Below are 59526 nucleotides of genomic sequence, written 5' to 3'. Positions count from 1 at the left end.
ACACTCAATTGGGTATGGAAATCTCTTTCCCTACAGGAAAATAGGAAGGGATGGGGACAAGAGAGTAGGGGGATAATAGAGAGGAGGGCAGATTGAGAAGGGGGGTAATCAGAATCAAATACTTCTGAGAAGGGACAGGGTCAAAAGAAAGAATAGAATAAATGGGGGGGGGTGGGATAGGATTAAGGGAACTAGAGTTAGTTTTTCACAGCATGTCTACTATGGAAATGTTTTGCATAACTGCACAAGTATAGCCTATATTGAGTTGCTTGCCTTTTCAATGAGGGTGGGTGAGGAGGGAGGAAGGGAGAAAATTTGGAACCCAAAGGTTAAAAAAACATTTAAAAAAAATGTTTTCACATGCAGCTGAGAAATAATACAGGAAATGGGGTACAGAAATCTATCCTGCCCTATAGGAAAATAGAAGGGGAAGGGGGGGAGAGATAGCAGGGAAAGCAGACCAGGGGAAGGGGTATTCAGAATGCATGCCATCTTGGGGTGGGGGGAGGGGCTAGATGGGGTGAAAATTTGGAACTCAAAATCTTGTGGAAGTGAATGTTGAAAACTAAAAATAAAAAAAGAAATTTTTAAAAAAAGGGGTTGCCTTGCAGCAGTAAAGGCCCAATTGAGGTCATAAAACATGAGTTTATAGTAAACCTAGTCAACATGGTTTCATGATTTTCCTTGGCTTCATTCAACAGCATGTATATAGGTGCAAAGATAGTGGATGGAGTAAGTTATCCAAGGCTGAGACTTAGAAGGGTAAAATCAGTGATAAGATAGGGGGCAAGGTACTCAAGAGCACAGTGTGGAGTTGAACTAGTTCACCAAGGGGTCAGAATGGAGAATGTGGCTAGTTCAAGGATGATGGCCTGGAATTGAACTGAGAGGTTTAGGGATTGGGGGTCAGAGTAAGGAAAAAGAACAGGATTTAAGTGGCAATGCAGAGGAAAAGGTGGAATGACAATAGATTTTTATAAGATAAGAGAATTTCAGAATTCATGAACATAAAAGTGATACATTTGTGGGTGACAGCAAGATCAATAGCATGACACTCTTAGTGTATAGCTGAGGTAGGGTACAGAAGTAACTTAGATGAAATGAGTAAGTTGAAGAACTGTGAGTTAAGGATGTTTAAGATAGTACAGATATGTACGTTTAAGTCCCTTCGTATAAGGGAAGGAGGAGAAAAGGAAGACTGTGAGCTAGGCACTGAATTCTTTGAACAATTTTTAATTGCTTTGTGGTGGTTGTTCTTTTTATATGTATTATTGTAATCATTGTGAATGTGGTTTTCTTGGCTTTATTTACCTCATTTTACATCAAATCTTCCCATGGTTCTCTTTATTCAAAATCTTACAGCACAATAATATTCCATTACGTTCATGTACCACAATTTATTTAGCCACTCCCCCACCAGTTATATAGTATTTATCCCCCCCCCAAAAAAAGAGTATAAATATTCTGGTGTATATGGAACCTTTATTTTCATCAATAACTTCTTTAGGTTATATATTCAGCAATGGAGTCTCTAAGGGCAACTAGGTGGTGCAGTGGATAGAGCAGTGGGACTGGAATCAGGAAGATTCTTCTTCCTAGGTTCAAAGCTGGCCTCAGACACTTACTAGTTCTGTGACCCTGGGCAAGTCACTTAATCCTATTTGCCTTAGTTTCCTCATCTGTAAAATAAGCTGGAAAAGCTAATGGCAAACAAGTCCAGTATCTTTGCTAAAAAAAAAAAAATCCCAAATGGGGTCACAAAGAGTTGAACACAGCTGAAAAACAAATGAACAACAACAAAGGGGTCTTTGAATTAAAGGGTAGAGGCATTGCAAATTGCTTTCCAGAATGGTTGTACTAATTCATAGTTCTGCCAACAATGCATTAGTTTGCCTATCTTTCCATAACCCCTCCAACCTTAGCTTTCCCCTTTTATCTGCATCAATTTGCTGAATGTTGGGTGATACTCCATAGTTGTTTTTATTTGTATTTCTCTTATGATTAGTGATTTGGAATATTCTTACATATGGTTGTTAATAGCTTGTGATTCTTCTTTTGGGAACTGTCTATTCAGATCCTTTGACCACTTATCCATAAGGAATGGTTTTTATTCATATATATCTTCGTTGAATGCATATATACATACATACGTACATATACATACATATATATACACATACACACATATGTGTGTGTATCTCCACACACAGCTAGTAAGTGTCTAAATGTCTGAGGCCGGATTTGAACTCAGGAAGATATCATACACACACACACATTCCCATTTGTTTCCCTTCTTGTCCCAGATGCATTTAATTCAGTTTCTGTGAAAACTTTTCAATTTCATATAATTAAAGTTATTTATTTAAAAAAAAAAAAGAAAAAAGAAAGAAATGTTGCTTTCTGATCTGGCCTCAGACTAAGCACTTGACACTTATTAGCTGTGTGACCCTGGGCAAGTCACTTAACCCCAACTGCCTTAAAAAAAAAAAAAAAAGAAAAAGAAAAAGAAAAAGGCAAGTTTTAGGGGCAGATAGGTGGCACAGTGTAAAACACTGGCCCGGAGTCAGGAGGACCTGAATTCAAATCTGGCCTCAGACACTTGACACTTACTAGCTGTGTGACCCTGGGCAAGTCAGTTAACCCTAACTGCCTCACCAAAAAGCAAAAAAAAAAAAAGAAATGTTGCTTTCTGGTGCTCCTCTTTATGATTATTATTACTATTATTGTTACTACATTTTATTAATATGTCCTTAGCACCATGTACAAGGTCAGTACTTTAAAGATTCTATGTTCATCAGTGTGAACATTTCCTTCACCAGTACAGGATTATGATCCCTCTAAATTTAATTCAGTCTTCTAGACTTTCTGTGGATGAAAAACTCAAGTCCCATGAAACCAACCTGGTAAAATCAGACTGGTTCTCAAGAAACTAGGGTTGTTATCCTTGGGTCTGATGGTGAAGCCTTTTCAGTTTCACTGGACCTGCCAGAGTTTACATTTGACTGACATAGCCTCTGGGAATTCTGGGTCATTCTCATGTCTCAATAAGGCATGAGGATTTTTGGAGTTTCCCCTTTTCAGGGCCATGATCTATTTCAGAGACCTAGGAGTTTAAGTGAGTGAAGATGAGGAAGTAACACCAAATAGTAGCAAGCATAAGAGATAGAGGCAGGTACTCATCTATGAGGCTGACTGCCGGGCCTTCCAAGCCCATTACATACACATTCTACAGGCTTCATGTTACTTTTTTTGTATTTTTTTCCCCTTTTCCTCCATCAAGTCTGCTCCTATTCATCTTCGCCACATTTCATTAATATAAAAATGGTCACTGAAGGTGTCCTTCACAATGATGTTTGGACTTATCACTCTCCCTTGGAGATAGCTCAATTAAAAAAACCATGAGGGCAACTAGGTGGCACAGTGGAGTAGAGCACTGGCCCTGGAGTCAGGACGACCTGAGTTCAAATCTGACCTCAGACACATAACACGCACTAGCTGTATAGACTCTGGGCAAGTCACTTAATTCCAATTGCCTCATCAAAAAAAAAAAAAAAAACCATGGTAAAGCTCTTAGTAGTCATCTATTCACAGACTAGCCAATGTAACTACTTTAAAGTATCTGACAGTAAGCCAGTGTTTTCTACACTAGCAAACTGAATTATGACATTCAAGGGCTACTTGAATACACTGGTAAATGATATGATTTTGTAAGCTGATTGACAAAATAGATCTGGAAGTTCTACAAGAGGTGGAACGACCAGAGCTCCGTAGCTCTAGTTTTCTGGAGCTCTAGCTCTAGGTATCTGAGATTCTTCCTCTACTTTCTTTCATACCTAAGAACAAAAGCTCCACTAAACATCCATGAGGTATTTATTTCATGTTTTATTTCATTTACTGTAAAAAAAAAAAAGACATCCACTTTAATTAATGGAAATAAAGGTTAAAACAGTATTATCAAACCACTTACCTGTATGTTATGAAAGTGATGAACTACAGTTAAGAAAAAGTCAAAATACAGGAATACTGAAATTTTTTATTCACCAGTGAAATTATTAAAACTTAATCGAAGAGTTCAGTTCCTGTTCTAAACTGGCCTCCCACTTGTGTCAGATAATAGACACTCACTGTTCTGCATTACTATGATCTGTTGTTTGTGTGCCCCTCTGTAAGGAGGACACCCTATATATTCCTTCCACCCATCTTTCACATTTGTCCCTCCCCCTACAAATAAATAATGTCTCCCTCACCCCTCTCCCATCTAGTATAAATCCGAAAGGGTGGAAAAGAACCATTTTCTATTCCTTCCAAAATCTACACTTAAGTGTTTGCTGCTTTAAAACAACACAGCAAAAACAGCAATAAAAACTACTTTTTAAATTCTGTCATTGCACACAACAGTTCAGAGATACAGACCTGCAGACGAAACAGATTTAGTGGATGCTCATACCTCAGTAGTTCACACTCTGGAACCAGCATGCTTGCAAACAATCAGTTCTGGGATTGTTTAAAAGGGCACTCGGAAAATTAAGGATATCATCTTCCCTAGTATAAAATGAAATCCAAAACCTTCAGTTTCGAATACTCCCTGAGCAAACTGCTCTATCCAGTCAAGAGTCTCCAGAGAGGTAATAAATGAAAGGCACATTTTCTCCAGTTTAAGCATTTAGGCATTGTACTTGAGATGGCATCACTTAAGTAGACCATTCAGATCAGTCAAAAGAATTAAATTTGATGATGTGTCCAGAGTTTTAAATCTTGCATGCTGGAAAATAATCTACTGCTGGTAAGTAAACATAGCGCTTTTGGTTATAGAGGCAGCAAGTGGAGCACAGGTCCCTCTATAGCAGCCCTTTACAATAGCTGTCACAGAAGATTCGTGTTCAAAGGAAATCTTTAAGCCTCTTTGTCCTCTTTCTCCAAGAAATCAGTTAAGGTCCCAGTGTCAATAGGAATTAACAAATACTCTACTCCATCCGTTCCCTAAAGTATACAAAAACAAAATCAGGATTAGGCTAGAGCAAATGAGAGTGACAGTTCATCTGAACAAATTACATTTTTAAAATTCCATTTTTTAAAAAATTTTGGGGAGGGGGGCAAGGCAATTGGGGTTAAGTGACTTGTCCAGGGTCACACAGCTAGTAAGTGTCTAGTGTCTGGTCTGAGACTGGATTTAAACTCAGGTCCAACTGACTCCAGAGCCAGTGCTCTATCCACTGCACCACCTAGCTGCCCCAAAATTCCACTTTAATATAAAAAAAAGGGGCAATAGGTGGTGAAGCAAATAGAGCGCCACAGAACTGGAGTCAGGAAGATCTGAGTTCAAATCTAACCTCAGATACTTACTAGCTATGACCCTGGGCAATTCACTTAATGCTGTTTGTCTCAGTTTCCTCATCTGTCAAATGAGCTAGAGAAGGAAATGGCAAACCACTCCAGTATCTTTGCCAAGAAAATTCCAAATGGGGTCATGAAGAGTTGGACACGACTGAAAATGACTGAACAACAAAAACCAAATGGAAAGAATCTCTTGCTCTGTCAGAGAACACATGTGGCCACCTCCCAGCATACAATAAATTAACATCTTCCTTCTAAAATAAAATAACTATATTATAGCAAGTTTTTAATTTCCTTACACTTCAAGCTCTAAAGTTAAAATATACAAGTTACCCAAAAATTACCAGGAACACACCAAATGAAACACATCCTTTGCAGGCCTATTGAGGGGAAAGCAGTGTTGCAAGAAAGGGAGAGGATGGTTTGATTGTAGTTTTTATGTTCATTTAACACTAAGCTGATTACACATTTGTTCTACTGTATGCTGTCAAGGCCACCGCACTGCACTGCCAGTTTTTCAGCTGCATCTGCATGGTGCTCAGTACATCTTTGATAACAACAGTTTAGGGAATCTTTGTGGTCTAGCCTGGCTATATGATGCCTAATTAGGCTTAATCCACAGGCAATCCTCATCTGAATAACTGGAAGCCCTTCTCGCCCAGCACCCTAAGCTACAATACCAAGACTCACCTTCTTTGTTCTTAGAAGCTTATGATCCCTGAATTCAATTAGTTGTGCCCGAAGTGTCAGATCGCTGTTAACAAGAAACGCTTCCCGACACTGCTGGTAGAAATCTTGAAAAGAAAGCCCTAGGAAGTTAGACAGTTGAGATCCAAGGTAAGTAATCAGGAAGAAAAGATTCCACTGACATCCAAGCTAAAAACCAAAGTGAAGATGTGCATCCTCATAAGGTCCTTGCTAGAATCAAGTTAAGTTTTCAACAAAAGCTCATTAAACACCTATTAGTTGAACAACTCTTTGTTCTAGGTACAGCACTAGGTGCTCTTAGGGTTACAAGATAATTACAATAATTTCTGCCTTCAAAGAACTTATAATCTAAGTATCAAGTTTATTCAGTCAAATAAATATACAAAGTACAGTGTGATAAGTACATCAGAGATATGGACAAAGTGATATGAGAGTTCAGAAGATGGAGAAAATACTATTGTTAATAGTAAACATGCAACTCTTAAGATAGGGAAAAGTTGGAGAATATTTTAACATGTCACATATCTTTTAAAAAAGGCAAATACAGCTGAATATTCTCAGCTGAATGAAACTAAACAGGAGTACTTAAATTAAGAGAACTGTTGTGAGATAGCTAAGAGCTGAAAAACTGTCTCCTAGAAATTTTGGCCTAAATGATATATTTTCTTTTCTATCAATGTGGAGGCAAATCTCTTAAAGCCTACTAAATATACCATAAAGGACTCACTAAATTTTCCCTTAATAATGAAAATTCTTTATGAAAAATAAAAGATTGGTTGACATACCCCATATCAATGTGTGTAACTTGGAATTTAGAGCACATCTTCCTTGTCATCTACTTAAGGTTGGCAAAAAGCCTAAAAGTATACCTGAAATTATGAAATGTGCACTATACTAACTTATCAGTCTTGAAAATGTCCAGTGCTTTTAAATGAGAAAGTGCTAGAATTAGTTAAAAGAAAATTGAATTAATGGGGTGACATTAGAAAGAAGCCATAAAACATAAACACTATATGCCTACCTATATAAGAAGGGTTATCTTCATTCTCTAGTTGATACTTTATTAAGAGCCTAAAAATCCCCCTAAGGAAAAAGAAATGCAATTAAACAATGTTAAATTCCTCAGGAATGTTAATATTAAGATATTCATTCAGCAAATATTTTTAATCATTTAATATGAGGAAAGCATTTTGCTAAGGGCTAGAAGAGATGCAAAGATAAATAAGGCATGACCCTCATTCATTATTCATTTGTTATGTGATTATTATTCTTAAGAAGCTACAATCTAATAGGGAAAATAAGACAAGTACATAAAATTTTATGAGTAGATAATAAAAAGTGCATATATAAGAGCAGTAGAAACAAACCACTATGAAAATTCTAAAAGAAAAATAACTTCCAAATGGGGTAATCAGGGAAGCAAGGGCATTTCAGCTGAGACTAACAGGTGGCAGTGAGGACCTGGGAAGATAAAGGAGCATACTCTAACCATGGAAAACGAAATAAGCAATGGAAGAGATGAGAAAGTACGTGCATTCATGAAATACTGAAGTGTCAAGCATATCACAGAGTGTAGTAATATATGGTCTCAAATGTCAGCTAGAGCCAGGCTAAGGAGTTTGGATTTTACTCTGTTAAGGAAAAGAGAAAGATCGCCGAAGGGACAGAACCACTATCCAAAAACAAAACAAACAAAAAACGTGGGAGGATAGGCCCATAGGAGTCATGAGCTGCTAGGGGAGTTAGGGGGTTGAGAAGGGGAAGTATGGAAACCCAGGCTCCCCACTCCCTATATCCCACCCACATCATCTCCTATCTCCCCAGCCTAGAAAGTCCTACCTACAGTCGCTTTTGAATCCTTAACCACACTCCTGCCCCCCCAGCCTAGTTCCCAATCTCTTTCCATCTCTGAGTCTTGCCCCCTCAGCCCCAGTGTGTGTCCCCCAAGTTTCTCCAGAGTTACCTGCTCTCTGTCACTAGAAAAAAAACGGATCCCATCCCCTTGGAGTGAATGGGATTATGATAATGAGCAAAAGGAACAAGCCCTAAAATATCTAATTGATTCCTATTTTGATTCTATTTTCTCTTCCAACAAGAATGATCTTTAGACTAGGAAGTTTAGATAGAAAATAATAAAGACAGTTGAAACCCAAGATAAATGAGATGATATTAAGAGAGCACCTCCTTTGATTTCAAGTCACTAGAACTAGATGAACCATATCAAAAAATTAAAAAAGAACTGGCAGAGAAGTTAGTTTTAGTCACTGTCAGTAATTTCTGAAAAATCTGGATGGCAGGAGAGGTGCCCCATGATTGGAGGTAGATACAGATACCTACTGTTCCAGTTTTCAGATCAAAGGGGAAAAGTGAGTCTTTAAACTATAGGCCTGTAAAGGGGACTTCAATTCCTGAGAAATGTGGGTTTTGAACATCTGGAAGGAAAAGCAGTGATCATTAAGATGTTGTGTGGCTACCTCAGGAAAAGGTCAAGTCAGACGTTCATTTCCTTTTTAGACACTGTTACCAAATTGGCAGATTATAGAAATGAAAAGATAACACACAGCTGGATTTCAGCAAATCAACTGACAAAGTTTCTTATGTATGAGAAGAGGTATGGGCCAGACAAGTGACAGAGATGAAATTAGTTGAATGATCAAGTCCAAACAGTAGTCGCTGAAAAGCTGATCGGTCAACTTAGGGAGTATTATTTCTCTAGTGGAGTGTCCATGGGATCAGTCCTTGGCTTATTCATTAGCTTGATAACTTAGATAAAGGGATGGATGGAATACTTATCAGTTTGGCAGATGATATAAACCTGGAATAGCTATGATGCTAGATGAAACAGTCAGTATCTAAAAACACCTTGACAAACCATAACAATGGTCTGAATCTAAGAAGCCAGACAAAACTTAATAAGGATATATATAAAGTCCAACTGATCAGTCCACAAGTCAAAGATGAGAAGTCATGACTAGACAACAATCCCTATGAAAAGCACCTAGGAACTTTGACAGAATGCAAACTCAACACTGAGTTAATAGCATGACATGGCAGACAAAAGAGCTAATGCAATCATTAAGATAGAAACGATATCCAGAACAAGAGGTCTACTCTGGTTAGACAACATCTAGAATACTAGGTTCCATTCTGGGCACTACATTTTAGGAACCTCAGTGACAAGATGAAGCACGTCCACAGGACTAAGCCTAGAATAGTGGTGAATTAAAGCCTCTAGCACACGAGCGTTAACATTTGAAGACACCTAAGATTTTCTACATGGAAAAAAAAATGAGTTGGGTATAAAAGAAAGACGTGATAGTTATTCTCAAATAATTCAAGGAATTAGATTTGTTCTGCTTTTCCTCAGAGGGGCAGATCTATAAACATTTGGTGAACATTCCAAAGGTACAGATTTAGGCTTGATGAAGGGAAAACTGGAGCTATTCAAAAAATGGAAGGGATTACAATGGGAGGTAATGGGTCTCATTTTCAAGGAAAGGCTTGGTGACTATTTACTGGGGATATTTTAGAAGGAATGCCTGACTCAGATAAAGGTGAGACTTGATGATTTTTTGAGGTCTCTTTCATATCTGATTCTGTGATACTCAGGAAGTGGCAGGATGAATTAGGAAGAAAAGAGACTGAAGGCAGAAAGAACTTAATTAGAAGGGTTACCTAATAATTCAGCTGTGAAATAAATGTAGGAAAAAAAAGGAGGGGACAAATACATAAGTTATTGGGGAGTTAGAATAAAAAGGACATGGGAACTGATTAGGTCTTAGGGCTGGATGGAAGAGTCAACGATGTCAGCTGATAACAAAAAGAATCCCCACAAAATTACTTCATAAGACAACAATGCTATTTATTCTTCCCTATTCCCTCAACCCCAGAAGAAAAAAAAAAAAAGAACACGGTCACTACTATAAATTGCTGAAGGAGTAATGTTACCTAGTATTATTTTTAATGCAAAATTATTTTAAAACTTCTTTGGAGTCTCTGTATAAATTCACAAAGTGCAAGAAAATTCTAGTTTGAGCTTTCATTTCTTACCTTGCATTTGGAGTAAGACTTCGGAAAACGTGTGTAAGGGAGCTAAGAGCTAATGTTCCACACTGCTGAACAAGAAGGGAGTTCTCATAAGAGGTTTCTTCAGTATAAGGTCTATATGTAGTAGTTTCATACCAGAGCCAGTTATAAAGGCTCTGTTTTGAATGATCCCACACTATAGAATATTAAAAAATAAAATTAAAAATTAAAAAATTATCTTCATATAGCAGTCTCTGGTTACAAAAAGAAAACACTCCTAACTGGCTATTCAAGCCCTTGCCCCAGAGGATCCCAAAACCCAGCAAACAGAGGAAGTCTTTAAGCAGATGATGAGTACCCACTTGTTGGGTATGGGCTGGCTGCCAAGATCGCTCCTAACTCAAAATATTCTGTGATTTGGGAGGAAAAAAACAACTCTGAAATCTACACATTTTTCTTCCTATTAAAAGTCCAAATCAGTAGCTCTTCTTGTAGTAGTAGAATAATTAAATATTTGTATTTAAAATATAAGATTAAGCCTTAGTGTGCTACAAATGTTCTCGCTTAAATAATATGAATAAAAGACATAACTCCAAAGTTCTGACATGTCACAAACCTCTGAATTCATACCACAAAACAAAGTGTTTAAGAATAAAATATGGAAAAAGAAATCATGACTAGGTTTATTTTTTTCCCCACTATCCAACGATAATAGCATTCCTTATGTTCCAAATCAGATATTAAGGAAACCAAGACATCCTTCTGGAAAGCAGTGTCCTTTGATTTATAGTGTAGAGCTGCACAAGTTTTATGACTAATGCTGTATTTTTTACAAGCTGATATCTTTAGAAAGAACAGCAATAATGTTAAACTTACTGAGGGGGGCATTGATGTGATCAATAGAAGCTATGAGGTAAATCTTAGGCAAAGATGATAACTGTCCGAGAATTTGCTGGCTTTTGTCTCCTCTCAACATCTGGCTGTCCAGATTATGGATAAGGAGGAAGAGTTCCAAAGAAGAATCTAAAAAAAAAAAGAAATTCAACAAATATTTTAAGAGGTAGAGGAAAGCCCAGGTTCATTGAGGAAGATGCTTTAGCAGAACAGCTGTTATGGTCCAAACACAAGGGGAAATACATATATGTACATAATACTGATATTTACTACAGGTATCATTTGCTCCTGATGTCAAGGTTCCTAAGTATTGGAGGGAGGAAGATGAACCCAGATTTCCTGACTCCAAGAGTAGCACTGGGTCTACTTCACACAGTCTCTAACAACAACATGATGAGGTTCTATATCAGGATGGTAACAATGGAAACAAAAGGGTAGATTTCATCAGTGTTGGGAGCTCCTAGGAAGGATTTGGATCTACAGTAAAGATCAGCACCTTCTCAGCACCTTATAGTCTGGGGTAGAAGTTAATGACTTGCCCAAGATCATAAAGTCAGTGTATGCCATAGGCAGGAATTGAACTTAAATCTCCCTGAATCCAAGGCTAGGTTTCTGTCTCTCTCTCTTCCTACTAAGCAATACAGCCTCTTCTGATTCACAGAGGCAAAAGACAGTGACCAAATATATATATATATACATATGGCAGAATTTGCTAAGTGTTTGGATGTAAAGAATAAAGGATAATATGGTAAAAAACATTATACCAAGGTTTTAAGTATCAATGACTAGGCCGATGGTGGTGCCACTGGTAGAAATAGAAAAGTCTGACCTGATTTGGGAAGGGAATGTGTGGCTTTGGACACTGATATTTGAAGGTAACAGTAGAACATCTAAATGGAGATATTTTGCTGAAAGGACTGTTGCTTGGATAAGAGGCAGGGATGGAAATACAGTCCCAAGAGTTCAGAGGTGGATAGTAGATGTCAGAGAAGAGCACTACAACAAAGGAAAAAGAGTATGCAGAAAGAAGAACAGATGAGTTATGTTTCCCAAGTACTGCAACTTAGGAAATTTCCAGTTAGGGGATGAGAGGAAAGAGAAGTACTAACAAACACACAGGAGAAATATGAGAGGCGACAGAAAAACCAAGTAGTAACATAAACAACAAAAAGAGGGAAGTTTAAGAGAAGAAAAGCAAACAGTATCAAATGCAGAAAGGTCAAAGTAAATAAGGACTTTGGTTTACAATCAAGACACTTAATGAGACCAAAGAAGAGTGCTTTTGAACAGTAACAAGAAATCCTCTTGTTTTATCATTTAATATAACATTCTTCAGTATTTACTAAGGATCTTCTATCACCAATCCAAGTAAGAATTAAACAATTTTTTTAAAAATCTAAGAGGTGTACTTAACTCCAATTCCCTTAAAAAAAAGAAAAAAAAATCTAAGAGGTGAATGATAGCTGATAAAACATGAATTTCTTTTTTGAGTTTCACATTTGGGCTTATATATATGGACAATATCAAAGGAGTAGCAAGAAAATATGTTCCCCTTTTTCTTTCTGCATGGAGATTGCTAAATGATACAAAACATTCTAAGTGCTGATAAAATGATCCCTTTTCATCAGTAATTGCAGAATTTTTATCAATACGAAAGTCTATTATAGATACCCAAAATGAATGAGAGTATTCCGTACAAGTTAACATTATAGTACAAATTCCATTTTTATTAACCAAAATATACAAACATACCATACATGCACCCAAGTTTGTGCCCTGAGTTATCTTTTCTCTCTATAGCCTCTTTGTAACTTCATCAGTTCTCATAGGTTTAATTATCAATGCAGATAATTCCTAGATCTATAGCATTATTCAACTGTTTACTAGGAATTTTAAACTGGATATTCCATAGACATCTCAAACAATGTGACCAATAATGAACTCATTATCTTTTCCTTTCTCAAAGGTATACCTCCTATCTTAGCTGTTTCTGTAAAGTGCACCTTCAAAGGATGGGAACAGACAGCTTTCAAAGGAAGAAATCCAAGTTACAAACAACCATATGGAAAAATTGCTCCAAATCACCATTAATTAGAGAAATGCAAATTAAAACAATCTCACAGCCATAAGATTGGAAAAGTTGATAAAAATAAAATGAGAAATGATGGACATAGAAGTCAAGACATAGAATGAGGTGTACATTTTTGTTAATGGCCAATGTGAGAATTTTTTAATAGCTTGATTACACATTTGTTGTCAGGGTTTATTTTTCTTTTTTCAACCTGGGGAGAAGGGAGATGGAAAATGGGAGAAAAGAGAGACAGATAGGGATTCCACTCACCAACTCCCAAAGAAAATATTACAAAAGTTATCTTGGGCAAGTAAGAACTTTGAAAATTATATAATAAATGTTATATGCTATAAAAGAAAAGCAAGCTCTACACAAGAGAGAGGTGCAATTTTGTATGAAATCCTCTCTCGTTCTCCAATGGATATGAAAGGTTCATTTTGTTTGAATTTCTAAAAAAAGAAAATGAAAAAAAAAGGAGAATGATGCAGATAACTTTTGAAAGGTAGACAATCAGAGTGAAAGCATCTATTGTAAATGTTGGAAGTGGAGACAAGGTTTAGTTTACAAAATGCTGATAATCACACGTTTGCAGGATAGAGTAGGCATTCTGGACCAGGCCTAACTCTTGCCAAAACAGTGATTCAAGGTTAGAATACAACAAAATAGCCTTTGTCTTAAGGCTGGAACTCTGAGGATGGGGAGGGACACTGGAGGAAATGTAGGTGGTATAAAAACAAAGGATATTATCCTTCCAGTCACCAAAGTTCGCAATCATATCATCTTCAATCACTCATTCTCCCTCAACCACAAGCCCAATCAATTTTGTCTCATCAATTCCATGCCCACATTTTTTTTAACACCTGGCTCTGAATCTCTCCCTTCACATGGCCGCTGCTTTTCGCCTGGACTGCAATGTTAAGACTCCCAACTGGTCTCCCTGTCCAAAGTCTCTCCTCCCCTCTCAATCAATCATTCACTCAGTACTTATTAAGCACATACTGTGCCCTAGGGACACAAATAAAAAGAATGAAAACAATTTCTACCTGCAATGAGCTTATATTCTAACGGAGAAGAAAAGCACATATAAAAATACATGTAACATTAAAATAAATTATATATACACATATACATACACACAACATACACACATATAAAACATACACACAATAAACTTTAGTGGTTCCACATTTCCTCAAGGATTAAATACAAAGTCTTCTATTGGACATTTAAAGCCCTTTACAACCTATCCCCAAATTACATTGCAAGCCTTATTAAACATTTTCCTTATCTATGGTTCAACCACACTGGCCTTCTTACTGTTCCTCATACATGACAATCCATCTTCTATGTTCTACGTCTTTACACAGGTTATCACTCATGGTTTGAATGCATTCCTCCTCTCACCTCGACCTCTGAAAAGCCCTAGTTTCCTTCAAAGTTCAAGTCAGGCAGCACCTACATACAATCTTACTTGCCCTCTCTCCCTGCCCCAACTATTAATGTTTCTACTCCAAAAATTATCTTGTACTTATTTTGTATATATGTATGTGTGTATATGCTGTCTTCTCTAACAGCATGTGAGCTCCCTGAGGGCAAAGGGCCTAGTACAGTGCTTGCTACATAACAGATGCAACACAGTCATTTCAGGTTACAGCAAGAAATATAAATACCTTTAAATTTCTTGAAAAGGTAAAAGACCTGAGCATACAGCTTGCTCAAAGACCAGAGGATAATCTTAAATAATATGCCTAAAGAATGAGGAGTAGTGAGAGGAGAAGCTTCCATTTTTAAAACAAAGTAAGCAATTATTATGTGGCACATAAAAATTATATCTATTTCCATGAGAATAAGTGAAAATGCCTATTCAATTCCACCTGAAGTTACAGAGATTCTATGTTACCATCTTTAAATTTGTTGATTATCCAGTCCAGCTGATCCAGCACACTTTGGAAAGTTCCCATATGATCAAGGACTTCTTCTGTTATAGAATTCAGAATCTGTAATAGAAAGCAGAATATTGCTATTTGTATTAGATCCTACTGAGTAACAATAATAGGTAATAAAATAACAGGCTTAGCTTTTTCCCTCCCAAATGTTTGCAACACTCACAACTTTACATTTGAAAACTATGTTGGGCTTTAAGGCTACCTTACTATAAAACTTTCTGAATAAAATACTGCTAAAAAAGAAGACAGGACAAAATGATGATGATGATGATGATGATGATGATGTTTTAAGTTTTCAATGTGTTTGATACACATTATCTCATCCAACCCTCACAACAACCCTGTGAGGTAGGTGGTATTATTACTATCTCCATTTTGCAGATGAGTAAACTGAGGCTGAGAGAGGTTAAATGACTTGCCCAGCCTCACACAGCTATTAAGCATCTAAAGCCAGATTTAAACTCAAATAGCGACTCTTAAGTCCAGCACTCTACACAGTTCACTACCTTGCTGTATAATGAAGAAATGAAGACAACCTAAGAAAGCAGGAAGAAATGAACACTCGGGAACACTAGGGACAGGAATACTGAGATAGTAACTAAAACTTTTGCTGCAGAGAAAAAAGGAAGAAAATGTATTCTTCACGCACTAGAAAAACTTGCAAATATGGAAATTAGAATTTATTTTTATTCTATGACATCTAGCAAACATTACAATATGAGGGCAAAGATATGAGGCCTTGGACTCACAGCAGGACCGGCCTAAGCTTTTGTCACAGACCCCTCAAGTATTTCTAGTGCTTTCTTGCAGTTTCTCTACCTCTCAGGGTAGTATGCATGGCTTGCAGTTGTTAGGAAAGGAGGAATAACAGGAATCAAAAAGTCAAATGAAACCAGGTGCAAGTATATGATCCTGAACCTCAAAAAGACTAAACAACAGATGCTGTGTCAGAAGAATGCTGCCAGAAGCCTAATAAAAAGAATGTAAATGAGTGAGGAGCATGCCTGGTAGGCTGAGTCAGCAAAGTCGGACCTCAAGGGTGCTTTTGTGTATGGCTGAATGGGGCTATGGGTCTGATAACAAATGAGCTAGGAAAGTGTTACCTAGTGCAGAGTCATATTGGCCCTGACTCTCTCTGTAAGAAGAAGGGAAAGTGAAGTGATGGAGGCTTCCACGAAGCAGCAATAGCAGCAGTGAAGTACCAAAGAATTCTGGAGCCAAATTGGCAGCTGAAGCAACATAAACCATCAGCAATAAGTAGCACAAGTCAGGTTGCTGGACCAAGCCAAGAGCTAAAGGAACTGAAAGGGATAGGGAACTAGAAGGGATAAGCAATTAGGCACACGGAACCACAATGTAGATAGAGAAACAATTGGGACCCTGTCCTTCATCTTGTACTGTGAATCATGTGAACTATGCAGGTCCAAGGTAGAAGGGTCAACTCCCTAGTGAACCAGAGCTCTTTCTTCCCACTAGAGGGAGAGGCCCTCAACTCTAAGGTAAGATTACATGTCTGGAGCATCTAACTCTCCAAGAAGCTGAAATTTCTTTGTCTATATGTAGCCATGAGAACAGTCCTTTCCACATTCCTCACGGTGAGGAATTAATTTGTTCCATGTTTTAACTGCTTATAAGGGAACTGAAGACATGTAAACAACTACTAAAAACAAGTCGCTTCCAGATAACCCCAGGGAAAACCCAGGCAAACCTGGAAGATGTGAGAGTATTAATCACTGAGAAGGCTCCAAATACAGATCTTTAGGTCAGGTCTTCAGGTATAAATTCAGGGCTGGCTGCATTCCTACAGTACTAGGGCCACAGATGATTAATAGATAAGAAAAAAATTTTTTAAAAATACTAATGTCTTCACATTCCTGGTTTTTAATAAAGGTAAAAAATATTTATCCTTCAGAATATAATCCTTAGGGGAAAGGATCAAAACTTAGCACCTTGGAATAAATAAGTGATTAGAGTACTGAACTGAGAACACAGAAAGACAGTCAGTACCAACTGGCTACCGGGTATGGGGAGTAGGGGAAGAGACACAAGACAGCACAGGCTGATTATTAAAGAGACTATTAGTCTGGGAGTAGAAACTACTCTGTTGTAGTAGCCATGCTATGCATATCCCAGGAATCAAAGTTGAGAGGGGTTTGGTGTGGGATCTACCTACAACTCATGAGGTTAGAACTGGTTCAGGGATAACATAATTCAAACAGCAATAAATACCTAGCTAGACAATGCCTCAAGCAGACTAAGGGTGAAAAATAAAACAACGTATGAAGAAATCCTCCCCTCCCCCATTCCAAGGAAGGATTATTGACAGCAGGACAAAATTTAAGTGAGGAAAGCCTTTCTGGGATTTAGAATGAGGGTGGGCAGTGATTTTACCAAGGCTATTGTTGTTAGGTCTTGGGTGAGGTATTCCAAGAACGACTGGAACTGGAACCTAAACCTCCATACCTATAATCTAGTGCTTAGATAGAGATTTTTGAGGGACTGAGATACAGCTGCCTGACCTGCCAAATTTATTAAAAAGGAACTAGACATAAATTAATATTAAGGTCAAGGCCAGTTGACAGATTAGGAAAGGAGAAAATAAGAAAAGTATATCCTGGTTGCTCAGAACCAGGATGAAATTAATCCCTCTAAAATTTGTGAGAGTCTTTGTTGCCCTTTTATATTGCCTTCAAGGTCATGTTTCTCCTCTAGTCCTTTACACTAAATCCTCTTTTAAAACATCTAAGAAGTTTCTGTACTGTTTTTAGGGATCAGATAAAAGTGAAATTCTGTGGCATTCTCACCACAGAAGCCTTAGTGTAAGGAAACCCAAGAAATCTAGGGAAAGTGGTGGCAACAAAAACCCATCAGATGGCACTTGCAGGGGTGCAGGCTGGCAAGTGTGAAAATGAAGCAACATTATAAGCTGGCAATGCTGGGTCCCCAATTTCCAGGCCGAGGAACGTGATACCACACAGATGCAAAATTAGTAACAGAAATGTATTTGAGGAACAGTCTTTAAGCACTGTTTTGAGAAGACAAATTCACAGAATACACAGATAACTATAACATTTCAGAAACATTACAAAGTTCAAAGAAACCTCTCTAAATTAGTTATATTAAAATATGAAAATAAATCCACATCAGTGATAAAGAATTAAACAAATTATTTTTTCTTAATGCTTTCAATATATTTGATACACTTACTGATTTTACAGTAATACCAGGAAAAAACCCATTGATGACAACATGAACTGAATCTTGCAGCATGGAGGCACGAAATTTCTCTAGTAATTCTTTCTTAGAGCCCAGTCCATAAAGCACAATGTTGAACCCTAGGCTATAGGAAAAAACATTTATGAAATTACAAGTCAGCAGCTCCTAGTTCCAATTTCTCAATCAACTAATTTCTCTTGAGGTCTGGTAATTCAATAAAGTACCATGTTCAATTTCAGTTTAGAACTACAACCAAAACAGATTTCTATGATCACAATGCTAAGATATGTCAATGGACCTTACAGTGGAACACTGCTTTTGTCAGTTGTGATGCTTCAATGACAATATTTCTCCTTTGATGTTATGAACCCAGGCATCCTTTCTCCAACCTCCCCACAACAGCCATCTCCATCCTCTTTCACTAAGGATACCCCTTCTGGAGCATAGACCTTTCAAGGATATATGATTTTTAGACATGTAAACATCAGAAAAGCAAACAGAGAAGCTGAATCATTGAACCAGACAAACAGGTATAAGAAGAGTTGGGTTGTTTGTTTGTTTTTTAGGTCAATCTAGATTATATAAATGCATCTATGCCAATGCTATAGGTCTGAATAAAAATTTGTAAAGTGGAATGTATGGCAGCAAGGAATGCTAAAAGAGCTGGTAAATGGGAAAATAATCCACAGTGATTCAAACTACAAATTTTACAGAAAGGATAGAAGAGGAAGTCTGAACACTTTCCCTGCTCTTAAGGAATTACAATACGGGAAAGGAAACAACACAAACAAAAACATAACGCAAAATAGAATATAAATATATAGAAGATGAACAAAGGATTATGCCCCACCTCCAACAAGACAGAGTCAAAAAGATCAGCAAAGAAATAAAGCTACCTTTCTTTAAAAAATGGAAAGTAACCAAATTGAGAACAATCTTCAGAACTGTTTTTAAGGTTTACAAAGCATTTTCTTTATATATCCACAAAATAACAAAGATTGTGTTCAATTCAATTGAACATATATTTTTAAAGCAAGGTGTGACCACAGAAGACTGAAAGGTAGCCATTAAAGGACTCTAAGAGCAAAAAAGAGATCCTTTGAATATACGGGAGAGCAAACCAGTCAGTAGAAAAGCACCTGAAAAGTTCAAGTCCACGCAGGTTCCTATTGCTGTATACTCTACAGTGCCAACCAGGGCTTCCAATTTTTTAAGCTACTATGATGGTAAAACCCAAATACAAATGTTTAAAAAAGATGAAGCATATGTCTATACAAGTAGGTACTTGGATGAAACTGGTCATCATCAAAATTAGTTTCAATCTTTATCAAGGATATCAAGGAAATTCCTACTCTCAAACTGTCTTCCAGAAGTAGGCTAGAATGGGAATTGTTTAAAAGTAATCAATATTAAATATATTTTAAGATGAAAGATGTAATGAAAGAAAGGATGTAATGAAAATCTATAAAATCATGAATACCACACATAAGTGAACATGAACTTTTTTCAATTTATCTTACAATACTAGGATAAGGAGAAAACCGCTAAAATTTGATCACGTTAAGTTTAGAGCAAAATAAAAGTAAATGAAGAAATAAAGTTAATCCAGTAAGTGGTACTGAAAAGTATTATAAAACAGATTCAAAAGGAGACTGAACAAATTTACGAATGAAAGTCACAAATGGCCACTAAGAAAAGGAGAGTTAAAGCTAATATCAGAGAAAACAACTCCACAGGCAGAATGCAATTCCTACTGCTTAGCAGTCCAATGCTTATCTTTATGTACCCCATTTTTGTATGTAAGTTTCTTTATGTATACATCACATAGCTGAGTGAACATCCTTAACCCAAGGAAAGAAAAGAGGGTTTTATGGAAACCAAGACACAGCCTATTTGGTGGTGGGGGTGGGGGGAGAGATAGTGTGTTCTTGTGGAAAAGGTATTGGACCTAGAGTCAGGATTAGGGTTTGGAACAGGAGGACTAGACTCTAACACCAGCTACTTCTGAGACCTTGAGCAAGTTAATACCAACTACTTCTGGGACTCCTCTAGGTCTCAAGTTCCTCATCTATAAAATGCAGGGGGAGGGGGAGTAGGTAGAATAGGGCTGAACACATGGCCTCTTTGAGCTCTAAATCTATGATCTTATGATCCTATGGCATATAGTCCAAATTCAATCCAACAGATTACTGAGTGCTTACTCTGTCCAAGGCACTGTACTAAGCATTAAAATACAAAGACAAAAAACAAAAAAACAAACCCAGCCCCCACAACCTGACATCCTACTAAAGAGACATGTAATATGTACAATAGAAATGTTGTCTTCTAGAAAAGGACAGTCAAGATATGAAGGAAAGCCTACTGAAGACTACTGAAAATTCATGTGAAAACAAAAAATATTTAGACCCATAACTCATCCCCATCCAGTCATTTATGCCAGGCACCTTGCGACCGGCCCTGCTGCAGACCCCATTCTCCTTGCCCGAAACAACACTTTTTGTAGAGACCAACAGCTTTCCTCCATGAGGAAGTTACCTCACTCAGGTTTGGAATTTCCTGCCTGGGGCCAAACTGTCCTGATTGGTAAATGAATAAATGAAAACTCACCTAACCCACAACAGACCATGCTTCACATCCCATTCATCCATCCACCCTGGGTATCTTGCCATGTGCCCCGAGGACACATCCATAGGCTTCCTTCTCCACTCCCACACACAATTTTCGGCCTTTTGCTCTGAAAAGGGTAATCATCATTGAATTTGGAAAGTTTTATGTGGCAATGAACTATCTTATGACTCCACTCACCATCCCTGTGAATCCTGAGACTATAGCTCCCTTCCCTGGATCTAATCACCTATATGTGTTGTCTCCCCTACTAGAATATTAGAATTAGAAAGCTCTCTGAGGGCAAAGACTATCTCACTTTTGTATTTTTATCCCTGGTGTTTAGCACAGTGCCTGGCATATAGTGGATGCTTAATAAATATTTTTTTAGTTATGCATTCATAACTATCATTTGAAATTGAATTTGAAATTTAATTGAATCGAAACAAATGAAATTGTTACAGAGTTTTCTGGAACCAAGAGGAAGGGGGAAAGGGGTCCATTTTTTCCTGCTCGTGGTCAACTTTTAACACCACTTCCTCTAATGGTCCAATTTCATTTGCTGGACTAGTGTGTGTGTGCCCTTCTCCATTCCCAACTGAATTTGCCCCACATGCAAGAATTCCAGGTTATGCCTCTAATTCTAAAAGCTTATGAAGTCATGGGTAAGAGACTAAAGGACTCAGAAGTACAGGAAGTATTTTCTTCTCCTCTTCTGTTGAAAACATTAGAAAATAAAGTAAAATATCAAATATAGACTAGCTGGCTAAAAATGTCAAAGATTGGGATTTAGTTTTCTGGACCACAGAAACACACTAATAAAGGGCTCTTGGCTGAGAACATATAAGGAAGGGAAGGAACTATGCGTTTGTCTGCAGACTGGTTAATCCAATTAGGTAGGTTTTAAACTATAAAGGAAGGACAAATTCGAAAAAAGCCCCGAATCAGCTTCTAAAAACCAGATTATGTACAACAGGCATGACTAGAGTGTGAAAAGCAGCTAAATTTTTCTACTAAGCTGAATGTAAATTGCAAAGACTAACAAGTATAATATAAAAATAGCACTAGAGGTGCTCAGTGATCACGAGACAAAGTATGTAAAAGCAGACAGACATGATAATCGTTGGCACATATGTCTATGCATAATTGTTTGGACTATAGATAATAAGCAAAGAAAAAGGTTAAGTAAATAGAATGAAATAGGTATCAATGACATTTGGTAGGGTGTGACTCACAACTGCAATTAATGAATATACCCTGTTCAGAACAAAAAGAATAGGTTGGATAGAATAGGAGACAAGGAAGTACTGGATAATAAAAATTACTCACCTGTGTGGAAGTCCACACACCTAATGATGGACAATATTTGGGTGAGGAACAAAGGGAAGATAAACCATGGCAATATAATAATGATACACTGTAGCTAGCAGATCAGCTGAAGTAATTAAATGACAAGCTCCAACTGCAGTATATGAAGGAATCCAGGAGGTAGGATAAGTATGTTGTGATAGAGACCCTCCACCCTGTCTCTCTCTATTAAAAGCAAATCAGCTAATAAATCCTGGATTTAATTTGTTGATGATTTTATCTGTCAGACCATGCACACCACCACAGAGTCCTGACAAATAAGGAGAATGCTGAGCACAGTATAATCTGAACCTTAGGCTTCCAACTTCTTATTCTCTCTTTTTCTGTTGTTTGATAACTTAAGAGTTTTTGGCACATTCCTACTTTCTGTGGTTTTTCCATTTTCTAAACCCAAAGGCATTAAAGCCCTCACTAGCAAAGAGTGATAACACTGTTCCATTAGCTGTCTCCACTCATGAAGGGCCCAGCATAGCAAAAAAAGCTCCTCTTAAGACGGCTTCTGATCAGGGCTTTATCCTTCTAGGAAGATGTTGAATGCCTGAACTACTAACAGTCTGGTCTTTTCTTTTCCAGTACTGAGAATTCTTGGCCTCGACAATGCCCACAAAGCTAGTCCAAGGGCTAAGATCAAAGCTGAAACTGATTCTGACAATAAAGAAATCGATGAAGAGTCTTATGACACTAGTGTGGTTAGACAGAGAGCTTATAAACAAAACCTCAGATTTAAAAGATATGAAAAGCAATAGACAGAAGGACAAATAAGTTGTGGATGACTCTAAAACAATGGCATGTCTGAGAAGAACATTAAGAGCACTAAATTGTATCTATTTCTGAGAGCCATGTTAGGAGAGGGCACTATGGGGAAATAGTCCTGACCAATTAATGGAAAGTGAACACATGCTAACATAGTAATATGACCAACATTCTAATTTGTAATCATAATAACATATAAGTTTGGAGGAATCACCTATCAGGAGATGGGGCAAGGGAACAAGAAGAGGAGGAAAAACGAAGGAAAGCATGCTAAGAACGGTTTGTGATAGCAAAATGACTGGATTCCTAGTAGAGCACTAGAGGTGCCCAGAGTTTATTGGCCCTAATATTTGTCTAACACTTTAGTTAAGCCAAAAGTAAGAAGTTGGGGTAGGCTCAATAAAGCAGGGTGAAACTTGTACTGGGATGGGGGATAACCATGGAAGTCCACACTCAAGAGGCTCTGTATAGGTCATGTGGTCCGCAGCAATAGGTTAAAAAAAAAAATATGGCCATTCAAGGATTAAATCAGTCAAAAGATGCCCCAGTAGAACCCGTTTCTGGGAGCTGACAGAATAGAACCAGAAAAGGCAAGAAGGTAAACAGCTTTCAAAAGGGTCAAAGACTGAAGAAATTCAGAGTGGGATGAGGTGGTATAAGGCAAAAATTCCCAGGGGAGTAGATAAGAAAGAAAATATTCACTATTTTCTAGGGAAAGCATAGATTTCCACAGACCCTAAACAGTGGTTGAGAGGAACTGATGCTTAAATAGTTGAGCTGCGGGGGAGACAGTACAGATTTTGATAGGCCACACTGAGAGCCGAGAGGTAGGTTTCAGAGAGCTTTAAAGGATGGTCAGTTTCACATTCACAGAACCAGAACTGAATCAATATCAACGCCCAAAACAAGAAAAGTTTTAGAGGGGGTGAGAAGGTAGGAAAACTATCTCATTGCTAGTGAAGACCCAAGATTTAACCATAATAACATTTGCACACTACCTACATCATTATATACATTCCCATGTGACATTGGGCAATTTGTATCACTTCACCAGATCACAGATATAGAGATATCAAGGATATGAGAAATTACCTAGTCCAACACTTTCACTGTACAGATGAGGAAACTAAAGCCCAGGGAAATAAAATGACTTGCCCACGGTAAAAAGTGCCAGAAGTGAGATTTGAATTGGGGTCTTCTGACTGCCAATGCTTTCTCCACTGCACTGCTCTGCCCCTCAGGTGCTTCAGTGTTTCAACTTATTAAACAGGGACAAGAGCGGTTTTGTATACATTTTGTGGTTATTTACAACACATAAAATAAAATAATGCATAAAATTGCTCTAAAGTAAAAAACACTGTACAAGCACAAATTCAATTATTCCCATAAGCATTTTAAGGCATCATACTTACTGTAATTGTAACATCCATTTGTGAAATAGCTGTTCATGCTGTTCATTTAATTGTTTTAACTCAGCAGAAAAGGAAGGAGAAGACTTGCTCAACAGGTTGTGCAAAGTTTGCTGAAACGTAATAAAAGAAAATTGACCCTGGATTCACATATATCAAGTGAAACAAAGATAAGAGATTTCCATACTTAAAACATTCTCAAGTGAGCTGGTTTCACAACAAGACAATTTTGCAATTAGCATGCTAATGATAAGGAAAATCTTGCCTCTGAATTGCTTGCGGATCCCTTAAAATAATTTCTTTTCTTAAACATTTTAAACATTTCACAGTTGTCTATGTACAAATTCGCCACAAAGAGACAATATTGCAAGGAGTATCTGTCTGAGTTACAGTAAAAGCTCATTACCATAAACAAGTGATAAAAATGCTTGCCCTGGGGCCACAAACCCTAACTTTGAGAAAGACCATTAAAAACCTAGATGATTTGGAAAAAATGTGTAAAAACTTAAGTCAACAGTCTAATAAGTAATTCAAAGAAATACTTCAGTCCTATCATTTCTAAACAAACTTCCCATAAGGGAGTGGGGGAAGAAATTATTGTAAGGGGAGGTCTAGGGTAAGAAACCCATCCTACCTCCCTACCCTGAAGAAACTCTACTGTTCTGATAGTGTGGTACACTGGAAAGAGCACTGACTAAAAGGGGAGATCAAATTGTGCCTGACAGGCATGACCTGTGTGACCTCAGGCAAGTCACTTATCCTCCTTGGGCCTCAATTTCCCCACATGTAAAATGAGGGAGTTGGACTAGATAGTGTCTAAGGTCTCTTCCAGCTATAATTCTATGATTAAAAGCAGGTGAAGCTAGCCATGCCATAGCCAAATCTTGCCCATGAGAATCTTGGCAAAAAATTATGAAACCTCCAACCACCATTATCCTGTCCCAATCTCTCTGCTAACCTCCAATCTCAAATCTCCAACTGCCTTTTAGATATCTTGAACTGGATGTCCAGTAGATATCCTAAATCAGGAAGGGGGAACCTGTGGCCCCAAGGCCACATGTGGAGTTCTAGGTCCTTGGGGATGGCCTTTTGACTGAGTCCAAGTTTTACAGAACAAATCCTTTTATTAAGGGGATTTGTTCTGTGAAGTTTGGATTCAGTCAAAGGGTTGCACTTGAGAACCTAGAGGGCTACATGTGGCCTTGAGGCAGCAGCTTTCCCACCCCTGGCACCAAACTCATCATGTTGAGAATGTAACTCACTCAAAAAAAAAAAAAAGGGAGAGAGAGAGAGAATGTAACTCACTATCTTTCCCCCTCCCACCTTCCCTATTACTGTAGAGGGCAACACTACCCTCCCAGTTGCTCAGGCTCACAACCTAGGAGTCACTCTCTCTCTCTCCCCCTCCACATCCAAGCTATTGCCAAGGCCTGTCAATTTTACCTTTGCAACATCCTTCCAATACTCCCTCTTCTCTCCTCTGACCTTATCACCTTACACTTGGATTACTGCAATATCCTGCTGGTGGGTCTGCCTGCCTCAAGTTTCTTCTCACTCCAAACAAGTCAGCCACCAAAGTGATCTAAAGCAGGGTTTCTTAAAACTTTTTCCACTGTCGACCCATTCAGCACTTCTTAAACTGTGGGTCATCACCCTATAGGGGACGACGACCCACAGATTAAGAAGCCCTGAACAGATCCAATTATGTCACCTCTATTCAATAAATTCTAGTGGTTCCCTCTTGCCTCTGAGATCAAATACAAAACGCTCTGTCTGTCATTCAAAGCACATCATAACCTATCTCCTCCTACCTTCCCAGTCTTCTTATATCTTACTCCCTAATACATACTCTTAGATCCATTAACACTAGCCTTCCAGCCATTTCACAAACCAGACATCTCTCAGTTCTGGGCATTTTCTTGGCTCTCCCCCATCCCTAGAATGCTTTCCTTCCTCAACTCTATCTACGCTTCCCTAGCTTTCTTTAAGACCCAACTAAAATCCCCATCTTTCCAGGAAGTCTTCCCCAAGCCCTATTAATTCTAATTCCTTCCCTCTATTAACTGTTTCCTATTTATTCTGTATATAGCTTGCTTTTCATACATTTGTTGTGTGTTGTCTCCCCTTACACAATAAGCTCCTTGAGGGAAGGACCTATCTTTTGCCCCTTTTTATATTCCTAGTGCTCATCACAGTGCCTAGCATGTAGTAAGTGTTAAATAAATAATTACTGATTGATTGACTGATGAATGTCACTACCATCTCTTCAAGTATACTCTGATACCTCTAAAAGGTCTTCTTTATTAGTGAAGATTTTTTTTTTGCATCCAAGACCATCACTAGGCTGCATTTGTGAGGCCATGTCTAAAAAAAATACCTTCTTGTACACTAGATACCATATAACTTAAGGCTAACAAGATCAATCCCAGGTAAAACAGTTAAGTAAATAAAATGTTTTCTTTCCTAGCCTCAGTCTTTCTGTTTCTCCTCTGCCTTATTTTTTGAGCTGAGAAGGATCTTAGATAACATTTAGTCCAACCCACTCATATTTGAGTGATTAGGAAACTAAAGCTCCAAAAGATTAAGTGACATTTCTTGTGTGTTCTTGACGCCATGGCACACCAGGAAGAATACCTACCACACAGTCTTTCTGTTGAAAAAGGTTTCCCACAACAGGAAAGCCTCTGACAAAGGTTACTTTCAGTTCATTTATTGATTATGTTTTAGTATGAGTGAATTCCATTCAATAAGTGTCTCCAAGTCATTTGCATTACAAACCTCTTATTTCTAACCAAGGAATAAAAAAGATTTGAATGGAATAAATCCATCTAAAGAAATTTCAGACATTTTAAAACAAATGGGGAAAAAATTCTGGAATGATGGGAGGCCCTCCTTTGTTCCTAAAATCATATTATGTGGACTCCTAAGTAAAACCCTGAAGTTTTACCAGATTTAGATCATTTGTGGCAGGTAGTTTGTTGGAAGGTTATCATTCAAAAGGGACGGCACAGACCAGGTCATTTTTATCTTTGTCTCCCCAGCAGGGAGATAAATGTTTATTTAATGACTGATTATCAGTGTTTCTCCTTCCCATATCCAAGACAGTCAGGGAGCAGCTGAATGCAAAACTCAAGAACCTCAAATCCATCTTTTAAGAGAGGTGGGACAGTGGAGGAAAAAGAGTGGAAATACCAAGGGAACTTCAGAAACTATGTATGTGGTAGGAAGACGTAAGGACAGTGGCCTATGGTTCCTCAGATAGAGTATAAAAACTAGGAAAAGACTTTTAAACATTATGAAAATCAATGGGTATGGCTGAATAATAGGGACTAAAATGTACAAGATATAAAGGAAAACAAAGACACCGATGCTGAGTACAGATACTGTGGAAATAAAGGCAGGAAGAAACTCTTAAAATCTGTTCTATTTAAAAATAGTAAAACTAATTACAGTCATTTTTGCAAACTTCTTACTACTTATGCCTAATTACCACCCACCACCATAAAGAATATGAGTATCAATAAATATGTATCATGTTAAGTTATCTAGGTTTAATTTGATTATATGTAATTCTGTTTATATGTGTTCACCCTTCATGACTTGCTGTTTCCATATGAAGATCCATTTTGAAAATGTTAAACTGAATGGTCCTGGCAACATACCTGATCCAGTTTAGTCCTCTTTAGTTTCTGCAGCGTTCTATCTGAGGTTAAAACTTTTGAACTGCTGTGGGCTTCAAAATACTCTTCTACTAAGTCAGTCTGAAAAAACAAAGAAAGGTCAGTTTACAGTGGGTTTAGGCTAATCTACATCATTCAAAATGTTAACAGGAAATTGAAAACATACAAAATTATATTTCTTATCCAAGAATTTTTTTAAAATAATTAATTCATTTATTTTCAGTTTTCAACATTCACTTCCATAAGATTTTGAGTTTTAAATTCCCCCCCTCCTCTCCCCAAGACAGCATGTAATCTGAAATAGGCTCTACGTATACGTTCATATTAAACATATTTTCACATTAGTCATGATGTAAAGAAGAATTAGAACTAACAGGAGGAACCATGAGAAAGAAGAGACAAAACACAATAACAAAAGAAAAGGAGAGCAAATAGTATGCTTCCATCTGCATTCAGAGACTCCATAGTTCTTTCTCTAGATATGGATAGCATTTTCCATCGTGAGCCTTTTGGAGTTGTCTTAGATCCTTGCATTGCTGAGAAGAGCTAAGTCTATCAAAGTGAGTCATCGCATCACATAGTGTGACTGTTACGGTGTGCAATGTTCTCCTGGTTCTGGTTTCATCAAAACTCCTTTGGAACTGTGGCGGGTTATCGTTTGATCAGTCACTAAGTCTTTCACAATTGATTATCTTTACAATATTGCATTTACTGTATACATTATTCTGGTTCTGCTCACTTCACTTTGCATCAGTTCACACATGTCTTCCCATGTTTCTCTAAAATCATTTCCTTCATCATTACTTATAGCAAAGTAATATTCCATCACAGTTATATGCCATCACTTGTTAAGATGTTCTATAATTTTTGGGTATTCCCTCAGTTTCCAATTTTTGCCAACACAAAAAGAGCTGCTATAAATGTTTGTACATATGGGTCCTTTTCTTTTTCTTTAATTTCTTTGGATTACAGACCTAACAGCAATATTACAAAAGATATGTATAGCTTTATAGCTTTCTGAGCATATATGATGTTATTGCTAGGATTTTTTAGTCTTCTCAATACAGCAATTGATTTATATTTTGGTTAAGTTTCTGGAGGGCAGCTTGATGGTACAGTGGATAGAATGCCAGGCCTGAAGTCAGGAAGATTTATTTTCCTGAGTTCCAATCTGTCCTCAGACACTTACTAGCTGTATGACTCTGGGCAAGTCACTTAACCCTGTTTGCCTCAGTTTCCTCATCTATAAAATGAGCTGGAAAAGGAAATGGCAAACCACTCTAGTATCTCTAAGGAAACCCCAAATGGAGTCACAAAGAGTTGGACATGACTAAACAACAACAAAATTCCAATAGTTAGTAACACATTATGAAAAAAACCTGAAACTAATTAAACGGATATCTATATGTATTTTTTATGCATACTTCCAACTGTAAAACTACTGAAATATAAAGTATCTAACTGTTAAAGAGGAGTATAGAAGAAACCACCCAGAAAGAGTACTCCTCTTAAAATCTATACTGTTCTTTGGATTTATTTAGTCTTCGAGAATATAAAAATATGAGAATAAAAATAATGAGAACATTAAAAATAAATCTCTACTTAAAGCAGAATAGTTTCCCCACTTACTGTTGTATCTTTCTTCATTTTTTTAGCTGATACTTTTTTGCAAGAAGATGATGAAACTGATCTGTGCTTAGCAATTCTCTTTTGATCCATTAAGACTTCACTTATCTTCTCTTCCTCTTCCCGTTTCACCCCATTATCATCTTCTGAGTTTGAATCAGAATATTCACTTTCAGTGTCAGAGGGCAAAGTAGAAACTAGGACCAAAAACAGCAATGTATGATTTGTGACAATACCAGTAGAAAAGGGTTGTTTCATGTTTGTACTTGTAGTCCCAGCACTGAACACAGTGCCTGACATATAGCAGGCCCTTAATCGATGTTTACTCATTTTTCAAAAGCACAAGACTAAACATTTCACTCCCCTGCTCAATAAACTCCCATGGCTCCCCATTGCTTCTAATAAACATGAGGTACAAACCCCTCATTTTGGCATTTAAAGCCCTTCATAACCTGGCTCCAACAGATCTTTCCAATCTTATTTTACACTACTTCTCTTCACACTCTCTGGTCGAGACAAACTAACCAGGCCTGCAATGCATCTCTTAGAATCCCTAATTTCTTTGAGAGCTCAGCTCAGAGACTATATTCTACATGAAGCCTCCCTTGACTCCTCCAGGCCCTCCCAATTGTTAATGCCTTCCCGGGCACTCTCCACATTACTTCCTGTTTATTTTGTACATATTTATGTTGTCTCCCCACATGGAGTTTTATGAGCTCGAGGACAGGATTGTTTCATTTTCTTTCCTTTGTATGTCCAGATCCTAGTAAAATGTGTGGCTCAGAGCAGGTACTTAATAAATGCTTGTTGATCGAATACATCAATTATGGAGAAGAGTAAACAAATAAACAGACACATATACAAAAAAGCTTGTTAAGGATATATTGTATGTTAAAATGAATTTTAATGGATACAGCACTGGCTTTAGAATCAGGAGAACCTGACTTTAAATCTGGCCTCAGACATTTACTAGCTGTGTGACCTTGGGCAAATCACTTACCCTGATCGCCTTTAAAAAAAAAAAAAGAAAGAAAAAAAAAACAAATTTTAAGTAGCAACAGCTAAAAATCAAGGACCAGTTATTTCACTGGTGTAATAAAATTTGAGTGTAAATAGTTGCAAATGTAAAAAAATTTTAAAAATAGCAAAAACAATAAATAGTTACAAATGTATCTTTGGTTTTTCTATGGTTTAAAGTCAAGTACTCAATAAACTTCTAAAAAATATAAATTTGTGGTGATTCCTTAGAAATATATATGACTATCCAGTAGAAGGCAGGAGACAAGCTTTCATTTTTAAAAAAGTATTATCCCCCAATTAATATGTCGTGCTCAATAGATATCCTTCAAAACATGGCCCATCTTTATTATATGAGAGGAAAAAAGAGCAAGACATACTTCAAGGTGAAGAGGATGGAACTCTGCATTCCCTTTCCCCTAAGTTTAAGACAGAGGGAAAGAGATGTAGAATATTTTGGCCAGAAATAAAAATAATACATCTAAATTTTTGTATAGGATAAGAATATCGAAACATTCAGGACTAACTTTATATGGTATTTAAAAGGATAGTATTGATAATCCTATTAAATTCCACAGCTCAAAAAAAGACTGCTATAGCACAAAACCTTGAAATCTAAGGTCTAGCAGGAGGTAAAGGTCCCAAATATTCTACTATTCACAGTTTTTAGTCATATAATGTTCATAGTTTCAGAAAAATCATTTCAGATATGAAATTCATCTTAAACTTATTACTGCCCAAAACAGCTTTCATTATCTTTCCCTCTAAAACCCCCCTAACTCTTACCTTACCAATTATTATGGGCAACACCATTCTTCCAGTGTCTCAGGGTCCTGACCTAGGAGCCATTCTGCTCTTCTCCCTCTCACAAGCAAGCTGTTGCCACAGCCTATCAATTTCACTTCCGCAACACCTGTCAAATATGCCCCCTTCTGTCTCAACACTGCCAACCAACTGGTGCAGGCCTTCATCACCTCATTTACTAATTATCACAACAGCTACTGGTGGGTCTGCCTGCCTCAAGTCTGTCCCCACTGCAATCCCCAATCCATTCAGCCACTAATGTGACTTTCTGAAAGTGCAGCTCAGATCATGTCACCCCTCTACTTAATAAACTCTGGTGATTCTCTATTACCTCCAGGAACAAATACAAAATGTTCTGTTTGGCATTCAAAGACTTTCATAACAGGTCCCATCCTACCTTTCCAGTATTCTTACATCTTACTCTCAAGACATGTACTTTTCAATCCTGGCCCCCTGCATCTCTCAGCTCTGAGTATTTTCTCTGGCTGTCTCCCATGCCTAAAACACTCTCCCTCCTCCATTCCAACTACTGATCTCCTTGGCTTCTAGTAAGTTCCAACTAAAATCCCATCTTCTCCAGCAAGCCTTCCCTACCCCCCCCTTAATTCCATTGCTTTCCAACTCTGTTGATTATTTCCTATTTATCCTGCACAATATTGCTTACTTTGTATATATTTGTTTGTACGTTGTCTCCCCCATTAGAGGGTAAGCTCCTTGAAGGCAAGGATTGTTCTTTTTCTTTTTTTTTGTATTCCAGAGCTCAGCACATATAGTAGGCACTTAATTAATGTGTACTGATTGACTGATTGATAAAATGCTTTCCAGAGGGCAGAAATGATGTCCATTCACTTTGTTTCATTTCCCACCTGGCCATACTCCCTCTGTACTTTAGCACACCCCAGGAACCTCATCATCCAGCAGTCATATCACCCCTGTAACACAGATCTAAATAGGAACTCCTGCCCTTGGAGCCCCTATGATTTGAAGAGGGGAGGGAAGGGGGCAGAGAGCACCTTCCAACTCCTTCATCTGAGGAAGGTGCCCAGGCCACCCATCTCTTCCTTTCCTGCCTGGCCACACAGGGTGCTCTTCTTGCCCCTAATCCTTCCTCTCCTCTTTTTACCTCCGTGTGTTGTGTCCCCTGTGTGACTTCCTCAAGGGCAAGAACTATCTTTTGCCTTTCTTTGTATCCCCACACTTAACACTGTGCCTGACACATAGTAAACTCTCAATAAGTGTTCATTGACCAAAAAACAGTATTCAGTGCAACACACAAGTGTTTAATAAACAACTTAGTGATACATCATCTATATAAAACAATGGCATTGTTGTCAAAATGAACAGACTAAAAAGCCACTATAATTTACTGGATCATCATTAACAAACTCATCAATGTTTATGTTCAAGGAACTATGCTATACTGAGGTCACCATGCTATATTCTGAGGATACAAAAATTGTATAACATGATTCCTATTCTCAAGAAGCTTGCCTTCTATTCAGGGAGATAAGAAACAAATAAACAAAAAGATAAATGATAATACAAGGTAGCATATGATAAGGACAAAATAAGGGATACAGTCAGTCAATAAACATTTATTAAGCAGCTACTATGTGCCAGGCATTGTGCTAAGCATTTGGGGTTAGACAAGAAAAAGAAAAGAAAGACAGTCAGTCTTTTTCTCAAAGAGCTTATAATCTAATGGGGGAAGAAAACACATGAAAAGGAAGCTGAAAAATGGGGTGGGGAAAGAGTAAAGAAGAAACAATACACAACAGGAATAAAAGAAAAGAAGGTAGGTGATGCAACATTTCTAGAGGAAATGGTACTTGAGCTGTAACCTATCAAGGTTAACTGTATTCTTATACAGTTATACAAAGTATACAAACTTATACAAAGTACATACCTGTCAGTCTTTTCCTTAATCTGTAAGGTGTTGATAGAAATTCGTTCTTCTCATCACTCTATAATATTAGGATAATTAAAAAAAGGATATTTGTCACATAGTCCATAAACAAGCAAAATCTTAATAGTTAAAACTATTAAGAGAGAAAATTGTCTCCCTGAATAAAAAGGCAGAATAGTAAAAACCGCTCACATTTATGTAGCCTTTTACAGTAAGGAAATAGTACATGTGGCCCCAGAAAGGAAAAGAATCATAACTTCTTTAAGAATACAGAATCCCAGAAAATTGGATGAGACTGACTGAAGATGACACTAAATATAACAGGGAAGAGAGAAGGGAATGGAAGAGAGAAAATGGAAAAGCAAAACAATACCCTTAAGGTTCCAACTGGGATAGATTACAGTAATGCTTAGATACTAAAGCAAAGAGTATTAGAAAATTATGTTTTAGTAAGATGAACTGTAAGCCCACTTGAGGGCTGGAGAAAAGGGGAGCTACAAAGGAAGCTTGCTAACTCTGTCCAAAAAATTTCCTTTGCTTTCTTTCTTTCTTTTTTTTTTTTGGTATGTGTGAGGCAATTGGGGTTAAGTGACTTGCCCAGGATCACACAGCTAGTAACTGTCAAGTGTCTGAGGCTGGATTTGAACTCGGGTCTTCCAGAGCTCTATCCACTGCGCCACCTAGCTGACCCCTGTCCAAAAATTTTTCACATTGGCACAAGCCTGTGGTATAAACCTTTGACCAAATACCTTTAAAAGCTGTACTTCTTAGTATTGTGCTATAAGAAAAGATGAACAGGCAGATTTGAAAAAAACCTGGAAAGACTTGTATGGTCTGATGCTGAGTGAAGTGAGCAGAACAGGAGAACGTTGTACACAGTAACAGCCACGTTGTGCAATGACTAATATTGATAGACTTAACCCTTCTCAGCAATTCAAAGATCTAAGACATCTTCAAAAGTCTCATGATGGAAAATGCTATCCACAACCAAAGAACGAACTATGGAGTCTGAATCAAGATCAAAGCATACTATTTTTTTTCTTCTGTTGTGTTTTGTTTCCTCTTTCTGGTGGTTCCTCCTATTGGTTCTAATTCTTATTTACAACATCACTAATGTGAAAATATTTTTAACAGGAATGTGTGTGTGTGTATATATATTATATATATACATATATTATATATATACAGAGAGAGAGAGAGAGCGAGCCTATATCAGATTGCACGCTGACTTGGGAAAGGAGGGAGGGAAGGAGGGGGCGAAAAATTTAAAACTCAAAAGCTTTTGGAAGTGATGGTTGATAAATCAAAGTAAATTAATTAAAAAAAAAAAGGTGTACTTCTTAAAGACCCAACCACTCTCTCCAAGAAATCCAAATCAGTTTTACTAGTACTCAATGATACTGGCAGTTTGCATTAACTCTTGCAGTTCCCAGATTTGATCCAGGGCTTCTGACTGACCCTACGTTAACTAATTAATAACTAATTTAAATTGGGATTTTATTTTCCTATTCCTGTTTTAAAATTCTTAGTAATCATAAGCAAAACTAAAGCAAATGTTCTCAGTAGTTTGTGATTCTTTTCTAGTACTTTAAAGTTTGAGATAGCATGGTACAGAAAGTACTCTCAGGAAGACCTGGATTCAAATCTCTACTCTAAAACTTATTAACCTTTCTATTTCAGATTACTAAGACGTATCTACGAAGTCACAGAAAGCCATGATCTAAGAATTTTCCACATCTACAAAAATCAGAGAGCCTTAAAATAATGATTTTCAAATACTTAATCATGTTAATTCTATTGATAGCTTTAATATCCTTTATTCTAAATTATTTTACAGCATTGGAATTTTATTATTCCATGCTCTACCTACCTTGCAGTTATTTTAGCCATGTAGCTTTTTCACTCTTAATGCTTTTATATTTCTAACTACCTTTTCTTAATGAAAACTTTCATTTGAATACTAAAAAAAAAAGTCTGTCCATATCTAATTACATTTTCTTTTGCCAAAATTTCAGCCACAATATCTCCAATCACTCCATCAATAAGCTATGGCCAGGTGAAGCCAAGATAAGCAGAGTGAGAAGAAGCACTGCTAGGTGCTCCTCTCTATAAGCTATTCTAGACATCTAGAAAATGTACCAAATTGAATACTGACAGGCAAATCCAGAAAAAGTCACAAGTCATTTGCCCAACTTGGCATAGAGAGACAGACAGGAAGTTCAGTGGATACTAGCCTGATCAGGAGAACACTGTACACTAAACACTCAGTCACCCAGGAGAGATCCCAGGCCCACACTGGGGAATACCCAGACCCACACCAGAGCTCTGCAACAGGGAGAGGTGTCAACTGGCTGCTTTATCATTCACTATCCAGTCCTAGATCATAGATCCGGTGCACACGGAGAAGACGCCTTGCACAGGGGAGCAGCTTTCCCAGATAAGAAAGCCCCAGGCTGTGTAACGAGAAAGGAAGACGTTCAAGAGCCAACAGAAGTGGCATCAGTGGCATGGCCCAGACTTCATGTTCCAAGTTGGGTCTTACTTCCAACATCTAGACAAGCCTGCAGAGTAATAAACCAGAGCCAGAATCCCAGAACAAAGAGAACGTTACAATCCTACCCCTCTGAACTAACAGAGTTTTCCATTTGGCTGACAGGGATGGAGTCCGTCAGGAGTCTATTCTTGCTCAGACCCATCCCAAGAAAGCAGTAAAAGGACCATCTCAGATCTGCTTTCCCTCCAGAAGTGCACAGAGCCTAGTCCCAAATCAAGACCAAAATAGTCTGGGAGAACAGGCAAACAAAAAAAGAATACTACTATGAGTTGTTACGGTAACAGGGACTCTCAAGACACAAATGCAGAAGAGAATGACTCTAAAACATCCACAAGCAATGCTTCAGAAAAGCACAGCTTATGCACAAACTAAACTAAAATTCCTAAAAGAGATGAAGCAAGAGTTACTTTTTTTTAATATTTCCAAATGAAATGAGAGTTCTTGAAGGAAAATTTGGAAAAGAAATGAGATCTATGAAAGACAGAATTGGAAAGGGAACTAATTAACAGCTTGGCACAAGAGGTACAAAAACTTGCCCAAGCAACAAATTCAAATAGAAGTCAATGATTTGAGGCAACAAAAAATATTAAAACAAAGTCAAAAGGCTGAAAAAAAATAGAAGAAAACAAAAGCTATCCAATAGCATAAACAACTGACCTAGAAAACAGATCAAGGAGAAAAAATTTAAGAATCATTAGACTATCTAAACACCATGACCAAAAAGAGAGACTAGAAATCCCATTTCAAAAAATCTTAAAGAAAACTGTACAGGTCTCTTAAAACCAGAGGGCAAAGTGGAAACAGAAAGAATCCACTGTTCATCTCCTGAACTCCCAGGAACGTCATAACCAAAATCCAGAGCTTCCCAATCAAAGGAAAAATACTGGAAGCAGCTATAAAGAATCATATACAATGATTCACTAAATGATACACTAAAAACGAATGGAGAACTTGGAATATGATAGTCCAGAACACAAAAGATATGGGCTTTACAGGCAATAATTCACCCAGCAAAACAGTATAATCCTAGAGGAGGAAAAAGGGACCTTTAATGAAATAGAGGACTTCCACACGTTCCTGATGAAAAGTAAGAGATACAAAGAAACTTTAAAGTATAAACACAGGAGTGAAAAGAAACATAAAAAAGGTTAACATGAATGGGGTATTGGGGTAGAAAGGTGAAAGGGAAGATCTTGGCTGATTAAAACAAAATTTGAAAAAAAAAAATTAAGAAAGAAAGAAAACTTGGGATCTCTGATGAACACAATGACCAACCACAATTCCTAAGAACTCCAACATCAAACAACCTGTCCACCTCCAGACAGAGAGGTAATGGACTCAGAGAACAGTCTTAGACGTATTTTTTTCCTTAGATAAAGTCAACAAGAAATTTTGTTTTGCTTGACTATGTATGTTTGTAACAGAGGTTTGTTTTTCTTGCTAAAAAAATCTGGGCAACAGCAGGGGGAAGGGAGAAACATGCAAAGTAGAAGAAAATAATACAAAATTTAATTTTAAAAAATAAGCTATGGCCAATGACAGGGATGGTTTTAAAACTTGTGAAACTCTTACTCAACACCTTAAACCACCACTATTTCTCTATGATCATATAAACTGTATTACCTCTTTAAAGAATGTTCTGATGAAGAATAATATGGCCACATCAGGAAAAACCAAATAATTTTACCCAACAACCTCAAAATGGTGGATGAAAGGGGAAAATATGTATATACATAATTACTCCATTAGAATATCTCTATTGTCTCTGTAGTCATCTTATAAGGCTTTAGGGGGGAGGCGCTGGATACAACAAAAAAGTTTACAAAACATTAATGGAAAGAACTGGAATTAGCTTATACTTAAAGAAATTCTGGGTTCTAATATCTGAACAATACCAAAGCTGGATCCCTAGTATAATACCACCAAAGAGATAAGAACAATTACAGCTAGTGTTTAAACAATGCTTTAAGGTTTACAAAAGTATTTTATAACTATCTCATTTTATCCTCAAAACAAAGATTAACAACCTTGGGGCAGTGCCTGTTGGGTGAAAACAGAATTCTGTCTTCCCAACATTTAAAAAGGGCAATTAGCAAGATCCAAGTAATTACTACTGAATATTTTTTTTGGAAGTAGTCTCTACCTTTTGCGCGAATAAGTTAGAAAACTGGGAAAAATCCAAAATCAGCATCTACTTTAAAATGTATTTTTTAGAAGGCAAACAAGCAACATCATGTAATGAGTGGACAGAGTGCTAGACTTGGAATCGGGAAGACAGTAGTTCAACTCCTCCCTCTGACCTTCTACGCTGCAGGTCCTGGCACAGTGGAAAGAGAACTGAATCTATCTAGAGTAAAGGGAACGAGGCTTGAATCAAGGCCTACCAACTACCAGCTGGGTAATGGCCATTTCCCATCTCTGCCTCTGCTTCCTCAAGTGTAAAGTAAAGGGCTCAAAATAGATGATCTGAGTTTCCTTTCAGCTCCAAATCTAAGTCATTTACTCTCTGTGCCTCAGTCATAGCCCTAGGATTAAGTCACATATGGATTAAATCACATTCACTCTTCAGTACTTCCCTTCACACGTGGTCATGATCTAATCACACTGACCTCAAAAAGACCAGCACACTAACTTTATTAAGTATTGTAAAAGGAGTATCTTTAAATACGTATATTAAAAAAATTTTTCTGGTAAACAATTTAGCAATTTCCAACAGGTTTAACTTTATTTTAAATTCAATTTTGTTTTATTTTCACTTGTGAATTCTCTCCCTCCCACCCAATGAGAAAGCAAGAAAAACAAAACCCATTACAAATATGTATAGTAAAAGAAAAACAAATTAACAAAGTAAAAACAAAATGCTTTAAATTACACTCTGAGCCCATCACCTCCTCTCTATCCACCTATCCTCTCATTTTTCAACATGAGCCCTGTGGAACTGTTGTTGGTTCTATTGTAATCAGTTAAATATTCATAAAATTAACAATACAAGGACTATTCTTACTGAATGAATATAGATCATTTCCCAAATTAATAAGATTCATATAACTACTGTTGTGGTCTGAGAAATTTAGACCCCTCAAAGACCAGAGTACAGGACACGGTTGTCTGGAATGAATTAACAGACTCAAGCATTCCTTAAGTCAAGGTGGCAAAGATTTATCATTATATTATACAGTGGACAAGGATTCTCAAGGAAACTGCTATGGTGGGCAGAGTTCCTTAGAGAACTTACAACCTAACAGGAATGATGCTAAAGCATATACAAGAAAAGTAGTGGATTATGTGCCAAGTATGCTGATTAAGTGATAACATACAACCTTGGTCACATTCACTACTAGAAATGGGGGGGGGAGGTTCCTAATAGTTTTGTTCTGTTACGTCTGTAACAAGATAGTTTTGGGACTTGACGTCTACAGCTTGACCTCTGGACTGTCTACAGTAACTGGGGGCATCAGTATTTGATAGTTCTGCTGATACTAGCTACATTCATTCTGTGCACAGAAGGGAAATTCTAGAGAGGTCAGCTTGTTCTTGTAACAGGGAGAGATAGTTTGCCTCACTGAGCCCACTCATGACTTGTTGCCAGAGATAGGGTCCTTGGGTTGCAGGTAAACTGTCAGAGACAGTGTTTTGAGGCTAGGGAGAAATACGGTCTTGGAAGTGGGGTCCGAGTACAAGCACCTCATCACTATCATCCAATACTCCTCCTGAATTATTCTTTATGTAAGCACAGGTAATTTTCTAAGCAGGCATCAATCTTCAAGACTAGACCTTTTTACAAGCCTTCCATTGTGTTCAGAACACTCTGCCTCCTCATATCTACCTCAGAGAATCCCTAGCTTCCTTCAATGAATTGCTCAATTACTTCTTTCTAGAAGAAACTTGTTTCCAGATCTCCCCAATTGTTTTCCTCCAACTACCCAAAAGTGCTTCATAATTTTTGCTATGTAGGAGCCAAGATGTAGAATAAAGGCAGAAACTTGCCTGAACCAAATTCCCTCCAAACAATTTTAAAATAACGTCTCAAAGTAAACTGAGGAGCAGCAGAACCAACCAAAGGACAGGGTGAAATGATTTTCCAGTCCAAGACAGCTTACAAATTTAGCAGGAAAGATTTGTTTCACTGGGGTGAGAGCTCAGCCCAGCAACCCAGCAGCAAACTTTGGGGGTAACTGATTTGCAGAGGTAGGGCAGCTTTGAGTTATCAGACCACAGATAAAAGGGTTGGACAGCTGGTCAGAAGGAGATTAAAGGAGACCCTATGCAGGCACTGAGAGCAGGACTCTACTGCCTTGTCCATACACGATTCCCTAAGAAGAGCAACAGCAGAAGTGGGGACCCTGGTCACAATTGCCAAAAAGAGTGCTTGTGGTTGCTCACAGACCAGAGCAAGGCCAGGAAAGCAGTGATCACCCCTCTCCTTAGATCATACTACCTTGGAAGAATTGAAAACTTATAGATCTCCAGACCTAGCTCTAAAAACTGCAGTATGAAAAACTTGAGGCTTGAAACAATGGCCCCTCCCCCCAGGAGCAAAGCCTACCTTTAACATACAGTTAAAATCAATCTTCAGGACTAGATGTTATTTTTAAAATCCTAACACTGATAGGCTGACTATTATAAACAGTTAAAAGTCAAGAAATAGTCTAGGAAAATGAGCAAAAAAAAAAGGAACCTGACCATATAAAGTTACCATGGTGAAAGGAAAGTTGAAAACAAAAACTCAGAAGAAGACAACAAAACCAAAGTGGCTACATGCAAAGCCTCAAAGAAAAATGTGAATTCTTCTCAGGCCATGAAGAGCTAAAAAATAATTTTAAAAATCAAACAAGGGAAATAGAGGAAAAACTGGGGAAGGAAATGAGAGTGATGAAAGAAAATAACAAAAAAAAGAGTCAAGAGCTTGGTAACAGGCACCAAAAAATACTGAAGAAAATGACACGTTAAAAAAGAGAAGTGGCCAAATAACAAAACAGGCACAAAAATCCACTGACAAGAAGAACTCCTTAAAAAGCAGAACTGGCCAAATGGAAAAAGAGGTACAAAAATTCACTTAGGAACTCCTTAGAAAACAGAATTGGGCGGGGGGGGGGGGGAACAGCTAGGTGGCACAGTGGGTAAAGCACCAACCCTGGAGTCAGGAGTACCTAAGTTCAAATCTGGCCTGAGGCACATAACACTCACTAGCTGTGTGACCCTAGGCAAGTCACTTAACCCAAACTGCCCTCACCAAAAAAAAAAAAAAAAAAAGCAGAATGGGCCAAATGGAAAAGGAGGGACAAAAACTCACTGAAAAAAAAATCATACCTTAAAAATTAGAATTGGCCAAGCAGAAGCTAATGATTCCATGAGGCATCAAGAAACAATCAAAATCAAAAGAACGAAAAAATATAAGAAAATGTGAACTATCTAAATGGAAAAACAAGTGACCCGGAAAACAGATCCAGGAAAGATAATTTAAGAATTTTTGGACTACTTGAAAGCCATGATCAAAAAAAGAGCCTAGACATCATCTTTGAAGAAATTATCAGTTCTGCTTCTGGGAGGCAAGATGGTGGAGTAAGAAATAAGTTGCTTTTACCCTCTCTTATTAACCTCTAAAAGCCCAGAAAATATTGCCCCAGTAAAAACCCTGGAACAGCTAGACCAGCAGAAAAAAGGGGTGCAGCAATCTGGTAGCCCAGGAAGATTGAGGGATTAACAGGAAAGGGCCCTCTTGCCCTGAGGGAGGGGGAGCAGTACAGAACAGCTGATGTCCCAGCACCTTAGCAGAAAGCCCCACCTCAGCATACCAGGGGGAGATCCTGAACCCCAGGTGGTGGAGCAAGCAAGCACAAACACCAGGACCCCCGAGTGTCTCAGTACAGACAGGGGAACCAGTGGAAACCAGCTCAGAAAACCACGACATGCCATGGTGTTCTCAGGTAGCCAAGTGTCCCAGTGCCTCAGCAAAACCCTGGGAAGCACAACTCCAAGAGGGAAAGCCCCAGGGGGAGAAACATCCTGCAGCAGCAAAACATACATCTGCAAGGAACCAAAGAAAACCAAAAGCCTGGGTGAGCAGGAAATCTCCAGGAACCACACTACCCAATCCTCTCCTAGAGCTGCCCCAGAAGAACTCCTTCAAAAATAAAAAGAGGGGCAGCTAGGTAGTGCAGTGGATAGAGCACCAGTCCTGGATTCAGGAGGACTTGAGTTCAAATCTGGCCTCAGACACATAACACTTACTAGCTGTGTGACGCTAGGCAAGTCACTTAACCTCATTTAGCCTAGCCAAAAAAAAAAAAAAAAAAAAATAGATAAAAAATGGGCCAAATGGAAAAGGAGGTACAAAATCTAATAGAAGAAAACAATTTGTTAAAAATTAGAATTGGGCAAGTGGAAGCTAGTAACTCTATGAGAGAGCAAGAATCAGTCAAACAGAAAAAAAAGAATGAAAAAAAATAGATGAAAACATAAAATACTTTATTAGAAAAACAACTGACCCAGAAAATAGATCCAGGATAGACAATTTAGAAATTACTGGTCTACCTGAAAATCACAATGAAAAAAAGAACCTGGACAGCCTCATCAAGAAAAACTGCCCTGAGGTCCTGGAACCAGAAAGTAAAATAACCATGGAAAGAATCCACTGATCACTTCCTGAAAGAGATCTCAAATTGAAAACGCCAAGGAATATAGTAGCGAAATTCCAAAATTACCAGGTCAAAGAGAACTACAAGCAGCCGGAAAGAAACAATTTAAATATCATGGAACCACAATTAGGATTACACAGGACCTTGCAGCTTGTACATTAAAAGATGGTAGAGAATGGAATACGATATTCCATAAGGCAAAGGAGCTTAGATTACAACCAAGGATCAACTACCCTGAGAAAATCAGCATAATCTTTCAGGGGAGGAGATGGACATTCAGCAAAATAGGGGACTTCCATACCTTCCTGATAAAAAGTCCAGACTCAACAGAAAATTTGATCTTCAAATACAAGACTCAAAAGAGACATAAAAAGGTAAACAGGACAGAAAAACAACAACAACAACAACATGTTATTAATAAGGGCAAACTGTTTACATCCCTATCAGGGAAGATGACACTTGTAATTCTTGAGAACTGTATTGTTATTACACCATTTTAAAGGAATATACATAGAGGGGGTGGGTATAAGTTGACTTTGATGTAATAATTTTAAAAAATCTAATTAAATGAGTTAAATGGATCTAAGTAACTGGATTAATTGGATCTAATTAAGGGACTGTACTGGAAGAAAAAGAAAGGAGGAGGCAGACAAGGGCAAATTACAGGAAGTTACAGGAAAAGGCACAAAAACCTATTACAATAGAGGGAAAGAAGGGAGGCAGATGAGCACTGTTTGAACCTTACTCTCATCAGATTTGGCCCAAGGAGGGAATAACATAATCAGGTAGAGAAATCTAACTTGCCCTATAGGCAGTAGGAGGGGAAAGGGGAAAGAAAAGGGAGGGGGGATAGAAGGGAGGGAAGAAGTAAGAGTAAAGGGAAAAAAAAGGGAGAGGGCTAATAGAAGGGAGGTGGGACTGAGAGAGGCAGTGGTCAAAGGCAAAACACTAGTGAGGAGGGAAAGAGAGAAAGGAGAAAAAAAAGCATACCCAGGGGGAAATAAGATGGAGAGAAAGACACAGACAGTAATCATAACTGTGAATATGAATGGGATAAACTCTCTCATAAATCTGACGTGGATAGCAGAATGGATTAAAAACCACAATCCTACAATATGTTGTTTACAAGAAACACATTTGAAGCAGAGGGACAAAGAGTAAAGGTAAACGGCTGTAACAGAATATATTATGCTTCAGCTGAAGTAAAAAAGGAGGGGTAGTAATCCTGATCTCAGACAAAGCAAAAGCAAAAATAGATCTTATCCAAAGAGATAAAGAAGGAAACTACATCCTGCTAAGAGGCACCATAGGCGATGAAGTAATATCATTACTAAACATACATGCACCAAGTAGTATAGCATCCAAATTCTTAGAGGAGAAGTTCAGGGAGTTACAGGAAGAAATAGACAGCAAAACTATACTAGTGGGGGACCTCAACCTCCCCCTCTCTAAACTAGATAAATCTAACCACAAAATAAATAAGAAAGGAGTTAAAGAGGTGAATAGAATTTTAGGGAAGTTAGATATGGTAGACCTCAGGAGAAAACTGAATGAGGAGAGAAAGGAATATACTTTTTTCTCAGCAGTATATGGCACATACACAAAAACTGACCATGTATGAGGGCATAAAAACCTCACAATTCAACGCAGAAAGGCAGAAATATTAAATGCATCCTTTTCAGAACATGATGCAATAAAAATTATATGTAATAAAGGGCCATGGAAAGATAGACTAAAAAATAATTGGAAACTAAATAATCTAATCCTAAAGAATGAATGGGTCAAACAACAAATCATAGAACAATCAATAATTTCATTCAAGAGAATGACAATAATGAGATAACACATCAAAACTTATGGAAAGCAGCCAAAGCAATTCTCAGGGAAAGTTTTATACCTCTAAATGCTTACATGAATAAAATAGATAAAGAAGAGATCAAAGAATTGGGCATGCAACTAAAAAAACTAGAAAAAGAACAAATTAAAAATTCTCAATTAAATACCAAATTAGAAATATTGAAAACCAAAGGAGAGATTAATAAAATTGAAATTAAGAAAACTATAGAACTAATAAATAAAACTAAGAGCTGGTTTTATGAAGAAAAAAAAACAATAAAATAGATAAAACTTTAGTTAATTTAATTAAAAAAAGAAAAAAGAAAACCAAATTACTAGTATCAAAAATGAAAAGGGTGGGGCAGCTAGGTGGTGCAGTGAATAGAGCACTGGCCCTGAAGTGAGGAGGACCTCAGTTCAAATCTGGCCTCACACCAAACACTTGACACTTACTAGCTGTGTGACCCTGGGCAAGTCACTTAAGGCCAATTGCCTTAAAAAAGAAAAGAAAAAAAAAGAAAAAAAATGAAAAGGGTGCATCCATCACCAATGAAGAGGAAATTAAAACAATAATTAGGAACTATTTTGCCCAACTGTATGCCAATAAATTTGACAATCTTAGTGAAATGGACGAATATTCACAAAAACATAAATTGCCCAGATTAACAGAAGTAAAATACTTAAATCACCCCATCTCAGGAAAAGAAATTGAACATGCCATTGATGAACTTCCAAGGAAAAAATCTCCAGGGATAGATAGATTTACAAGCGAATTCTATCAAACATTTCAAGAACAATTAATTCCAATACTATATAGACTATTTGGGAAAATAGGCAAGGAAAGAGTCTTACCAAATTCTTTTTATGATACAAATATGGTGATGATACCTAAACCAGGAAGAGTAAAAATAGAGAAAGAAAACTATAGACCAATTTCCCTAATGAACATAGATGCAAAAATTTTAAATAAAATATGAACAAATAGATTATAGCAACTTATCACAATACCAGGAATGCAGGGCTGGTTCAATATTAGGAAAACTATCAGCATAATTGATCATATCAACAACAAAACTAACAAAACCACTCAATAGATGCAGAAAAAGCTTTTGAGAAAATACAACACCCATTCCTATTAAAAACATTAAGAGAGCATAGGAATAAATGGAGTCTTCCTTAAAATAAGCAGCATCTACCTAAAACCTTCAGCAAGCATCATATGTAATGGGAATAAGCTAGAAGCATTTCCAATAAGATCAGGGGTGAAACAACAATACCTATTATCATCATTGTTGTTCAATATGGTACTGAAAACGTTAACTTTAGCAGTAAGAGAAGAAAAAGAAATTGAAGGTAATAGAATAGGCAAAGAAGAAACAAAGCTATCACTCTTTGTAGATGACATGATGATATACTTAGAGAATCCCAGAGAATCAAGTAAAAAACTACCTGAAATAATAACCAACTTGAGCAAAGTTGCAGGCTATGAAATAAACCCACATAAATCATGGGCATTTCTATATATTACCAACAAAGCCCAACAGCAAGAGATAGAAAGAGAAATTTTATTTAAAGTTACTGTAAACATTACAAAATATTTAGGAGTCTACCTTCCGAAACAAACCCAGGAACTCTATGAACACAATTACAAAACACTTTTCACACAAATAAAATCAGATCTAAATAATTGAAAAACATCAGTTGTTCATGGGTAGGCCAAACTAATATAATAAAAACAACAATTCACTTATTCAGTGTCATACCAATCAAATTACCAAAACTTATTTTATAGAGCTAGAAAAAATAATAACAAGATTCATTTGGAATAACAAAAGGTCCAGAATATCAAGGGAACTAATGAAAAGAAATGGTACGGAAGGTGTCCTAGCCATTCCAGATCTTAAATTGTATTATAAAGCAGCAACCATCAAAACTACTTGGTACTGGCTAAGAAATAGAGTGGTGGATCAGTGGAATAGGTTAAATATGCAAGACACAGTAGTCAATGACTACAGTAATATACTATTTGATAAACCTAAAGACCCTAGCTTCTGGGATAAGAACTCACTATTTGACAAAAAGTGCTGTGAAAACTGGAAAAGAATATGGCAGAAACTAGGCATAGACCAAAATCTCACACCACATATCAAAGTAAAGTCAAAATGGGTTCATGATTTAGATATCAAGGCTGATACTATAAGCAAACTGGGAGAGCAAGGAATAGTTTACCTGTCAGATTTATGGAGAACAGAAAAATTCATGACCAAATAGGAAGAACATTATGAAATGCAAAATGAATAATTTTGATTACATTAAATTGAAAAGGTTTTGCACAAACAAAGTCAATGCAACCAAGATTAGTAGGGAAGCAAAAAACTGGGAAACAATTTTTACAGTCATCGTCTCTGATAAAGGCCTCATTTCTAAAATATATAGAGAACTGAGTCAAATTTATAAGAATACAAGTCATTTACCAATTAATAAATGGTCACTGGATGTGAACAGGCAGTTCTCAGATGAAGAAATGAAAGTCATCTATAGTCATATAAAAAATGCTCTAAATCACTACCGATTAGAGAAATGCAAATCAAAACAACTCTAAGGTACCATATCACACCTATCAGATTGGGAAACATGACAAAACAGGAAAATGATAAACGTTGGAGAAGATGCAAGAAAACTGGAACACTAATGCACTGTTGGTGGAGTTGTGAAATGATCCAACCATTTTGGAGAGCAATTTGGAACTATGTCCAAAGGACTTTAAAAATGTGAATATCCTTTGACTCAGCAATAGCATTTCTAGGGCTGTATCTCAAAGAGATCATAAAAATGGGAAAAGGACCCACATGTACAAAAATATTTACAACAGCTCTTTCTGTGGTGGCAAAGAAATGAAAATTGAGGGAATGCCCATCAATCAGGGAATGGCTGAACAAGTTGTGGTATATGAATGTTATGGAATATGATTGTGCTATAAGAAATGATGAGCAGGCAGACTTCATAAAGACCTGTATGGACTGATGCTGAGTGAAATGAACAGAACCAAGAGAATGTTGTATACAATAACAGCCACTCTGTGGGATGACTAACTTTAATAAACTTAGCCCTTTCTCAGCAATGCAAGGATCTAAGACGTCTCCAAAAGTCTCATGATGGAAAATGCTATCCACATCCAAAGAAAGAACTATGGAGTTTGAATGCAGATCAAAGCATACTATTTGCTCTTTTTTTTCCTTCTGTTTTGTTTTCTCTTTCTTGTGGTTCCTCTATTGATTCCAATTCTTCCTTACAACATGACTAATACGAAAATAAAAATAAATAAATAAAAAGAAATTATCAAGGAAAACTGCCCTGATATGCTAGAACCAGAGGGTAAAACAGAAACTGAAAGAATTTTCTTTTTTTTTGGTTTCTTTTTTTGTTTTGTTTTTTTAGGCAGCTGGGGTTAAGTGACCTGCCCAGGTAAGAGTCAAGTGTTTGGTCTGAGGCCGAATTTGAACTCAGGTCCTCCTGACTTCAGGGCAGGTGCTCTATCCACTGTGCCACCTAGCTGTCCATGAAAGAATTATCTAAAAGAGATACCAAAATGAAAACTCACAGGAATGTTATAATCAAATTCCAGAGCTCCCAGGTCAAGGAGAAATACTGCAAGCAGCCAGAAAGAAACAATTCAAGTATCATGGAGCCAAAGTCTGGATAACACAAGGTTTAGCAGCTTCTACATTAAAGGATCAGAGGGCTTAGAATATGATATTCTGGAAGTCAAAGGAGCTAGGATTACAACCCAGAATCACCTTCCCAGCAAAACTGATTATAATCCTTCAGGGAAAGTATGGACATTTAACAAAATAGAGGACTTTCAAGCATTCCTGATGAAAAGACCAGAGCTGAAGAGAAAATCTGACTTTCAAATACAAGACTCAAGAGAAGCATAAAAAGGTAAACAGGACAGAGAAACTGTAATGGATTCAACAAGGTCAAACTGTTTACATTCCTACATGAGAAAATGCTTGTAATTCCTAAGAACTTTCTCATTATTAAGGCAGTTAGAAGGAGTATATATAGACCGACGGCATAGGTGTGAGTTAACCATGAAGGGATGGCATAAAAAAAATAAGGGGTGAGAAAGAGGAATGCACTAGGAGAAGGGGGAAAGGAAAGGTAAAATGGGATAAATTATCTGAAATAAAAGAGGCACAAAATAATTTTTATAGTGCAGGGAAAAATGGGGGGTGAGGGTAGCAGGCAACACTTGAAGCCTACTCTCATCAGAATTGGCTCAAAGAGGGAATAACATACACTTAGATGGGTATAGAAATCTGTCTTACCTTATAGGGAAGTAGGAGGGGAAGGGAATGAGAGAAGGGGGAGGACAGGTAGACGGGAGGGTGGACCAGGGGAGGCAGAGATCAGAAGCAAAACACTTTTGAGAAGGGACAAGATGAAAGGAGAAAAAGAAGATAAATGCGAAAAAAGCAGGATGGAGAAAAAAACAGTAATCATAACTATGAATAGGATGAACTCACCCATAAAACAGAAGCAGACAGCAAAGTGGATTAATTTGCTATCTCTATATTCTTGTATATCCTTATTTGTGTCTATATTGTTTTCCTTCAGTAGAATATAAACTCTTTTGAGGCAAGGAACTGTTTCGTTTTTTACTTTTATTTTCCCCAACCTCTAACACATGGTAGGTACTCAACAAATACTTGTTGAATTATGGTATTAACTAATTTCCACTTTAGAATAATAACATTAAAATTAAATTATTTACTGCTCAATCATGCAATTACTCAAGGTAACTCAACACTTTACTGGTCAATAGCTATATTATAAGCTACTTGAGGACAAAAATATGTCTTATTTTTCTTTGACTCTCTGCTAATGTGTAGTGTGGTGCACTGCACACAGCAGACATTTAATGAATGATAGATCTAATTCTTTTAATAACAACTCAAAATATTAACTATCCTTTTAGCCAAATTTCACTTAACAACAACAATAATAGTTAACATTTACACAGCACTTACTTTATATGTGCCAGGAATTATACAACGTTTACAATTACTATCTAATTTGATCCTTTCAACACTCTAATGAAGTAGGTGCTATTATCATCATCCTCATTTTACAGATGAACAAAATAAATTTACTTTGACCTAATTTGTAATTTAAAATCACCTACTCCTTGGCTCCTTATGTCCTGTAACCGTCTGGCCAAAAGCAATAAAAGTTGGACCCTTTACAGAACTGTTCCAAACTTCAGAATGAACTGAGATCAAAAGCCTCTACCTAGCGAACTCAATCTGCTGCCACAACAACCAAGGCTCTATTTGTGCTAAGGCAAATCTAGTTATTCTCTTGTTCCTGTTTCTCATGTCATTTGATTCTATGTTGAAACACCCACAAAGTTAAAATTTCATTTGGGCTTCAACATTTTCTCCAGTGACTTCTTTTCCAGCTGAAGGCTGATGCTCATCTACAATCATTTTTTGTCTTAGAGCACCTTCTCTGCATTCCCCTCAGTATTCAGATTATTAAGAGTTAATGTATCTTTTTTTCATCCAGGAAAAATTGGAAAGAGACATTCTAGTATGTTCTCTTGCCAGCAACAAAAACTCTAATCCATAACTGCCTATTTTGCTTACTCTTTTCAGAATATCAAATACACAGCTTTCTATTTGACATTTGGCTGATATCTTTATAGAACCTTATCAACTCCCTATAAGTCAAATGATTAGAGAAAAACTGCTTTTTATTAAAAAGCTAGGAGAGGATTAAAAAAAACAAATCTAACCAATCACTACTATATTAGAATACAATTTTTAAGAAGGCTGTAAGCAAAGTATAACAAGGTTTTTAAATGCAGATATACAGTTAATTATGATGGTAAACACACAGAGGTTAGGCAAATTTGAGGAAACTATTAAATTCTACAAGATATTCAGGAAAGATCTACTAAGTATCAGATTAAGTTTTAACAACAGTTAATAACAAGCACAAACTGCTACAGGATGGCAGGCATAAGGACAATAAGAATCTCAAACAGCAAGTATCCAAGAAGCTATACTCCATTATTTGTTAGGAAGATTGCTAAAAGTCTTCATACATATGATAATATGCTATGTAGAGTTTCTACCATACATGAGGAACAGGATTACAGAAAAGACAAATAAAGCTAATCCCTAAACAATGATCACCACTTTCCTCCAGGAAAATGTAAATTCTGGAGTACAGAGATGGGTTTTTTAATTCTATTTGCCTCTCCAGAGATCTGCACAGGTTGTTTTTATAGTTGATTTTATATTTATATTTATACAATGATGTTAATAAACAAGGATTATTGGAAACAAGTGTAAAGTTTAGTGGCAAGAGCATTAGATCTGGACCCCTTACTACTTACTTCCTGTGCAACTTGGGGCAAGTCATTTAATCTATCTGGGCCTGTTTCCACATCTGTAAAATTGGGGGGTTAAATCAGGACTTCAGAAGACAGATGATGAAACGTGATCTACCTCTTAACAGAGATAATGGGACTAGAGATACAGGAAGGAACAAAATCTTTTCAGACATAGACAAGGTGTGGATTTCTTTCTTGAGTAAACTTAATTTATTATAAAAGAGAGCTTTTATTTATGGGTTGGGGAGCACAAAAAAGAAGTTCAGAAGGGAACATGAATAGACAAGCTGGGCAATACTGGTCCATATGTCAAATTTTAATATACATACTATATATAACTATATGTTTGTATGTATATATAATATACACACACTTTTTTTAAAAAAAACAAGATCTACATGAGATTTATAGTTTCATATACAATCTTCTATTTCTATACTTATTTATATATTAAAATGTTCATATTTGCTGGGTTTTAAGTTCATAGTCAAAAAAGAAAATTTGAAATAAATTATATGGTCTCTTCAAACTCAATTATCCTATGAGGAAAAAGAAAAATAAATATCTACTTGTTAGGCAGGCCTGGAAAGTTTTCCTCGTTATATTTAATTCTCAGTTCTTTAAATTTAAATCTTGAAAAAGGATAAATTAGTAACCTTAGAAATTAGAAATTAGCTGCAACATACAAGAAACAAACCAAAAATTTACATGGAAACTAGAAACTGGTCAGGTGAATTTCAATATTTATGTTGCAAAAACAAAAATCAGTAAGAGAAAGATTTTATGCTGACTCAACTTAGTATGAAATACTATTTTAAAATTACTCAATTCATAATGCTTTACTTCACTGCTTACCTTTAACTGGTCTTTGTCTGATGTGGATTGCTCTATAAATTAAACATAAAATTAAATTTTACTGAATGTTATACTAGACCAATTATTTCATATTTTAGCACATGTACTTCAATTTCATTAAGTACTCAAGTGCCAAGCTAAGTCATTATTTCTAAAAGATTATAAGGCTCTATCTGAATATTAAGTTCTTTAACTGCACCTCAAATTTTCACTATTAATTCCACAATTGTTCCTATCATATTAATTTACTTATTTCCAATTTTTCTATGACAGAATGAAGAACTAAAGCAGTCCCTAACTGATGACCCCAAATTATGTTTCGGCTAACCTGATGCAAAATTTAAATACAGTACAAAAAAATTCCACAAACAAGTCCCCATCAGTTAAATCAGTATATGAGAAATGAAAATTCCAGTTCTTTAAAACAATTTTTAAAGTCTTCTAGAGTTTGCTCTTCCTGAGTTTTACCACTTGTAAGGAGAACAGCTTTGACAGGCCTTGAGAAAAGTTGAGAATTCAGAATGTGACAAGAGGAAATGAAATTTGTTTCATGGTTGGTCCTACCATAAAGATTTAATTAATTTAGTACATAGATTTTGTTTCTACTGCTGAATTTTGACTCTGTGTGCATACTCACGCAAAGAGGTGAATTTTCATTTCAGAATGGGAGGAAAGAAAAAAATGAAAATTTTACTTAGATCAAAAGGAAAAATGAGGAAAAAAAATCCTACATCATTAAGCTAATAAAAGAACATCCAAATAAATGAGAAAAAGATTCCTTCAAAGATGGCGAAACATACTAGCTATATTTTCACTCTAAGGCTCAACTACTTACTCTTGCTACTTTGTGAGGTGCTTGCCATCTTTTCAGCATTCTCCTTAGAAATCAGTGAAGTGCTTTTCCCTGGTGTTTTTGCTAGTTCATAAGCTGAAAAGAAAAAACAATGTCAATATCCAAAAGAGATACACAAAAACTACTCCATGAATTATGATAAATTAAACCAGAAAAATGAGCTATATTACACTTATATACAGTGAACATCTAAGTATTAGATCTAAACAACTAAAGAGCTGAAATAACCAGAATCAGAGGTACAGTGGGTAATAGATAGAAGGCTGGCCTCAAACTCAGGAAACTTTAAAGTCCAACTGTGATGCTACTCACTATTATATGGAGATGACTTGGTTCTCAAAGGCTTTGCCACTGCAGCACAAGCTCTGAGAGAGTCTATGAGTCTACTTCAATGGAAAGAAAAATACTGTTTTGGTGAAAACCTCTGTTCTGGGTCTCTTGATTCCCTTCTTCACTAGTACCATGATGAATTTAAAGTTTACCAGGATAGTGAGGTAGATAAGAGAAAGAGACAGCCAGTGAGGACAGAAGAGGGCCAAAGAGTGAGGAAAGAAGAAAAGGAGAAGAGGGAGATGGGAGAGGGAGAGAGAGAAAAAACAGAGAAAAAGAGGGAGAAGAGAAAGAAGGAAAAGGATAAAAAGGGGCAGGAAGAGAGAGAGGAGAAGGAAAAAAGGAAGAAGGAAAGGAATGGGGCAGAGGGAAAAGGAGAGAAAGAGGGAAGAGAAGAGGGAAGGAGACGGGCAGCTTGGTGGCGCAGTGGATAAAGCAGCAGCCCTGAGGGAGGACCTCAGTTCAAATCCAGTCATTTACTAGCTGTGCAACCCTGGGCAAGTCACTTAACCTCAACTGCCTATAAAAAAAAAAAAAAGGGAAGGAAAGGGAAGAGAGTTAGAGGGAAAGCGATGGGGCAGAGAGGGTGGGGTGTAGCAAAGAACTAGTTTTTCAACTGTCTAGAAATAGGAATCTAACCACCGCTACTCAAGACAATCAAGATGAAATTCTTGTCTAATGATCAGTGAGCTGATGTACTCTTAAAATCTGTGTTATATCAATGTTGACATTCTTTAAGTGAAAGCAGGAGGCACAGTATAAGGATGTTGAAGCTAAATGGAAGGATGACTCCCAGACTATCTTTGGAGAGGCAAATGAAGACATTGATGAAACTGGTTTTATCGCTCATACAAAGGCATTAAGAAGTATCTTTTCACGAGACACTTGATCATCTTGTGCCTGGCATACAGTAGGTTCTTAGTAAATGCTTGTTGGAATTGAATTGAAACCAGAGGAAAAAACAATGGATGAAGAAAGTCTGTAGTCAATCTAGACTACAATATGCTTTTGGATGGTTCAGTACATATATATTTTTAAACACTGGCACACTTCTGGGGATGGTATTTGTGAATCACAGAAAACCACAGCATCTAAAGAATCAAAACTTTGGGTCACTCAAAGGGCAATGGGAACATGAAGCAACTACCATATAGTCCCCGTCCTGTCTTGTTTTCCTGTTTGCATCACCAGCATTTAGCACATAGCACGTGCTTAACATTTAACACTTTTTTTCGTTTATTCAGTAATTCATGTATCTCCGTTTTATGTCTCTCTTGATGTTTATTATGAGCAAAGATATTTTTGTTATGTTTTTCAAGAAATTCTGAATCACTTTAATATACAGGTAGGAGACACCATGCAACAGAAGAGCCTATAATCTCCTTTGTTCTACCTAATAACAAACAATAACAACAAGGGCATCTCATACTTCCTACGTATTTCAGTAAACGATGAGATAATGAAAACGTGGTCTTATTGTTCAATATATCTTTATAAAGCCAGATTGTTCCCTACTGATGCTCTCATTGAGAAAAATTATCTCTGTACATAGGTACACAGATGATTCTCAAAAGATTTTATATAGAAGGGAAAGTTGGGATTTAGGTCAGCAAGTACTAATGTTCTGTCACCTTTTTAAAGTATTAATAAAGTACAAGAACTTTTTTCCAGGATTTTGGGATCTTCTCTTCCTTCAGATAACTTGTCTACTGTTCCCTCCGATTGCATGAATGACAAAAGAGATCTCCTCTATAGATAACTGGTCCAGTTGTTTTTCCTCTTTCTGTTTTCTTTTGTGCCATGAGGAGAAATATATGGGAAATAAGAATCTTACTAGGAATACAAAACAAACATTCATGAATTTAAACTATTAAAGAATATAAACAAGTGAGACAATGTAAGCAAACTGAAAAATCTCACTAGTCACAAAGTACAGAGAACAGTCAGCATGGGGAGAGGCTAGTGAAGGAAGGTTTCTTGAACTTGCTCTTGGATGAGAAAAAACAAATCAAGAATTAACAACATACCCAGCTCCGCCATCTTTTCAGGATTTTTTCTGGTCTGAAAAGAATAAACTTTGCTGCTACCACCTGCAACACGGCCATTTTTCAAGGATTCTGAGAAAGAAAAAAAGATATGCAAAGCTAAATTAAACCAACTGAAATTTAAGCTAGAAAGTGTTAGTTATTAACCTTCATTTTTAAAAATAACGTATGTGGTATGTTTGGGTTTGTTTTTTTTTTTTTTTTTAAATAAGAGTCAACAAGGATTGCTGAGTCCCTAACTAAATGTGGTCACACATGGATCATTTCTCATTCTGTTGCCATTCACTCAACAGACCAGAATACTGTTTTTAAAAAGCTAAAGTCATGGATTTAATGCCAATTTGGGACAATTTTTTTTTCTGTTTCACTGTCAGAGAACTCAATTTTGAGTTTTCATCTAAAGATCACATAAGAGACCTGGTCAAAGTATCAACAGAGCTATACAAATTCATCTTCATTCATAGAAAAACAAACAATACAGGATTTACTGACAAGAGATAGGGCCTGTACCTATGATTTCTTTGGTATAGGGAAATCCACAGTAAGCAAAATCTTTCTACAAATGCAGGTCAGTACCTCCTCTGAAACAGAGAGTCTCAGAGTTGCCTAAAGTTCCAAGAAGAAAAGTGATTTTTTTTTTTTGCTTATATGGTAAGTCTTAAAGTAACATGGCCAATATGTCAGAAGCAAGACTTGAACCTAAGTCTGTATTCTTGACTTAGGCTCTCTCTATCTAGCCTCAGTAGACACCATGCCATCTACTGATGGTAAGTCAAAAACACAATCTCCATTTATTAGCAATATTTTACTCCTTATCCTAAAGTGTGGTATTTTTACATATTGGCAATTAGCCAATTTCTATTTGGAGTTAAGTTTGGTTTTTTTCCAATAAATACCTTGAGTGTCTGCTCCTAGAATATCCACATAGTTCTCATCTTTTAAATCCTCCTGGTCATCTTCATTTAGGTCACTTTCCTGCTTCTTCATTAGTTTCTTCACATTGACTAAGAGTTGAGCTCGATCTTTTCGAAATTTAGCCCCTGCAATAATAACCAAAAAACCTAAAATAACCTAAATTTAAAATTCTTTGAATGTTAAATTACAAAAATGTTTTTCTCTTTGTATTATTTTTATATTTTCTAAATTTTTTAAAGATGGAAAGGAAAAATAAAACTGTATTTGTGAGAAGGGGCATATACTCTTCTAGAACTGAGTTAATTCCAACCTTCAAAAATACTTCAAATTAGAAATTTCAATTTCAAACATAACCCTCTCAACCTCAACTGACAAAACTGGCATAATTCCGTAACTAGAATTAACTTTTGCTGCTAGGTAATCTCACAAATGTTTTATATAGCTTTGCTAATTTGATTTCTTAGTTAGAAAGAAGGAAAACTCAGAAATGAAGGATTTTGTATTTAACAATGTTAGTGTTAGACCAAGTATTTCTAACATTTAAAGAAACAAAATATTTTCATCTAAAGGTGAAACAATACTCAAACATTAAATAAGCATCATTAAAGATACTCTGTACCTTCTTCTTTATCAAGAATGTGATTAAGAACATCATCATCCCCTACAAACTGAACTTCCAGCATCTTGACTTCTTGTGGCTTCAAATGGTTCATCATTATTAACCTTAACAGAAATAATAAAGAAATCATTCAAAAGATCCTAAAAGATTCATACCAAGTACGTTTAAGCAAATTTAAAATTTAATGTTATGTATGGCTAAAACACAATCTTTACCAGAAGTCTGGTAACCACCAGTTAGTTATCCTATCATTTAGTAATTTCTGGGTATAAGCAGTCTTTTGAAGTGTTTAGTGAAATTATATATTTTAAATTTTTTTGTTCCCCTTTTTAAATTCATTTGTACAACTTACATTTTAAAAGATCTTATTTATAGACATGGAAAGAAAAGGGAAGGAGAGGGAATAAGCATTTATACAGTACTTACTATGGACCAGGAACTGAGTTAAGAGCTTTTTACAAATAACTCATCTGATCCTCATAGCAAGGAATCCTGTGTGGCAAGGGTTCCATTTTACAGTTGAGGAAACTGAAGCAAACAGATGTTTAGTGACTTGCCATGGGTCACAAAGCTAGTATGAATCTGAAGCCACAGTTCTTCCTGACTCCAGTCCCAGCATTCTATCCACTGTTCAGTACCTGTTTATTAGTTGCATTGAAGACTACCAGATAACTGTCACAACCGAATTCTATGTGATAAATCAATCAAGTATCAATTGAGTGCAGTACTAGGTGTATGTGCAGACCTAGGCATGGGCAGAAGAACCCCAACTGATCTCTGCCCCAGTCAACCTGTTCAGTCAAAAGGACTTTCTTAGTCTTCACAATTTTGGACTGTCAGCAGTGCTGAAAACAAAGCCATCTGAGGGTCTGCACAGATAAGGAAAATTTAACAACATTAATTTACAACCTTCTATGTGATAAGCACAGTGGGAGGAGTTACAGTTGGGAGGGAAGGAGTGGGCTGAAATACAGAGATAAAAATGAGAAGATCCTGGCGCCCTTAAAAATAAGAATTGGGGTGACCCTGGGCAAATCACCTAACCCCGATTGCCTCATACCAAAAAAAAAAAAAAAAAAGAATTGGGCAAGTGGAACCTAAGGACTTCATGAGACGTCAAGAAGCAAACAAAATCAAAAGAATGAAACAATAGAACAAAATGTTAATTATATCATTGAAATAACGACTGTCCTGGAAAATAGTTGTCAGGACTCAAATAACACTAGAAATCCACCAAATGCTTTACCTCAAACAGTACTGTCCCCGTTTTACAAGAAGGAGAAACTGAGGCACAAGACGACCGGGGTGCCGGGGTCCTAGACAGTCTACTGCCAAACCAAAGCCCTCCATCACATGCCTGCCACGGAGAGCCAGGGTCTCCCCAAAGCCTTCCCAGAGCATCTGAGGGGCGGGGCCTCGAGGCAGGAGCGCCCCACCCCCACCCCCGCCCTCCACCAGCTGTAGCCCGGGGCGCCACGCGTGCGGCCTGAGCCGAGGGTGCCTCCCAAGGGGAGGGGGAAACGCGGACTCGGAAACCCGCCCACCCAGGCCCCAACCTCCGGCCTGAAGAGACCAGCCTCGGCACAGCACCCGCAGGCCGGCCCGGCCCGCCCCGCCCGGCCTCCCAGTCAGCCACCGGCTCCCACACTCACCCGACCAACAGCCCGAGGCTGAGGACGGTGAAGAGACAACTCTAACAGTGGCTCATCCGCGGCAGCACGGCAGTCGAAGCCAGACGAAAGCGTGGAACTATCGCCACTGGCTGCCCGAGGCCCGGACAGATGGCTGAGGGGACAAGGAAAGGGACCCTCCCGGGCCACACACTGAATCTCCCGCCCTGCTTAAAGGGGCGGCCCCTAAAGCTGCCAATGGGAAGCCGAAGCAGCGGAGAGCGACAGGCCAGAGAGCCAATCAATATCCTCTTTCCCTGCCCCGCCTAGAAACGGCAGGAGAAATGGAGACTCTCGAGGAAACAACAATTACGTCGCCTTTCTTTCGCCACTTCCGGTTCCGGAATGGCGTTGGTGAAGAGGAACTTGCGCAGAGCGAGCTCCTTCGTGATTGGCTAAGGAGAAGAATAGAGGGGGCGGAACAGAGAGCGGAGGGTGTAAAGTGGTTTGCCTGGCCTATACCACGTGGAAGATACTGATGTTTGGAGTGGTGCAAAGCAACGTAACTTTTATACTAGACTTGAAGCAGACTAGTGCCTTGTTCCGCAGGGGGTCATAATAAACTTTTCTGAAATTGCGGTGCTCAAGCAGGGAACCCAAAATAGAAAATGTCACCCTGTGGAAGAGTAGTGTCCAAAGCTATAAGTAAAAAATTTTTTTCAGAACGTTTCCTTCTAACCATTTCAGGTAGATTGTAAATTTGTACCCATTTTACAGATGAAGAAACTTAGACTGAGAAGGGCATTTGCCCAAGGCCACCTACATAGCTAGTAGCTGTAACAGCTTGGGTCTTCTGGTGCCCCTGACTTTTGGTGCAGGGATTGCTTGACAGAAAGAATTCCTTTCTCATTCATTCTGATACCAAGATCTTCAGCAGCTTTTCCCTATATACTACAGAACTTCTTAAAAGGATGCAGGCAGTCATTTGGGGAATACTGATGAGATGGATCTGCAACCCTTATTTTGGAATACCAGGAAGAACAGAAGTTCCTCCAGCATTTGTGTGGCTAGTGACTTAATTGTTGCTACTATTTCTAGAGAAGCAAAGGAGAAAGTTTAATCTGTCTGTGTTGCTGAGTATAGTTCTAGACCACAAGACTTAAGGTTTTGTATAAGCTGTGTTAAGAGGGAGAAATCCTTCACAAGTTGGCACCACCTGATCTTTCCAGCTTCATTATCCATTACTTACCCTCCCAGTCCAGCCAAACTAACTCTCTGTGCGTTACACAAGACATGCCCTCCTCCTGGACCTATGTGTTGGCACTGATCTGCCTCTTCATCTCTGTCTCACAGAGTCCTACTCTTAAAGACCTTTCCTGATACCCCAAACTGCTAGTGCCCACCCTTCCTAACTACTTTGTGTAGCATCATCTCTGGTCCCCAGAAGGTTGCTACTACCTAGAGGTTCAAAGGGTACTTTGTGAGTCCTAAAACTCTAGTAGACAG

The 59526-nt window shown here is 37.4% G+C and overlaps 1 protein-coding gene across 1 annotated transcript; it reads right to left on the bottom strand.

The window, feature by feature from the left end:
• Positions 1-4013: 4013 nt before the first annotated feature.
• Positions 4014-58248, bottom strand: ORC2 (origin recognition complex subunit 2). The gene is made up of 17 exons (XM_027873891.1): positions 58063-58248; positions 56411-56514; positions 55773-55916; positions 54859-54948; positions 52484-52576; positions 51649-51680; positions 33363-33420; positions 29639-29832; positions 27992-28090; positions 24333-24442; positions 18187-18319; positions 14934-15030; positions 10945-11091; positions 10093-10264; positions 7064-7125; positions 6025-6143; positions 4014-4980 (listed from the first exon to the last, which is right to left on the bottom strand). Exons 2-17 carry the CDS (start codon positions 56505-56507, stop codon positions 4894-4896), a joined length of 1734 nt encoding a protein of 577 aa, XP_027729692.1. The 5' UTR covers positions 56508-56514; positions 58063-58248; the 3' UTR covers positions 4014-4893.
• Between the last annotated feature and the right edge of the window lie 1278 nt (positions 58249-59526).

The sequence above is a fragment of the Vombatus ursinus genome, unplaced genomic scaffold (assembly GCF_900497805.2).
Source record: "Vombatus ursinus unplaced genomic scaffold, bare-nosed wombat genome assembly UNPS02014802.1, whole genome shotgun sequence".
Classification (NCBI taxonomy): Eukaryota; Metazoa; Chordata; class Mammalia; order Diprotodontia; family Vombatidae; genus Vombatus; species Vombatus ursinus.
Note: the sequence above shows the minus strand (reverse complement) of the source record. Positions and strands in the feature narration are given on the sequence as shown.

Excerpts from the sequence above, each read along its gene's own strand:
- ORC2 (XM_027873891.1), bottom strand. The coding sequence starts at position 56,507 with ATGATGAACCATTTGAAGCCACAAGAAGTCAAGATGCTGGAAGTTCAG. Across the intron at positions 29,833-33,362 it reads ATTAAGGAAAAGACTGACAG|TTTCTACTTTGCCCTCTGAC; the intron begins GTATGTACTTTG and ends TTTTGGTCCTAG. Across the intron at positions 6,144-7,063 it reads AGATAACCCTTCTTATATAG|GGCTTTCTTTTCAAGATTTC; the intron begins GTAGGCATATAG and ends CTAACTTCCTAG.